Raw genomic sequence first — 71,887 nt, forward strand, 5'->3', positions numbered from 1 at the left:
TTTGAGCTTTTCTGTGTTTTCCAGGGTTTAAATCAAGGGTTGTCCATGTTGCTGCCCTGCTTGATCAGCCTGTTGCGGGGGGGCCTGCAGCCTGTCAGGGCCATCCTGCATCCTTTCTCAGAACCATCTACAGCGCTACAGATAGTGTGTCTCTAGGCCTCCTGATTGGAGACCAGTGTACACCAGTTATGTTGATCAGTGTGGCCAGGGCTGCGATGTCGTTTCAGGGAGTCCTTGTGTCCTCTTTTCGAGGCTTCTTTCATGCGGCAGCTGGTGGCAATATTCATCGTGAAACAGCTAGTCCTTCATCCTTGGGATGTGCCCTGCCTATGGCAGCTATGTTTTCAGAAAAATGTCCTCAATGCTTGTGACTGCTGCTTGTTCTTTACTAGACGTATTGATCACATAATCTGACTGGTGGATGTTTAGCATTGTACGAAGGCAGCGTGGGTTAAGTGCCTTGTTCATCAGTCATTCTAGTAGCATAATTGTGAGATTTTGGGATTTTTTGTTCATATTGCAGTCATTGATGCTAACTGTACGAGGCAGATTTGTGCTATGGTCTCCACACCTTATCCTCCAGTGACAATTCCTAAAGGGACACGAATAGCTCAATTTGTATCTTTTCTGAGTTGAGTTCCCCAAGCAGAGCCTCGTGAGCGTCGGGATGGAGGATTTGGTTCTACTGATGCACCACAAGTCTTTTGGTCAGTGCCGATCTCTGCACAATGTCCACAGCTGACCTGCACTCTCTACGATGCTTGAACCTTGCTGTCCGTTGTCCAGGCAGACGAACTTCTGCATTCGGGACCTGACGTAACTATCATTGCACGGACATCCTGGCTGGCCTCCTGGCCTGTGGTCATGGCAGGGGTTTGGGTTGTGAGACTGGGAGGTACTGCTCAGAATTTTCTTTTAGAACATACAGATCCTGTGTGACTTCAGCAGTGGCTCATACCTACAGAACAGCTGGTGGCCCTGCAACAGCTTGTTAAAGACCAGTTGATGTTGATCACATTGAACCATCTCAGAATCCTTTAATCACCCCTGTCTTTGTGATGAAGAAAAAATCTGTGAGATGAAGACTGTTGTATGATCTCAGACGGGTGGGGCGGTCATGGTTACAATGTCAACACTGGTTTATTGACCCCTTCTATGCTTTCTACTGAATAACCCATTGTTATTATTAATTTGACAGGTTGCTTTTTCACAATCCAGTTAGACCCCAGTTATAGAGAATTAAAAATCACATTTTCAGTTCCATCTATTGATCGTGCAGAACCTTACAAGTGTTATGCATAGAAAACCCTCTCCCAGGAAATGCAGATATTCCTATAATTTGTCAGTGGTTTATGATTCCAACATTGTCTCCTGTAATTTTCTGACTGTCTTTTGTTGTCATTATATAGGTAATATTTCTGCTGGCTGTGGCTACTGAGGATCATTTGGGTGTGCTGGAAGCTGAAACCAGAAAGAGTCTACAATCCTTTGGCCTACTAGTTGCTCCTGAGAAGGTGCAGCGAGAGGAACCTTGGAAGTATTTAGGGTTCAAAAATTACACAGAAAGCAGTTATTCCTCAGACAGTTCAATTGGATATTAATGTCAAAACTACCTGACATACAAAAGTTGTTAGGGTCTTTCAATTGGATTAGGTCCTATTTGGAATTGGTAAACGCCCAGCTGGCACCTCTATTTGACCTACTCAAACATTCTGACAATCGTCAGGAACCAAGGGAACTGACTAAAAGAGCGGTTCAAACCATCCAGCAAGTAGAGCAGGTTTTATATTCTAAATTTGTTTCATGAATTGATCATTGCTAAATTGTCTAATTTTTTATTTTTGCAGATCACAGTGTTCCTTTTGGGGCATTGATACAGTGGTTTGACCATTGGTCTGATCCACTGCACATCATAGAGTGGCTATTTTTTGCCTTATCGGGCTCGAAAAACTGCTCCTGGATTGTTTGAGCTCATAGCTCAAATCATCATTGAGGTTAGAAAAAGGTGTGTAGAGTGTTCTGGCAGAAATCCAGCATGCATTGTTGTACCTGTACAATCTCGTTACTTTCAGTGGTGCCTTGAAGACAAATGTGACTTGCAAGCTGCTTTAGCTGGGTTCCACAGCCAAATTTCTTATCATTTACCTTCACATTCCCTTCTTAAGATTTTTTTTAGGGAAATTCCAATTGGACAAAAACACTACGCAGTGCAGAGCCCCTTGATGGCCTTACAGTCTTTGCAGACGGCTCGAGGAAGACAAGTGAAGCTGCAGTAGCATGGAAAGCAGAATGCGGATGGCAACATCAACTTGTTCATCAAGAGGGTTCTCTTCAAATTATGGAATGTCGAACTGTAACTCTTGCTTTTCAGTTATTTCCTAATTGGTCTTTAAATGTTATTACTGATTCTGCATATGTTGTTAATTTATTACAGCAACTCTATCAGGCGGTGTTGTATTGTCCATCTCCAGGTCTTATTTTTCAAGTTTTGTTTGAGCTCTAGAGAACTCTTTTGCAGAGGCCTGTTCCTTATTTTGTGCTACATGTTTGTAGTCATACCTCTTTGCGAGGTTTCTTCACAGAGGGTAATGTCTGAGCAGATGCTTTTGTTTTGCTGTCGCTTTGAGACTTGTTCCTAACATTCACCGGCAAGCTGTCTTGTCTCATTAGTTTTTTGTTATTATCAAGGTGCAGAAGCTTTCAGACGTCGATTTGACTTGACTCATTCTATTGCTCGCTTAATTGTTGCCTCCTGTCCAGACTGTCATGATGCCTATACTCTTGTCCAGATTGTCGTAATGCCTATACTCCTGTCTAGACTGTCATGATGCCTATGCTCTTGTCCAGAGTGCCATAATGCCTATACTCCTGTCTATTTTGGTACTAACCCTTGAGGCCTTAAGGCCTTACAGATGTGGCAATTGGATGACACTCATGCCAATGAATTTGGTAATTTAAAGCATGTCCATATGTACACTGACATGTTTTCCCATGTGGTGGTTGCTAATGCACATACTAGACAAAAAAGCCATGATGTCATTCAACACTTCCGTTGTGCTTTTCCTACATCTGGACCACCCGCTCAAGTGTGGATGAACAATAAGCTGTCCTATGTCTGTAAATCTGTCCAAAATTTCTTTGCTTTGTGGAGGATCACTCATGTTACGGCTATTTCACATTCTTCTACAGGACACATTATTGTGGAGAGAGTGTATGGTGCCCTGAAGCATTTGCTTCAAAACAGAAAGGGGGAATGAGGGGATAACCCCCTCAGTCTCTAGGCTAGACAAAGCTCTGTATATCTCAAACCTTTTGACCTTCTCTGGCGATTGTCTTTATTTACCTTCTTTTAGAGTTTCAGGAAAAATATGCTGTACTTGGCAAAAAACCTCCTCCAAACTGATTATCTGTGAGAGCTGAGGACAGAACACAGCATGCAGATGCAGAACTTGTCTCTGGTCAGTGGTCTGATCCACATGACTTGATAACTTGGGGAAAGGGATATGTTTGTCTCTACAGATAATGGCCCTCGCTGAATACCTGCGCGGTATGTACGTCCTGCTGTTGGTCCTGGAAGTCGTCAGTGCAGTTCCTGACCTGTCAAAGTTCACTCCATGGCATAGTCGAAACATCTGGGTGACTCTAATGAAAGAACTGAACCACACGACCTTTTGTGCATCACTGGCGTATCCAGAGCAGCCATTTCACACCTGTCTTGTTGGTGTTCCTCTGGGTGACACGGAAGCATGTCTCCTGGTGCAGGATGTCGTCCGACAGCGTGACTTATTGAAACGGGACTGTCATACTGTGCCTGGGTGTCGTGATCATGTTGATAGCTAGGATGATGTATTGTCTGTTAACACTCCACTTCAAAAGTTAGGTATTTTAGAGTCACTGTTTGTAAAAGACTGTGTGTATTTTAATCATCATGTAGGTTATGACATAGAATGAGCACGTGGTGAGTCTATGGTGCGGGATGTGTTCCCTGAACTGTCTTTCTGTAGAAATAGTTGCTTCTGGTGTTGGTAAGAATCCGACTTGGAGTACTCCAGCAGTGAGTGCACCTTGTCGACTCCCTATGGGAGTGTTTCTTCTGTGTGAAGATAGAATCTAGCCAGGAATCCCTGCACAGCCATTAGGGGGGCCTTGTACATCTAAAAAGTTGGTGGTTGTAGTTGTGTTGCTGATGCTGCCTTGTTTAGTATCGCTCCTGCAAAGGGCCCTGCAGGATGTGATGCGGGCAGTCTTTGTGGCACAATTACAGACAGGGGGAATTGTGGGGTAAAGTCACAGCCCCACAAATGAAGTTTGAAGGATTTGGAGTGTTGCAGAGTGTTAGGCCATTTCCCGTGAGAGCAGTGGAGCTATTAGATAGTTCCCATGGACACAGCCTTGAGCTGTGTGGCTAAGTGCAGGTGCTGCATTCCTGGATGTTGTTGTAAGAATATGTTTGTGTTTTGTATGGGAAAGTAGAGGTGGGAGAACTGAATAAAAAAGCTGCCTGCTGCGCTGAGCGGGCAGACATCCCTTTGTCTCACCATCCTCATGTGTGTTGTGTGTCTTCTTCCCCCCTTGGACCGGGACCCCTTCGACAGATACCCAGCGACAGGGAGCTGTGAAAAAACCAAAAGGGGGGGGACTGTTTTATTCTGAACGTGAACTGACAATGTGTCAGAAGTTGACTGTTTGCAGATAGTCTGTTCCAGCAAGCAGACCTGAAAGCTGTGCCACCAGAACTCAAGCTGAGAGCCATGGAAACAACTTTTGTACAAAAGTAGACAAATGTCTTAACAACTACAAGTGAAATACACCAGGACAAAGAGTGTTAAACTGCAATAAAAACAATAGTGAGTAAACAAGAAGTTAACATAAAAACCTTCTGACACGACTGAGAACTGTTATAAAATCAACTTATAACTTCTAAAGGTGATACATATACATATGCTGTAATTATTGTATTTGTTTTGTTATTTTCTATTCTATATTATTTTTAAGCTTCTCTTATTGTTAGCTTATTTGCCAAAGAACTGAAAGCTTATATTGTTTTTGCTTTGCTACATGAATTGTTTTAAAGCTTGTAATGTTTGTACCTGCACGTATCTTGTTCCAGCAGCAATTTGTAAACATCTGTGTCTCTTTAGTTACTGCAGCTTGTGGAAGAATTCCTCCTAAAAGAATAGTTTAATGAAAAGTCCATATAGATTTTCATGTGATTGTGAAATCATGTTTATATATTTATACTTTTAAGATGCTTTCTTATCTAGTGTCATCTAGAAATGTGTGAACCTGAATTGCATAAAAGAAGTCCTGCACTGAGACCAAAGGACAAATAAGAAAGTGACTTCAGTGCTGAGGCAGCACTGCAACAGCACTGATTCTGTGGACTCTCCTATGAAACCCTGAGACCTGACTTGCACCATTGCCTGCAATCTTTAAGACAATCTGGTAACATCGTTGTTGGGATGATTTATTTAGATTGCTTAAATGCTTTATTTAGAATCGCTTTTTAGCTTTATTGTTTTGTTAGTACTCACAATATATAAATGCACCTAATTAAATAGGTGGAAATGCTTTGATCCATGGAGGCAAGGGGTCCCTGTACGATCACTCCATGAAGTAAAGATGATCGACTGCAGTCTGGGACAGGTTGGAACAGGACAACCTGCCCCCGGTAAGGCCTAGAATCTATCCAGAGAGTATAAGCTCTCTGTGGTGAGCTATTGGCACTGCCAGGGTGCTGTTTGCATCCAGACGCAGCCTGCTTCAAGTAAGCTCCTGACTGGCCTATTAAATCTGTGACTGACAGTTAATCGCTTTATGTGATAAAAGCACAAGCTCCTCTCTCAGATGATCAAAATGCAGGAATTCCAAGATTCAAAATTCCTGTGAAATTGTCATCAGACAGAGAGTCACACTTCATCGACTTCCTAGTTGCATAAAGAAGTTTATTTGTGAAATTGTTTAATGCTTTAAGATCTGCTTTGCAGGAACTAGAGATTCATCGTGTCATCTAAGCCTATGAGACTGGACACTCCTACTCATCTGTTCCAGCCCAAGTACTGTGTCTATATTAAACAATGAGACTGAAACTCCTGCAAGCCAAATGGAAAGAACTGTTTTCAAATGCAGCAAACCATCTCCAACGTGGTCAGAGTTATCATCAAGGACCCTGAATTTTACCCAAGAAGGAAGAAAACCTCTGTTCCTGAGATGAGTAGAGCAACAAAGACTATTACAAGGACTGTTAAATAATGTTTAAGTTTTTTCTCTTGTTTGTATTGCTTAGTATTGCCAGGAACTATGAAGTAAGTTTAAAACCTAAATTTACATTTGGCTTTAGCAAAATGCACCATTCTTCATGAAAGTAAGTGCTGAATTTGCACTATAGATTTAGCTAAAATCTGGCAACAAGTTTAAATTATATATTGAATAATTCTTGGAAATGTTTCATTAAGTTTATGTCATGGTTTGAGAGCCCCAAAATCCAATTTTCTAGTCCAAGCCCCCCTCCCACATCTCAGCCCAGTGTGAGATGGGTTTTCCAGACACCACATGACTCAAAATGGGGGGAAGGGCTTATATATTACAATGACTGTACAAAATAAATATTACAATACATTACACACACAATTTCAACTATCTCGACCATGACAAAGCAGTATTTACAATGGATCAAATCTCTTCTCTCTCCAAATAAAAGTCCAGGAGGGAAGAAGGAAGAGATCCTTTCTACTTTCAGAGCAGCACTGTTTCTAGGGCAGCAGGCTCTCTCTCTTCCATGCAGCAGCTGTAGCTGGATCTCTGCCAGTACACACAAGGGAGGCCTCCAAGCCCCTCTCAGCCCTTCGACTCCAGGCGAGGGTCTTTTTCTTCCGTGGACTGCGTAGCAGGGACAAAACTCGCTTCATCATGTCATATCATGGGATGTAAGACCCCCATGAAGGTCCCTTCCTCAGGGGATTCACCCCTGAGTCAGAACATCTTGGGCAGCTTTCAGTTGAAGGCCTTTGCCTCAAGAGTTCTATCAGAGCTTCTGTGCTCTGATCTCAGACCGCCAGCTTAGCTTGGCAGCAGCGGCAAGGGGGGCCAAGGTCATCCCCTCCACATTCCGTCTGGCCGTCCTGGTCCAGCTTTTCAGGACACCTTGAGCTTCTCAGCTCCTCTCTGCAGTGCTGCTGCACTCCACCCCTCCTCTCTAGGAAGGGTTTCCAAGGAGTTTGGGGGGTTTTGGTTTTCAGTTCTTACCCAAACTCTCTCTCTTTGTAGAGCTTAGTTCTCTCTCTGCTGCTGGCTCTCTCTCTCAGACAACTCTGTGTCTTCCTTGGCTACATGCTGTCTCTGCTGCTTCTCTCTTATCTCTTGGCTCTCTGCCACTTCTCCATATACTGCTGCTTCTGCTGCTCATGGTGGAGGAGAAAAACTCCCAGCTTCTCAGTCACAGATCTCAGTCCAGTTTAACACTGTTTCCGAGTTTCTGTGACCCCAGCTGGGGGCTGGGGGGCCGTGGCCCCCCAGAGGGGCTCCTACTCCTCCTAGTGGCTTTCACAACATGGCCACCTCTCCAACAACTACAACTACAACAACAACTACCCTTCTTTTCCGGTCTGGGTGATATGTTTATATTTTGCAGAAGCGCTCATTGGTTCAACCTCAAGGGTAACCACCCCCTGGGGGTTTACCATTTTATAACTTCAGGGGGAAAACTGTTTTCCCCCCCCCACAGTTTACTTCCACAGACTTACTTCATAGTTACCAAACTAAACCTGAATAGAACAGCCATTTCATGGCTGGGCTTCGCGAACGAAGATTTGGGAAGGCTCTATCCATATTTGCTACAGGCACGCTGGTGGCTTATGAGGCCAGTACGTGACAGACATATCCGATTGCAAAAGGCACAGCAGAAAGATTCCTTAGATGGTGTATTCTGCAAGACACGGTTCTTTCTGCGTTGCCTTTTTTCCTTGAGAGTGATCCTGCGTGCGTTCTCAAAGGAGACAGCTGCGTTATAGATGGCGTGTCTCCAGGCCTCCCAATTTGAGGCCAGAGTAGACCAGTTATGGTGATCAATAAAAAGTATGGCATAATAAACACTTGAAGAAAAGCACCAAGATCAGTGTTTACAAAGCCATAGTGTTGTCTACTCTCTTATATGGTTCCGAATCATGGGTCATCTACCGCCACCACCTGCGTCTCCTAGAACGCTTCCATCAACGCTGCCTCCGTACAATCCTAAACATCCACTGGTCAGATTATGTGACCAACACATCTGTTCTAGAGCAAGCAGCTGTCACAAGTATTGCGGCCACGTTACTGAGAACGCAGCTGCGATGAGCAGGGCACGTCTCAAGGATGAAGGACCACCACCTCCCTAAGATCCTGCTCTATGGTGAACTTGCCACTGGCTGCCACATGAGAGGAGCCCCGAAGAAAAGATACAAGGACTCCCTGAAACAACATCTGAGCCTTGGCCATATTGATCACCATAACTGGTAACTGGTAGAACAGCCATTTATGTTAGTGTTAAATCTACATAATAGCTTGTTATATGATTAGTGTTATAAATATTAGTCATCTTACTAATATAGTGTTAAGTATAAGTAGTAGAGATTGAACAAGATCTTTGAGTCTTGTTCAGTCTCTAAAGGGGGGACTGATGCCATAAAGTCCATCTGGTTTTTCTTATTTTCCCAATTTTATAAGTTTTCTAAGTAGTTAAGTAGAAAAGTAGATTTTAGAAGCAGCAACCCTTATTCCCTCACCCTTTAGCACAAGTAGTTTACACATTCCTCAACCGTCTCACCCCATTCCATGCTCCCCGTATCAATTCTACCCCTGAATTCAGTAGAAAATGTTTAGTCTTTTGTCCAGGCAGGCCTATGCTGTTTCGAGAACACTCATATCTTGGCCTAAACGACAGAACACAGTCAAGAACTGGGTGACCATGTACCCTCTGTACTCTGAAGATGATGAAAATGATGAAGAGGTGGTCCCAAAAAGCCCCCAGACCCAATTCCCAGGGGGTGGACCAGGGCAAAAGCTACAGGATGGACAAAACTGGGATTGGACAAGCAGTATTATAAAATGTAACATCTCAGGCATGGCCTAGGCACAAATTAAACCCTTTCCTTATCTCACTCTCAATTAACTGCTCCTGAGGTTTTTTTCCTCAGCACCATTTTAGGCATCAATGGTGTTGCCTCAACCGCCTCAGCAATGGTTTGAATCGCCTGGAAAGCCAGATTCTTTGATGTGTCCAATTTGTTCATGGGAATGCTGGCTTGAGCCTTGGTTGGAGATGTATGGTCCAACCCTGAATAGCCTATTGAAGGAATCTAGTAACGGGACACCCCTGGTGGACAGGGTGCACTGTGCATGTTGTCTAATGAGAACTTGCCACTTGTCCAGGAAAAGTGTTGCCTGCATGTTTGTGAAAAATGCGTTTGCTAGTTCCTTAATGTCGTTTGGTGTAAAAGTGTATGCTGCGAATAGTGACTTTAACACCCCTATCACGTAAGGTGAATTCAATCTGTATTTAGTAATGGCTTTCTTTGTGTCTTTGAGAACCAGGAGTGGAATTGGTTCCCAGACTGGACAATTGTTGGGCTGGTAATACACCAGGAACGCTTTTACCAAATCCAAATCATCCACTGCTGTTGCTTGTTCCTTAATGTAAGCCCATCTACTTTTTACAGTATCGGTTCTGGAGAGACCGAGCCTATGGGTGCAGCCATGTTGGCAGGTTCCCACTTCCGGGAAGTCAGAAGTGGGTGGGGGATGGGGGGGTGGTCCTCCTTCTGGAGGACCAGCGTCATCTAGCGATGTGGAGGAATAAACGCAGCTGCTCAGTGGTGCGTGGAGGGGACAGCGCCATTAGGGGCCTGGAGGAATAAGTTCCACTGCTCGGTGATGCAGTGGGGGGTGTAGCGCCATCTAGGGGCCTGGTGGAATAAGTGCTGCTGCTTCTTGGTATGGGAGGAGAGGTAGTGCTATCTGGCGACGTGGCGGGATAAGTGGTGCTGCCCTGTTGTGCAACACTGTGGGGGTCGCTACCCATTTGAGTTGGGGGGGGAAGGAGGGGAGCCGGCCATGAGGTCGGGGCCATCTTAGGTTCGGGGGGGCGAGGTGAGAGCTCCGTGCTGTGTGTGTGATGGGGGTACATTTTCTCGCCCTAACACTGTTCCCGCCACAGAATACGTGCATCAACTGGGTCCCTGTTCTGTTCCCTCATCCCAAACAACAGATGGTGCATTTTCATTTGTTTGTAGCATGCTTAAAATTAAGCGCCACACAATGAACGCTCAAGATGCTAAAGAGTCATTATTTTGAATTGCTTTCCATATCTTAAGTCTCAATTTGTCCCATTCTTCGTAAGAGCTATTATGAGGGAGGGCGTAATTATTCTTGAAAATCCATTTGATGAGTGCTTTTAAGTAAGCGTTGTCTATCTGGTGTCCTTTGAGGTAAATGAGGCTTTTTAAGCATTTGTAGCCATCCCTTTTAGAGGATACCACTCCCATATTTTTAAAAAGTGGGTGTAGAAAATAAGGGTTTGGAGACTATACAACTGCTGGCCTACCTAGTTGTGGTAGGTTGAGGTCCACCATTGAGTTGTAGAGTCTGTCTGGGCGGGAAGCCAAAAAGCACTTTGTCACCTGAGCCTGGAGAGTCTGGAGAAGTCTCTATACAGTAGAAAATTTCGCTGGGGTTCTCACAATATTGGGCACCAATTGACAGAGGTTGAGAGGCTCCCTCACTCCTCGTCTCTGGAGACGGGGTGGATAGTGCAAGGCCCAGTGCTGGTGGCAGAGACCATGCTGCACACTCCGAGGTTCAGTGGTGAAAAAGCAGTTTATTCAAAGCAGCAAAGGATTTTTATGGGTTTCAGGGGAGGGCTTAGGAAGGGGGTTGTGATTGGGTACAGGCTCGGGGGGAAAGGAGTGGTTTGGAGACTTGGCTAGCCAACGGGGGAAACAGAAGGATGTAGGAGCTCAAAAACAGCTCTCAGCAAAAGGAGGTTTGGTAAATTTGAATCACAAACCTTGGAAAACAAGGCTGACAAACATCTCATGATTCAAGAAATTTGGACCCTGATATGGTTTGAAGCTGACTCCCTGCCATGTCTCCAAACCTTACCACCAGAAGTCGTCCCCCCCCCAAAAAAAAACCTCAGGGAGAAGAGGGAGAAAAAAACCTAAGAAAACCCAAAACGAGAGAGAGACAACCAAAGTGAGATATATAAATATATTTACACTTATATACAATTAAAATATACAATTTCACAAGGGAAAGGGAACAAAACTAAAATAAAATATATATATATCCCAATTAGTGACCCAATATCTAACAACTAAAAGAGTTAGCAAAGAAAATAGCTCACTACTCTCCTGGGACAACCGAGAGTCGCTCCGGAACAATCACCGGCAACCTCTGTCTCCCAAGGTCAGCAAGGCCTAACCAGGCCTCGCTCCCCAACACGGCAGACTCAACAGCAGGGAACCTGCACCTCCAAGCCGCCGGAAGGAAAGAGAGAGAAGGCCTCTCCTCCTTTCTTCTTATAATCTGGCTTACATAAAAATCGTAGGGAATACTGGGTAAATCTGGACCCTTCCTTGGTTACAAACTGGTCACCAAGGAAGGCCTAGCCCAAACCACCACAACCCTTGTCCTGAGACCTGTTGATGTGCAACCTGGAGATATAAACCTGGCTCCAAGAAGAATTAAGAAAGGACTTTTTGAGATGATTGTTAAAACCATGTCTAAACCCCTGTAATCCCTCTATCCCCCATGTAATCCTACTAGAAGAAAAATTAACTATTTGGAAATTGCAGTAAAAACTTGTGTAACTCCCCAATTAACATAGGTTGTCCCCTTCATTAACATGTCCAGCCCCAGATGCCTTTAAAATTGTGTTCTCGTGTTCAATAAAGAATTACAGTTTTCCCCATGCTGGAATCGTGTCTAGCTTTTATTTTCAGACCGCCACTGAAGGATAAAATCCAATAGAAAACCAGGGACCAATGGGGTTAGGATAGAGGCGGGGGCTGGCTCAGTTAAGAAGACAGCATGGCGCTGCCCAGGGAGACCGCGTGGGTGAGGGAATAACAGAGCTTTAAGGGGAAACCGTACAATAAAACCACAAATAAACTGTGTTTTTAGTTCGTCTAATTCTGGAGATTCACTGCCGTTGTGGTCCCGTTCCTAAAGGCATTCTTTCCACGATTCATAATTCGCAAATTCTCCCACACAAAGCTACAGAGGATCTAAAGCCAGCTATACCCCAACAGAGAAGGAGATCCTAGCAGCTTATGAAGGAGTACAAGCTGCCTCAGAGGTGATTGGTACAGAAGAACAGCTCGTCCTAGCACCTCGATTGCCGGTGCTGAGCTGATGTTTAAGGGAAAGGCACCCAATACGCATCATGCCACTGATGCTACATGGAGTAAGTGGATCGGTCTGATCACATAGCACGCCTGTATTAAAAATCCGAATTTCCCTGGGATCCTAGAAATTATCATGAACTGGTTGGAAGGTGAGAATTTTGGTCTAGCAGATGAAGAAGAAGAGCAGGTGGTACGGGCTGAGGAAACCCCACCATACAATCAACTACCAGAAGAAGAAACATGCTATGCCCTTTTTACTGATGGTTCCTGTCGCATTGTAGGGATGAAACGTAAGTGGATAGCAGCTGCATGGAGCCCCACACAACAAGTTGCAGAAGCTACTGAAGGAGAGGGTGAATCGAGCCAATTCGCAGAGCTCAAAGCTGTCCAGTTGGCATTGGACATTGCTGAATGAGAGAAGTGGCCAAAGCTTTACCTCTACACTGACTCCTGGATGGTAGCCAATGCTCTGTGGGGGTGGTTGGACAGATGGAAGAAGGTCAATTAGAAATGTAGAGGAAAATCCATCTGGGCCGCTGATATGTGGCAAGACATTGCTTCCCGGGCAGAGAAGCTGATTGTGAGAGTCTGCCACGTAGACGCCCATGTGCCCAAAACTCAAGCCAATGAGGAACATTGCAACAATGAACAGGCAGACCGAGCTGCATGAGTCAAGGTGTCACAGGTGGATCTGGACTGGCAGCACAAAGAGAGTTGTTCCTAGTGCAATGGGCCCATGATGCCTCAGGCCATCAGGGCAGAGATGCCGCCTATAGATGGGCACAAGACCGAGGGGTGGACTTAACCATGTGTCGTGGTTTGAACTCCCCAAAAATCCAATTTTCAAGCCCCCCACAATTTGCCTCAATGTAAGAGAAGTTTTCATATGGGCACAACTCAGCATGGGGGAATTTCATCAAAATTTATTCATCATGGCTGGGCTTCACGAACGAAGATTTGGGAAGGCTCTATCCACATTTGTTACAGGCACGCTGGTGGCTTATGAGGCCAATACGAGATAGACATATCCGATTGCAAAAGGTACAGTAGAAAGACTCTTTAGATGATATATTCTGCAGAACGCAGTTCTTTCTGCGTTGCCTTTTCTCCTCGAGAGTGATCCTGTGTGTGTTCTCAAAGGAGACAGCTGCGTTATAGATGGTGTTTCTCCAGGCCTCCCGATTTGAGGCCAGAGTAGACCAGTTATGGTGATCAATATGGCCAAGGCTCAGATGTTGTTACAGGGAGTCCTTGAATCTTTTCTTCGGGGCTCCTCTCTTGCGGCAGCCAGTGGCAAGTTCACCATAAAGCAAGATCTTAGGGAGGTGGTGGTCCTTCATCCTGGAGACGTGCCCTGCTCAGCGCAGCTGTGTTCTCATCAACATGGCTTCTATACTTGTGACTGCTGCTTACTCTAGAACAGATGTATTGGTCACATAATCTGACCAGTGGATGTTTAAGATTGTTCGGAGGCAGCGTTGATGGAAGTGTTCTAGGAGACGCAGGTGGTGGCGGTAGATGACCCATCATTTGGAACCATACAAGAGAGTAGACAGCACTATGGCTCTGTAAACACTGATCTTGGTACTTTTCTTCAAGTGTTTATTACGCCGTACTCTTTTGTGGAGTTTTCCAAAAGCACTATATGCCTTTGCTAACCTGTTGTCTATCTCTCTGTCAATCCTACCATCCGAGGAGATGAGGCTGCCTAGGTAGTTAAACTGTTGGACTGATTTGAGTTCTGATTGGCCAATGGTGATGTGGGGATGATGGGGGACTTCCTGAGGTGCAGGTTGATAGAGAACCTCTGTCTTCCTTAAGGTGACTTCCAGCCCAAAGAGCTCAGCAGCATCTGCAAAGCAGGATGTTAAACGCTGCAGAGCTGCTTCTGTGTGGGCGACAAGGGCAGCGTCATCAGCATAAAACAGCTCCCGGACAAGATGGTTTAAGGTCTTAGTGTGGGCCTTCAGACGCCTTAGATTGAATAGACTTCCATCAGTACGATATCGAATGTAGATAACGTCCTGATCATTGAGATCTGCCATGGCCCTTTGGAGCATCATGCTAAAGAAGACTGTGAATAGGGTAGGAGCAAGAACGCAGCCTTGTTTTACACCATTCTTAATTAAAAAGGGCTCAGAAAGTGCATTGCCATATCTGACTTGACCGTGTTGATCCTCGTGGAGTGAGACGATCATTTTAAGGAACTTGGGGGGACAACCTAATCGTTCCAAAATCTGCCACAGACCTTTTCTGCTCACAGTATCAAAAGCCTTGGTGAGGTCGACAAAGGTTACATAAAGACCTTTGTTCTGTTCCCTACACTTCTCTTGCAGTTGTCTGAGAACGAACATCATGTCTGTGGTACTCCTGTTGGCTCTGAAACCACACTGACTTTCAGGAAGGATTCCTTCTGCTATAGCGGGTATTCGTCTGTTCAGGAGTATTCTAGCCAGGATTTTGCCAGCAATGGAGAGTAGAGTAATACCACGGTAGTTTGAGCAGACAGATTTAATTCCTTTCTTCTTATACAAAGTGATGATGACTGCATCACGAAGGTCAGATGGTAGTTCGCCGAGCTCCCAACAGCGCACCATGAACTCATGAAATTTGGTGTGGAGTGCAAGGCCCCCATGTTTCCAGACTTCAGGTGGAATTCCATCAACTCCAGCTGCCTTGCCGATTGTCTCCTGCTGTATGGCCTTGAGGGTTTCTCCTAAAGTGTGAGCAGTATCCAATTCATACTTTACTGGTTGTTGTGTGATGGACTGAATTGCTGAGTCTTGGACTACACGGTTGGTACTGAAAAGAGTCTGAAAGTGTTCAGACCATCGATTCAGAATGGAGGTTTTATCTGTCAGAAGTGTTTGACCATCAGCGCTGAGTAGAGGGCTTTGTACCTGGTATGTAGGCCCGTATGCTGTTTTCAAGGCCTCATAGAAACTTTTGTGATCACTTGTATCTGCGCATAATTGAGTTTTTTCAGCTAGATCGGTCCACCACCTGTTCTGGATGTCACGGAGTTTCTGTTGGAGCTTGCTGCATGCGAGACGAAAGGCTGTTTTTCTTGCGTGACAGGATGGCAGTGCAAGGTGTGCTTGGTGGGTGGTTCTCTTCTTCCTCAACAAGTCCTGGATTTCTTGATTGTTTTCGTCAAACCAGACCTTGTTCTTCTTGAGGGAGAACTCTAAGGATTCTTCGGAGGATTGCAGGATGCGGTTCTTAATATTGCGCCAAATTGTTTCAGGAGAGGAGTCTGCACAATCTGTGGAATGGTTTTCAAGCCTAGTTTGAAGGTTTCCCTGGAAACTGTCTCTAACTGTGGCTGATTGGAGATTGTTAACTTGGAGTCTCCTCCTTGGGATACTGCCCCTTTTAGGTTTGAGATTAAAGTTGAGTTTACAGTGCACAAGCCAATGGTCTGTTTGGCATTCTGCACTGGGCATCACGCGGGTATGGAGGACATCGCGAACATCTGTCCGTCGCACCAGGACATAATCGATGAGGTGCCAATGCTTAGATCTGGGGTGCATCCAGGTTGTCTTCAGACTATCTTTCTGCTGAAAGATAGTAATAGTGATGGTGAGCTGTTGCTCTGCACAGAATTCTAGCAGGAGTCGACCATTATCGTTGCAGTTTCCAACACCATGCTTGCCTAATATTCCTTTCCAGGCATCAAAATTCTTTCCTACTCTGGCGTTGAAATCACCAAGGATAATGACCTTATCATCTGCAGGCACCTTTTGGGTAAGGCAGCACAGGTCAGTGTAAAATTTGTCTTTTTCAGCAGGGTCAGCTTGGAGAGTTGGGGCATATATACTAAAGAGGACGACGTGTTGGTTGTTGTGGAGTGGAAGGCGTAGGGAGATAATGTGGTCAGAGTGACCTGTCGGCAGATTTTCGAGTTTGGGAAGAATAGAGTTTTTGATCATGAAGCCGACACCTGAGAGATGTTTTTCGGTTCTGGGCTTGCCTGACCAAAAGAGTGTGTAACTGGCACCATGTTCTCTGAGGCTGCCTTCTTCATGAAGGCGGACTTCACTGAGAGCAGCAATGTCAATGTTGAGACGAGCCAGTTCATGGGCAATTAGGGCGGAACGTCGCTCAGGACGTCCGCTATCCGCAGAATTGAGCATGGTTCTAATGTTCCAACATGCTAGAGTTAATTTAGGTACACCTTCGGAGGCAGGTGCGTGCCTTTGTCTTTTGATCTTTGTGCGACCGCACTGGAAGAAGATGCCCGTTGGTCTGCGGTTAACCAACTGGGTGAAGGTGGAGATGAGCTTTGTTTAGGCCACCTTTTCTAGGCCCCTCTCCGAGTGGAGCAAGCAGTGCTGTCCTTGATAAGGCTGCTTGGTCATTCAGGGTGCTGCCCCAAGAGACTGTCATCTCCGGTCAGTCTCAAATGACCAATATCCTGAACCGCCTGCATGCAGGGTTGAGTCTGCGGCTGCCAGTGCATCTTTCACCTGCCGTTTCGACCCTCGCCCGACGCTACAGGGCTTTTTGCATGTGGGTAAAGCCTTCAAGCAATGGATTTTTTAGGTGAGATGCAGTATGCGCGGAACTGAACCCACCCTTTAATCCTAAGGTTCATCTGCCAGGGCCGAGCGAGCTTGGACGGTGGCAGCGAGATCCTCAGGACGTAGGTTTGATTAGAGTGACCTTCTCTTAGATGGATGGCCTTACAGGGCTAAGCAAGCTCCATCTGCCCGGGTTTGAGATTAGAGTTGTCCTTCTCCTAGGATGACTGCCAGAAGGCTAGTGAGCTCATCCTGCCCACAGATTTATTGTATCCGACCATACAGTTTTGACCTGTCTGGCATGGGAGACCCTACCGAAGGCATGTACCATCGCCAGCATAGCTCGCAACCACATAGGGGTACACAGGCTGCGCTCCTACTATTAAAACAATTAGGGCAAGTCTTACACTACCTAGTTTTCTGCCATCTGTCTATATTCAATCCCAGGGAAACACCCAGGATCAGCCCTTTGTCCTGACCACCCTTTCAGGATGTAACAAATATATCCAGGACATACCAAACCTGGGCAGTAGCCGCAGGTGAGCCATAAGCAAACAAACGAGCAAAACTTTTCTGGCCACCATACCCACCTAGGGCTCGAGGACCTCTCCAGGCCCCAGCCCGGCCAAGATCTCCAAGCCCCAGAGGAAACTATTATCCACCCTGATCTTGTCCTCCCCCCACCGTGTTACCTCATATCTTCCCACGCACTACTTACCTGACCACCCTCCAGTCCGAGGACCCCCACAGCCTGCCTGGTACCCTTCACCTCCCCCCCTCCCCTCCCCAAACCAGACCGGCAAACCTCTGTGTGCTCCGAGGCTTCCACTCTCCTCTCTCTCCTTTCTCACGAGGGCACAAAGCCACGCCGGCAAAGCTCCCTCTCTCCTTTCCCCACTGGGGGGGAGGGGACCGGGGGCGGCCCTGCGTGGGACTGGGGGCGGCCCCAGGCCGAGCGGGACCGGGGAGGTGGCCCCGCGCGGGCGACCGGGGGGAGGGGGCCGGCCCCGCGGCCCCGTGCGGGCCATCAAAATTTATTACTAACACAGTAAATACTATAGGATTTTTGTATATATATATATATGTATTAACTATAATACATATATATATATATATATACAAAAATCCTAACTATCTCTCTTACGGTAAAGCAATATATTTACATAGATCAAATCCCTCCTTTCCCTACAAATAAAAGTCCAGAAGGAAAGATCACTTTCAGGGCAGCACAGTCTCTTCTCTTCCAAGTAGCAGATTCAGTTCATCATAGCTGGAAAACCTCTCTCTCTCTCTTCATTACAATGCAGGGGGCTCTCCTGTGGGCTGCAAAGCAGGGACAAAACTCGCCTTACCACAGTCGTATCACGGGGTGCAAGGCATTCTGTGAAAGTCCCTTCCCTCGGGGGTCAAGTTCCCCCGAGTCAGAACGTTTAGGGGCTCTAAGTTCAGTTTTTGCCCCAAGCGTTCTAACAGAGCTCCTTTGCTCCATCTCTGGTGCAAACGTGGTGGGGGGAGAGGCCACTTCCCCCGCATTCCTTAGTCGGACTGTCCTGGTCTAGTTCACAGGACATCTCCGAGTTCTCAGTTCCTCTCTCTCTCCCTAGCTGCTGCTGCATTTCGGGACTCCCTAAAAGTTTGGAAGCACACCCCTCCTCTTCAGGAGGTCTCAGGGTTTTGGGAAAGTAATTCAGTCTTACCCCAAAACAATCTCTACTGAGTTTTCTCTGCTCTGTTGCCAGCTCTCCTTCTTTGCAGGACATCTCTGCGTCTCTCTCCCTGGCTCCATGCCATCTTGCTGCTTGCCAGCTATCTTCTTGGCTTTCAGCCACAACTCTCTATTTAGCGCTGCCTCTGCTGCCGCTTTCCCCCCCCTCACTGCGAGGGGGGGGAAGAAAATGCAATCCAGGGGTTTCCCCTAGCTTTTGGCCACGGCACCCGGTCCAGTTTTAACACTACACTGGGTCTCACATAGTCCTGGCCGGGGGCTGGGGACCTTGGCCCCCAGCAGGGCTCGCTGGCCCCTCAGCTCTAACATGTGGTGTCTCAAGTCATGGCTGCTTCTCTTTCTAGCTACGTATCAGGTATCCTTTTCCAGTTTTTTGTAATATGTTAATTTCACAGGGGCGAACCTGGTTGGCTCAACATCAAGAACACTACCACACCATCGACACTATTTCCCAGATTATCCATGACTGTGAGACATGCGCTGCCATTAAACAGTCCAAGAGACTGAAGCCCCTGTGGTATGGTGGACGCTGGAGTAAGAATAGATATGGGGAGGCCTGGCAGGTTGACTATATCACACTGCCACAGACCCACCAAGGTAAGCCCTATGTGCTCACCATGGTGGAAGCAACCACCGGATGGCTGGAGACGCATCCGGTGCCCCACGCCACTGCCCGAAATACCATCCTGGGTCTTGAAAAGCAAGTTCTGTGGTGACACGGCCGCCCAGAGTGAATTGAGTCAGATAATGGGACCCATTTCAAGAACAGCTTAGTTACCACCTGGGCGAAGGAGCATGGCATTGAGTGGGTGTATCACATCCCATACCATGCACCAGCCGCAGGGAAGGTTGAATGGTGTAATGGACTGTTGAAAATCACCCTGAAGGCATTGAGTGGGGGGACTTCCAAGCACTGGGATCATCACCTAGCAAAGGTGTCTCAGTTTGAAGAGACTGGAATGTTTGCTAAAGAGGATGAGTTATGAGACAGACCAAACTCCTCTCTCTCAGCAATTGTAAATTCAAAAATTAAGGGGCTTTAATTGAGGAAGTGTGGAAAAAAAAGAAGAAATAACAACCCTTTATTAAAAGATATATGTATATTGGCCAGAACAGTAACAGAATATAAAAACAACTAAACAGTAGTCCTGTACCCAGAAGTTCCCTTCAAACAAAAGAAAAAAAAGTCCGAATACTTCCCTGTCTTCCAGGGCAGTTCTAATCACGGTTGGCAGGGGACGCTGTTGAATCGCTGGAGGTGCAGAGCCTGCAGTTCCCTGTGTTGACCTGCAGGGGGCACTGTTGGGCTCTGGCGGTCACCACACGGGAAGGGGGTCTGGGGGGGTGGTCTCGGATCGCGGGAGAAGCCGAAAAAGAAAAATGGGGGACCCTTCCCCCAGTGGAAGAAAGGGGAAAAGGAAAGTAGTCCACCCCCAACGAAACTCACTGTTGTTCCCAGATGACGGTGTCTCAAGGCTCCTCTTCTCTCTCCCTCAGTGGGCACAGAGCTCTCCGATGAAAACACAGTAGGCTCCGGCTGGAGTCACGAGGCAGTGTGCAAAGCCAGCTGAGACCAGTGATCCGGCTTCACCAGGATGAGAAGTCAGAAAGCCTGGCTTCCAGCGAAACTGACCTGTCCTGTGTGAGGGCAGCCAGTAACTCCCCCCCATGAGCCGGGCCAGCTACCGAAATCCCAAACTCCTTCCCCCCCTCAAGCCAGTCTACGATGGGCCATTAGCTAGGAATGAGGCCTTGCTGGCTAGACCCTTTGTAAAGCTAATTGACTCCCTTTCCATTCAAACTCGTCTTTCCTACAGTGGGGGCAGGGGGAAGAAAAATTCTCCTGGATTTCTAACCTATAACAAAAGGCAACATGGTTAGTCAACACTAGAGTCTCTTTCAATCAAGCCGGCCCTGCCCAATCAGAGTCTCTTCACACAGTAGATGGGGACAAAGTCCCAGTAATCCACTTGAGAGGTATGTTGGGTAAAACAGTTTGGATTAATCCTGCCTCGAGCAAAGGCAAACCCATTCGTGGCATTGTTTTTGCTCAAGGATCAGGCAGCACATGGTGGGTAATGCTGGAAGATGGAGAAACACGGTGTATGCCTCAAGGGGACCTCATTTTTGGGTGAATTTCCCATAAAATTGTGCCTGTATTTGTATGTAAATATCTGTAATATGTATACAGTTGGGGTAATGTATGTATGTATATGGTTGGAAAGTTTGAATTCAATATAGCATGTTAGTACGGGAAAAAATTCAGGGGTGGATGATGTCATAGGTTTCAAAAGAGAGATTGGAATTTTTTCCCTAGTGTCCCGTTTTTCCTGTTCCCTCCCTTCATCTGTTTCTTCCAGGATGAGGGGAGTCAGGGAGGGGGACAGAGCGAAGCCGCATGCACTGGGCAGCACGGGGGGGGGGGGAAGGGGGGGAGGTTCCTTGGGAGAGCGGTTGCCGGGCGGCATGGCTGGGGAGTCTTTTGTTCGGAGGGTTTTTTTGGTTTTTGTTGGCTGACTGGACAGAGCAGGGAGCCTGGTTTTGGCTGACTCCTTTTCTTTTCCTGAGAGGAAGGTTTTTTTCTCCCCATGGGACATCTCGCAGAGAACGACTGAGAGACTGACCCATCTCAGAGAGAGGTATTCTGCCTTCGGGACTGCCTGTGGGAAAAAGGACTCTTCCATTGCTGGCTGTGAAGCCATCGGCTGCTAGCTGCTGCCGGCACACATGGCTGCGGGCAGTTGTTGAACTGCTGGGACAGTCCTGCCTGTGTTGCTGAGGTTTCTCCCCCCCCCACCTGGGTAATTGTGACTTTGTTTTGTTTCTTCTGAAAGTTTTTGATTGCACCATTTGTTGTTTATTCAGATTTTGTTAATAAAAATCTGTTCTTTTCCTTTTCCACACTTCCACCTGAAGGTTTTCAATTTCTAAGTTGTAATCTTGTTAAACTAAGACAATACTTGTGTGTGGTAACTTTTTTCCTATTTTCTTCTCCATGTAGCAAATATAGAGCACCTGGGGTATGCCTTTCACCTGAGGTTTAAATTCGACATCAAAGGCAATTGTTGTCCTGAATGTAGAAGTAACTGCACTGCACCTGGGAACTTTACCAGATTAGTTGCTGACAAGCTACCTCCTGTCTCAACACAATGCATGCTGTTCCGAGTTTGAAAAAGGTGGTGGTTTGAAAAAGGCTTTTTTTTCTCAGGAGGTATTGTTTTTGATATGGGACCAATCAAATAGTTTTGTACTCTCATGCGGAAATTACATACAGAAATGGAAGAGGTTAATTTTTGGACTGCGTGGCTAGAGGCAGAAACAGCCATGCTCTGAGGGTGCCAGGTGTGGTGCAGGGCCAGGGCCTCTGCACCCCCCCCACCCCTCCTGGCTGGGCCAGGAGCAGCCAACCATGCAGCGGAGCCCCCTGAAGCCGGTGACTGAGGAGGACTCTGAAGGATCGGGAAAGGCCTCCGGGTCGAATTTTCTCCACTTTGCAGAGATGGGGGAGGAAAACGGCAGCAAGATGCCCAGTCAGCCAGGCAGAAGCCTGCGACTGGCAGACACACAGCGCTGGAACAGAGCCAGCGTAAATCAAGGGGTGATGAGAGAGAGAGAGGGCTAAACTGAGAGAAAGCCCTGACCTTTGAGAAAGCAGCTGTAATGCCCAGATATGTAAGTGCCAAAGAGAATCTTTCCCCAAGCTTGAGGGGGAAGTCCTTGGCCCCCACAGGTCCTAGCCTAGCTAAGTCTACAGGAGTAAAAACTCCTCAGGAGTTTTTTTTTCAGCCGGCCTTGCCGCTTTTCTTCACCGTGGGAAGGAGGGGTGAATTCCCAAATAGTCTTCTGAGAAGCTCGAGGCTGTTTAGAGAACAGCATATCAGGGCCTGAATAACAAAATGGAGTCAAGAATTAGGTGAATGTGTGCACTCTGTGCCCTGAAGAAGATGAAGATTGATGAAGAGGTGGTCCCGAAATACACCCCAGACCCATTTCTCAGGGGGTGGACCCAGGGCGGTCCAGAGTAAAGGCCACAGGGTGGACACATTTGGGATTGGACAGATATTGTTATAAAATGTAACATCTCAGACACAGCGAGCGCACGTCGTGTAACATCAATTGCCTTGGCACATTAAACCCTTTCCTTATCTCACCCTCAATTAACTGCTCCCGAGTTTTTTCTTAGCACCAGCTGAGCAGGCATCAAAGACATGGAACCTCTACACTGAAGAAACAAATTCTTGTCTAAGACTGTCTAAGAAACCTGATAAAAAAGGACCCAGCCTTATAACTTTAAAAGTTATAAGCACATCTATGGTGTCCCATAGTTTGGTAGGTAACACTGGCTCCATTTTCTCCAGTGATTTTAACTCTTTGCCGCCTGGGTCATACACCCAGCTTCTCAGCATCCTGCTGGGTTAATATTGAATGTTGTGCTCCTGTATCTGCGGGAATTAAAAGCCTGGAAAAAGCAGACCTTTGCAGAGAACAGAGCAACTCATTACAGGAGCTGTAGCACCGAAAACTGCCGTCTCCCTAGGTGACAGCTAGCAGCCAATCGGATGCTACGGTTACACTTTTTGCCTTATAAGGAATGTTTTTCTGATTGTGTTTGGTTATAAAAGGAGGCTGCGACCCCTAAATAAACTTGTCTCAGTTCTTCATCCCCCTGAGTCCATGTCTTAATGCCCTGCATGTATCTATTAGAAATTTTATTAATTGTTGATGAGAACCAACTGGAATCTGAATGTCTGGGCCATTATTATGTATGCATTGACAGGATTCCACTTGATGGATTTCAATCTCACCTGGCTTGCCGCCATAATGCTCTTCCAAATCAGAATGGGATCAAATGAGGTCATTTTTCATGTGCAATTTACTGCTCCACCCCGAGGTCCAGTAGATTGAGGGGGAGTTGAAGGAGATAAAGAATCATCTTTCCCCAGTTCTCTGTCATCGGTATCACCCCATATGTTTCCATCCTGTGTAAGTCTGCTATATTTTTCCTGGAACTTGGATATCTAGGTAGCCATGTATGGCACCATTTTGGTAGCAGTTTGCTGACCCATACCATCATCTGTGGTTTCAGTTTTAACTAGGGGTCGTAATGTTACTTCCTCATCATCAGATGACAATGCAAACATTACATCTCACTCTTTATCAGAATAATAGATCTGTTTACTGTCTTCCAACTCCTTCACTGGATACAAAGAGTGAGTTACAAGACTGTATTTCTTCAAATGGTCCAGATTCTACATCCTGCAATTCCTCACATAAGAATATCTCTCTCTCATATGCATCCTGAATCTCCACCTGAAGCCTCCTAGCATGATCACGCTCAGCAGCAAGCAACACCTTCTCCTAAAGCCTGCTTTCCCTTTCCTCATTTAACTGATTCTGCAATCCTTTCACCAAATCCTGCAGAGATCCAATAATTTCTCCCTCTGCCCATTTGTTGTCATACCTCTCCTTCTGGGCAGCAGTTAAAGCTGCTCCCAAAGTTGCACATAAAACTGCTTTACCTTTCCCCTTTCATACCTTTTGTTCACTTAACACTGCATTTATCTGTTTAACCACAACCTCAGGGCTATACCAATTTCCATTTGCCCATTCCATGCCCAGTGGAGTCAGGCAGGCATTATATTATCTCAATTTCTCCAAAATGAGGGAGAGTCAAGGACTGACATTTCCCGGATGGTCGTGGCTTGCAGCCATTCAGATCCCTCCCAGCTGTTAACAGCCAAAGGATCACTTCCCAGCACTCCCTGCCCAAAACTCATGGGTATAGTGATGGTATCCTGCATGGACACCTTCAACCATGTCATCCTGTCCATGACGCCAATTAAAATACTGTGAGAAATATCTCTGATTAAAATTTCGGAGACGGTCAAATAAAGTGAAACAAAGAACTTTATTAACAGCGCGCTGGGTGCATTGAATTCGTGACCAGAATTGAGCACACCTGAATGGGAGGGACAAGCCTTTTTAAGGCCTCTTGATTTACATAGTCACTCCCTCGCTCCTCCCATGCCAGGCCTTGCTCTTTTCTTCCTTAAAAGGTGATCTTTGCCTTTTGGTGCAGTTCATCAGTTGTTCCCATCCACCTATCAGGTTGTTTCCCTGCCCCTGCATGGTCCCTTGGCAGCGAGCCCAAATTGGTCTTACTGCCTTACACGCTTTCCCATCTGCCTCCATACTATAACAGTAAGCAGAACAGTAAGCAAAACAGTAAGAACAACAAGAACAGTAAGCAAAACAGTGAACAGAATAACAAGCAACCCACCAGCTCCTGACCACAAAATGGCTCTTCAATCTTTCCAAACAAAATGACCTCCAGGTATCTCAACACAAGGTAACCATGGAAATCCCTGCTTGTAATAAAACCGCCTTATTTATTTCCCACAATATGGCATCCCATCCTTAAGAGGAAGGGAGCACCCAAGATTCATAGATGCTCATGCTCGAAAGGAATGACAGAAGTCAGAGGGTCCACAAAAGCTTACAAAGTTTTATTAGTAAATTACACACGACATGGAAATTGGTATAAGTTAGTCCCTGATCTCCTAGTATAACCACATGGCAGTGGGTTTTGGTGAAAGGGAAGAGAGAGAGAGAGATGGATTAAAGAGGGGAAGAGATCACCAGCCCTGGCTCCAGTGTCAATCCAGCTGACGGGATGTTCAGGGGTGCATGTGCACTCGGTCTTTGTGGGGGTACCTTTTTATAGATAAATTTTCCCTGCCCTGGAGATAAGTTTCTTGTTATCTGTGCAAATTATTTATCATGCACAGTCCGTTCTTCTAGATCTTTCTGGAAATGGATCAGAATGTATATTGGGTCTGGCTGAGCTGGAGTTCATTTTCCCATAGCAACCCTCACAGTGCTGTGCTTTGCATTGGCAGCTAGAAAGGTGTTGATAACACACCAGTGCTTTGGCTACTGCTGAGCAGTGCTGGCATAGCATCAGTTCTGTCTCTCAACATTCCTCCACCCCATCAAGGGGCTGGGGATGGGCAAGATCCTGGAAGGGGACACTGTGGAGGAACAAGGATCAGAATGGGAACGGTTTCAGGAATGGAAAAAGATATACAGCGATTGAAAGGACTTTATTATACGGACTTTGCAGTTCTTATGTGTTTACAAATATATGCATTGTATGATTCCCTGAGATTTGTAACTGCCCAGGCATGTCCAGACATGCCTCATGGTGCTTGTTCCCTGCTTCCCCCTCTGATTGGCTGAAGAAGCTGCAGAGAGGAAAGAGCTACCATTCACCCTTCCCCGATTCCTCCCCTGTTCCTCCCTCTTCGCCTGAGTCCCTATCCCTATTCGTTTCCCTGGTTGTCTGTCTCATGCTCCACCCCATTTTCTGGTGCATTCCATACCAGAGCTCATAAAAACCTTGTGCACCCCCATTAAAGTAGTATTGCATTGCAACCTCAGACCTTGTCAGACCCCTTCGTGCAGTGCTGCGATCATTCTCCCCTCCCCCACGGACCATAGCAGGACACAACTAGGCCAGCTGACCCAAACTGATCAAAGGGACATTCCATACCATATGACATCAGCTCAGATATAAAAGCTAAGGAAAGGTGGAGGAAGGGGGGGCATTTGTTATTTACCATGTTCGCCTTCTGGAGCAACCACTCCGTGTGCTGAAGCCCTGCTTCCTGGGAAGTGGCTGAACATTGCTTGCTGATGGGAAGTAGAGAATAAACCTCCCCCCTCCCCTTTGCTTGTGCATGCACAAACTTTTGCTTTTGCTTTGGTAAACTGCCTTATCTCAACCTATGAGTTATTTTCCATCTTATTCTCTCTCCCCTGTCTAGCTGAGAAGGGGAGTGATAGAGCAGCTTGATGGGCACCTGGTATCCAGCCAAGGTCAACACACCACAGAGGGCTTCAGGGGTCTTTGGTGGTCTTGATCCCCCCCATTGGGTTGGCCTTTGGTCGAGTCCGTGCCCACTTCTCAACCTCATTCCTGCACCTGCGCTGTACTGTGTTGTGCTTATCTCCAGGAGCCAGAACAAGGACATTTGTCCCAGAGAAGTGCTTCCCTACCTCCATATGGTCCCCTTCTCCAGCCACATCTGGTTCTTTCTCACAGTGTGTTATTACCAACAATCCTAGGTTGGCTCCACAGCCATCTGACTATCAGTGCTTGAGACATACACATTAGCCCTTGTCTTCTGGGATTCTACAATATCCTTTCTGCTTCTGCCATACCAGCATCTCAGCTGCATACACTGCACACAGCAAACATCTCCCTGAGTTATTGTGGGGAGAAAACCATTACACCCTTAGAAGCAAACTGCACTAATTACATGTAGAATGAAGAGTAATACTGCAAGAAAGCCAACTTTGCAAACAAAGGATGAATTACATCTTTCTGCCACTCTCTCCAGTGAGAAAGACTTGAAACACAAAATCTTCAAGCATGCAAGATCTTCATAACTGATGCCTTAAGGTCCTTTTAGTTTTTTGATTTTTGATGGGTAACCATGTGCCCTTTGTGCTCTGAAGAAGACAAGGGTGACGAAGTAGGTGGTCTCGAAAAGACCCCAGCCCCAATTCCCCAGGGGGCAGACGGAGGTGGACCAGGGCAAAAGCCAGAGGGTGGATAAAACCTGAGATTGGACGGAGAACATTATAAATTGTAACACCTGTAACAGAGGCCTTGTGCGTGCGTTTTGTAACTTCTGTGCCTTGGAGGCACAATTAAATCCTTTTCTTATCTCACCTCTAATTAAATTGCTCTGGAGTTTTTTTCCTCAGCTCCTTTAGGCATCATAACCTTCACTATTAAACCATCTGTGAGCTTATACTTAATGGTCAATCAGCTCAGGCTGTTACCTAGTAGGTAACACATATATAATAATAAAAAAAAACCCAGTTCAACTCACTAGATGCATTGAACAGTTTTACCAAAGTGGCTTTAAATGGTCTAATTGTTTTGGAATAATTTGTTTTTCCCTGCTACCCAATAGTTTTAAAGAAATAGTCTTGAATCAATAAAATTATCTGCCAGGATTTCAGTTTTTGATGGAATTGTATGTTTCATGTATATCATACATCAAATTAGAAATAAAGGTGTATAAAATCCTTCATCAAAATGGCTTAAATCTTATTTTTAAGTTAAAGAATTTTTTAATTTTAATAGCTTGTATATCACTGCTTACATGAATTCCAATAAAAGCTGTGCTCCTTATTAGAAAATATGCCATAAAAATGCATCTTCTGAGTCAAATCCTCTAAACAATTATCAAGGAACCACCTTTCTTTAGCAATAAAGTACAAATGCTGAAACAAGAAGCTAGGCCCAAAAGAGTTAACTAAGATCTGGGCCTGCTAAGAGGCTCCCTAACATCTAGTCGGTCTGTGTTGCTAAGGTTTGTTCTGTTCTGCTTATTGGACCAAAACTTAGAAGAACGTTAGAAGCAATATTCAATAGGCCTATGGGTAATAAATTAGGATACAGTAAGATAAGGTAGACATTTGAATAGAAGAAATAGGCCTGGAGCCAGAGCTTTCTCCAAGCTTCACTGAGCTGGTCAAGAACAAAGGAAAGGTAGAAAGTTCATGGTGATGAAGAGGAGCAGAGACTCCAGACTCATGGGAGGAAGACCTAAAACCCCTACCAGAATTGAGTGCCAAGACAAGCTTTGCCTGCGCTCTGCCTAAACTCCACCTGTTATCAATATGCATAGATAGATGTTGTAATCATATGAATATGCATTTAATCATATATGAAAAATGTATAAAACCCCTGATTTTGTGTGAAGCCTTGGAGCAAGTTCTCTGTGGTGCGAACCATGCTTGCTCCCGACGTCAGCAAATAAATACCTTTGTTGCTCAAAAGATCCAAAAGTCTCTGAGCAGTTCTTTAAACCAGATTTTTCGGATTCAATGCAAAAGACTTAAATGGGTTATTTAAATCACTGGTTTTTTCAGGCAGTTTCACAGAGTTTGAAGTGATTACTGAAATAATCAGCATGAGAAACATTGCTGAAGTATCATGTTTGATACAACACATGCCAAAATGGTTGAGGATTTTTCACTTAACCTTTCAATTTCCAGAAATGTCTGCTGGGATCTGTCTTTACAAACCTCTCTGGATTACCAAGGAGACACCATCACACTGTGACTGCCTGAGTTTTGGCACTTTCTCCCTGGCAGACTGTGTGTAGAAGACCCTTCTGGAAGATTTTACTACAAGGAGATTAGGGTTTTTTGCTTAAGGAAGCTTTCCTGCCTGGAAAAAGGCATCTTTCCCAGAGACGCTTTTAGATGTTTTCTCCTCCTGCATTCCAGAGGAGCTGGCTCCCAGGTAGGAGAGAAGATAAGTACTTTCAGACATGTCTGAAGGCCCCACAGCAGGGGGTGGGGGGCTCAGAGACAATAAAAGCCCTGAGACAAACATGGGGCATGTCTTTTTTAGGCCAGGTGAAGCTTTGTACTGAGAGAAGTGTTTTCAACTCTTGAAAATAAATCCTTCTAAATCCTTCCACTGCCTGGTATTCTGGGGGTACCTGTGTGCATTTGACCCTTACACAGACTAAATCCTAAGTCTCCCATATGAGACTCATTGCTGAGCACACTGTTCCCACCAGGTTAGGCCTTGGCAGACAGCTCATGAGAACAGAGAGATCCCTGTGGACTGTAAGCAGGTCAGCCTCTTGCAATTACTTTCTCCTCAGCTTGTGATGCTGCTGTCCTGTCACCATCACCTCTGATGGCACTGGTAAGGTCAACTTTCAAGTTTCACTTATTATCAGCAGACTGGTTAAGAAGTTTAAGCTCCTCTGCAGCAACAATAGGAAAGCCAACAAGGTGCTGCACAGCATGTCCTTTTAAAACAGGAGCCAGGCCTAAAAGAGTTAACTATTTTGGCCTGCTAAGAAAGCCCAATACCTGTTTTGCTAGAAGCACATTTTAGGAGCACTGGTTAATATCATGTTCTGTTTTGCTCACTGGACCAAAGGCCTTATTATAGAAAGAATAGGAGTAGTACACACACTAATAAATTAGGTAAACTAGACGTTTGAATAAGATCTAGAAAGCCCAGAGCCAGGATTTTGCAAGCTTGAAGAATTCAGGTCACCTAATTGAAGAGGTCAAATTGAGGAAGACGTCCATGGCGACCACCAGAGGAATGAAGGCTTGAGGAGAAGACCCCCACAGTAGAAGACTACGCATGTCTGGAAAGACTCCGCCCAGAGACTAGCCTACTTATTAATATATATGTTAGATGATGTAACCAAGTATCTAAAGTGTATAAAATGGGTTAGTTTTGCACTTTGAGGTCGAGCAAGTTTGTCCAGCGCGAGCTGGCTTGCTCCCAACGTTGAATAAACAAATACTTTGCTGCTTAAAGATAAAAAAGACTCTGAGCAGTTCTTCATACCGGATTTTTCAGATTCACTTTTTACCCATTTCCAGAGCACAGGCGAGATGCCAGCACTTCTCTGCCACTCTTTTCTTCTGCCATTTAGCTGCTACATCGAGACAGGGTGGCCAGAAGTGCAAGCACTCACAGCTCCCAGAAAGCAGGGGGTCGCTCCTCAACTACCCTCTGCCCCACACCACCACCCTCTGCCTCACAGCCCCTCACATTCCTGCCCTGTACACATGCTCCTGTCCCATAACCCACACCTCTGCCACCTCACACCGGCCCCTGCCCTTCTCATGTCTTCCTATCCCCAGTCCCACCCCACCGCCACTCTCCCCCTTTTCCGCCCACCGAGGGCCATTTCAAGGGTACATACCACAACAGGGTATTTTTCTAAAAACACCGTTTAGCTTCTTTTTATCTTTACATATATATATATATAAATATGCATCTATTCCCCCATCGCTCAGAGGTGCAGAAGGGGGAAGATACCACGACGCCTGAGGGAATCGGCGGGGGAAGCACTTCCAGACCGCGCATCACCCCACCCCGCCTCCTAGGCGCGACCTCGTCGTAAAAATAGGCGGAGCGAGCTTCCGCCATTTCGTGGAGAAAGCGTAGGGTCGGTAGCTGCTTCCTGTCTGCTTCAGCCTTCCCCGAAGGAGCCGCCGTCGCCATGCTCTCCGCCCGCGTGGCTGCCGCCCTCGCCCGCTCTCTGCCGCGGCAGGCCGGCCTGGTGAGCGCGCTCTTTCCTCCCTGGAGTGAGCGGAGGTGGTAGTGGGAGGCGGCCGCCCCCGCCATCTTTGGGGCCGCGGTGACATTGATGGGCTGCGGCATCCCGCTCTCAGGAGTTTGCGGGGGGGCGCTCACCTCAGCGCTGCGTGTCAGCGGGGTCAGACCTACTGCTGAGGGAGCGGGGGTGCCCTCACTTGGGAAATGGGTGGGAGGAGGTCTAGAGAACGGCCTGTCCTTCCCCGGTAATGCTGCTTGACGCTGGGGGTTCAGGTTAATGTCTGAAAGCTGCCAGATCCCAGTCAAGGTGAGGGATTTGAGCTGTGAAGCTTTTCTAGGTAGTGGGGTTTTTTTCCCCGTGTTTGTAGGGAGAGCGAGGGTGTGAAGATCTGTCCCGACCCGTTCCCACTGGTGTCCCTTGTGAAGGTGAACGGAGGAGAGGCCTGCCCAGGCGTTCAGAGAAAGAGCATTAACGGCGCATAGAATTGCACTGGTAGCTTTACTTAGGACGTAGGGTTACAACCTTTTATTACATTCATTATCACAGATTTTTTTTTTGTCATTGTTGTTTCTGCTATTGTATATGTTCTAGCCCTACCAGATTTTTTTTTTTAGGAAGGCCAACCCTTAGAAGACACAATCTTATTTCTCCCTTGTGGAGAACCATGAGGGGTGCGGTGATTTCTTTCTGCCCCAAGCATTTAATGTTCAACCCAAAGGTGGCAAACGAGAGATGTTGCTTTGACATCAGTGCAATGCAGAAAAATGCAGCGAGTAATTCAGAGCAATCTTTTACCATCTGTCCTTGCTTAGTAGTGCTGGACTTGGTTCTATAACTACAACTTGTGAATGGAGTGCTGTGGAGCTAAACTCAAAACTGAGACACGTTAAATGTATAAACTGATGATAAAAAAATGTCAGTGTGTTGTCTCTTACTGTTTTTTTTTTAATGATTGAATGAGGAAATTTCACTGTTTCTGAAATAATTACTTCTTATTTTAGATTTCCATAAACACCCTAGGTGCAGCACTTGTTTCTACAAGAAACCTCCATGCCTCCAAAATGTGCTTTCAGAAAACGGGTGAGTCTGAGAAAGGTCTTCATATAACAGTGTGGTTTAAGAACTTGCTCTATCAGACAAAAGGGAATTTGAATATGGTGTGTGTGTTAGTCGACAGAACACTTGAGGACATTTATGTACTTACAGTATTTAACAGTGAACTGTTACATGGTCACATCCAGCAGACTTCACTTTAATAACTATTCAAATAATGCCCAAACCAAGGAGTGGTCATGTGTCAGCTTGCACAGTTTACTTGCTTCATGAGGATTCAATTCAGAATTATCTTATTCTGTTATTTAGAACTCTTGCAGAATTATTTGAAAAAAAATGCCTCTAATTCTAGTTTCCTGTCTTGTTTGTAACAGTATGAAGGAACAGATGGCTTTCCCAGGCCTGCCAGGTTTTGACCTTGTATCCTTGAGCATAACTTCTTTGCTGCCAGCATTTTCGTGTTTAGAGAAAACAGCAGCACTGCATAGCTGTGTTTTTGATAGTGGTTCACGTACAATTTTTGAAGTGGTTTAGGGTTATTAAAGGTATTATTAGGAAATAGAAGTTTCACACTTTTATTTACTATTTCCTAGCTGAGAAAATAAAGGATTGTTGGAGGTACCCTGACAAATAAATTTGAGGAATATGGAGAATATATTTTTACAGCTTATATTGAACAACTTGCTTCCTAAATGTATCGAGTTCCTTTAAATGTATTTGGATCTTGGATTACAAATCAGTTGACAGGGTGTTTTGATGCCTCCAGTCTAAGTAACTGCTCTGCAAGTGGAGAGAGTATGTCTGTTCTGAGCTTAAGACTAATTATTTAATCTAATTGCTTTCTAGGGGGAGAGATTGCTAATAGTGTAGGACATAACGAAGGAAACTAGTAACTAAACAGCCATCAATGTTTTAATTGAAGCTCTCTTGTAATTGTGTGTTGAAGCTGCTTTTATTAGCTGAGAATACAGAAGTTGTTATTTATCTTATACATCTAGCACGTTTCTTGCTAGACCTTGTGGCATACCAGAGAAAGGGCACCTTGGCCTGTGAATTCAAGACAAGCTTACTGAATTTATATCTTGCCTTAATGTGCTAAATCTGGTGTGAAACATCTCTTTCCAGGTTCTGCTGAGGTATCCTCTATTCTTGAGGAACATATTTTGGGAGCTGACACCTCTGCTGAACTTGAGGAGACTGGCCGCGTGCTCTCAATTGGTGATGGTATTGCCCGTGTGTATGGCCTAAGAAATGTCCAAGCAGAAGAAATGGTTGAATTCTCTTCGGGACTGAAGGTAAGCTTTCACTAAAGCACTTTTTTTAGCTTAGAAATATATTTTAAAAAAGACTTTTAAAGGAGAATGAGACTATGCTTGGAGGTACCCATATGGACCTCTTGCAAACTTCATTGCAACTTTAATAAGTAGTAACTAGTTGAAATAATACTGCAAAAAGCAAATATTCTTTGAATTCATAACACTTTGCTTTCAGTATCTGGTTCTTGGCTAACATTTGAGTTCTATGTGTCTTTGTCTGGGAAATAAAAGAACTAATCTGGCACTGGATTTTTTCCTTTGTTTTCAGACTGGCTTTTTTGTTTACTGTTGAGTAATAGCCTCTCTGCTTCAATAATGTGCAGCTTGCTGACTTCTTGTAGGTCTAAGAGTAGACTAGAATTAAAAAGCTGTCTGACTGTTCTGAGAGTACTGCAATAGCTTTTCCAATATTTTAATGACCTAACTCACCTTGGGCAGAGAACAAGCTAGTGCTTTTCCCTCATCCAATTCCTAGGCAAGAGATAAATGTTGTATTTGAACCCTGCTTATCCTTTCTGATCTGTTTAGAGAGGTAAATGACAATGCTAGATTGCTTCAGTACAATTATGTGGTAAGTTGAAGGCTTAGGCAGGTTTTCTAACCAATATGGAAGAAAATAGATGTACTGTTCATAAATGCAGAACATTGACTATTGTTACAAATAAGATTGAGGTAATTATGTTGCATATTCTACACTGTAGAACGATCACATTGGTATTAAACTGACAGTTTTTGTAGACATCTGTATGTGTTTTCTCAGGATAATGTGATCTTTGTCCTAGGGTATGTCATTGAATTTGGAGCCCGACAATGTTGGTGTTGTCGTGTTTGGTAATGACAGACTGATCAAGGAGGGGGATGTTGTGAAGAGGACTGGTGCCATTGTGGATGTTCCAGTTGGGGAAGAGTTGTTGGGCCGTGTCGTAGATGCCTTGGGCAATCCAATTGATGGGAAGGTAAGTGTAACTAGGTGTTTACTACCTCTGCTATGTATCTATGTGATACAGACTGCAACAGTTTCTTTCCTCTTTTTTAAGGGTTCTATTGCACCTAAGACACGTAGGAGAGTTGGCTTAAAGGCCCCTGGGATCATTCCCAGAATCTCTGTGCGTGAACCTATGCAGACTGGTATTAAGGCTGTAGACAGCTTGGTGCCAATTGGTCGTGGCCAGCGTGAGCTGATAATTGGTGACAGGCAGACCGGGTAAGTTAAATGTCCAAGCCAAAAAATATTTCCTTAAACAAAGACTTGAGTGCAGTGTGCACCAATGTACAGAGCTGAACACAAAACTGTATAGAGGTTGGGAGAACTGTAGGCAGCTTAACTTATCAACCTCTGTGTTACCCAGGAAAACTTCAATTGCAATTGATACAATAATCAACCAAAAACGATTTAATGATGGAACAGATGAGAAGAAGAAGCTGTACTGTATCTATGTTGCAATTGGCCAGAAGAGATCTACTGTTGCTCAGCTGGTGAAGAGGCTCACTGATGCAGGTACAGATTTTTGAAAATGGTTGAGCCTGACAACTAGTGACATTCTGTTCTCATTATAATGCTGAATAGCGCTGTGACCTCTCCTAGTTGCAACTATAGACAGAATTATTTTTTTATTAAACGAGTGAACTACTTGCTTTTGTGGATGAGAACCTTTCTAGTTATCGGGGAGAAGAGGAAACCCCTCATTTTTGCTACATCGCATTAGAAGATTATTTTGAGGTCCCAAAACTGCTGAATTGCTTCTGGAAAAGTCAGGGCCTTTTTTTTCTTAGCAGAGTTGAGAGCTTCTTCTTGGTAGTCACACAGGCCTGGTGACAAGCTATGGCCTACAAGTATTTATGGACTTGATGTGTTTCATATGCATGTAAGTCAGTGTGAATGGCAGTTACAAATTTAAGTAGAGAGACTTTACTGCCCAAACATAAGGGATTAAATGATAGTGCCTTTTCAGAAACAATGATCTCATTGACCAAGGCTGCATATGTAACAGAGCTTGCAAGAGATCAGGCACCTTACCTCTTTGCCTGCTGGTCAAGCAGAGTCATACGTAGCAGGAAAAAAACCCCCATGTTTTGGGACAATAATTTGTTTGGGACTGTGAAACAAAGGGTAGTATTGCCTTGCAGCAGCCAGAAAACCATGGACTTTCAGGCTGAGTTAGTTCTAGAACAAAATTGTGTCTTAGTTAAAGTTTAAACTTCATTTTAAATGGGAAAGAAGTCTACGAGTGTTAGACACTGGCTGCTGTGGACTTGCTCTTGAAACTTCTTGAGTTAGTTGAGCTAACAGGCATGTTACAGTGGGCTTTCCTGTAACAATATAATGATGCTCTCTGGGCTTGCTTCAGCAACATATTTCTCATGTGTGTTGTATTTGCTGATTACAGGCATGATGAGGTAATATACTCAGTGGTGTGTCTCCAATTCTTTCCAGATGCCATGAAATATACTATTGTAGTGTCTGCCACAGCATCCGATGCAGCACCCCTTCAGTATCTGGCTCCCTATTCGGGCTGCTCCATGGGGGAATACTTCAGAGACAATGGAAAACATGCATTAATCATCTATGATGACTTGTCCAAGCAGGTCAGGAAACATTGTTTATAGGCCTCATAGTCTTAACGTTGGTGTTTGTAGCTGTAAGATCACCTCAAGTTTAGAAATTCAAAATGTTAAATGGGCTACTGAGGTCTGAAAGCTTTCTTGATACCATGCAGGCTGTTGCCTATCGTCAGATGTCTCTGCTGCTGCGTCGTCCACCTGGTCGTGAAGCCTACCCAGGTGATGTGTTCTACCTGCACTCTCGCCTGCTGGAGAGAGCAGCCAAAATGAATGATTCCTTTGGAGGTGGCTCTCTGACCGCCTTGCCTGTCATTGAAACTCAGGCTGGTGATGTGTCCGCTTACATTCCAACCAATGTCATCTCCATCACTGATGGACAGGTAGGACTTCTTCACATCCCAGGGTACTTCTGTGTAATTTATTGGCATGTCTTTGAGGAGGCTTCCAGGCTTCTGACCAAGATAATAAAACAATTCTCTCCTACAGATTTTCTTGGAAACTGAGTTGTTTTACAAAGGTATCCGTCCAGCCATCAATGTTGGTCTGTCTGTGTCCCGTGTAGGTTCTGCTGCTCAGACCAAGGCTATGAAGCAGGTAAGCATAAAACTGCTGCTCCTCCTCTTGCTAGAGATGAGCAGTGCATAGGTCTTCCAACCCATTTCACTCTAAAGAGCTGTGAATAGAGAGGGAATAATAAAGCTTTGGGTTCGTTAGTGTTATGAAACTATAAAAGAACAAACTGGGGATCTCTTTGATATTTCCATTGTATGTTGAGAGAGGCAGGGGAGAAAGGAAAATGGTATCTGCATAAAGATGTAGGATAAAGTTTCAGTATGCTGAGCTGGGTACTGATCTAACTGGAAATAGAGAATGCTCTCTTAACACCATACTTTTACTCCATATATGGAATTAAAGAGGTTTAATATCAGTGGTCACTGTTTTGGGGGGGGCATGCTTATATTAAAAGGTGGGATTTTTAGAAATGCATATAATCACAGAATATGCTGAGTTGGAAGGCACCCAAAAGAATCATCGAGTCCAACTCCCAGCCTTGCACAGGGCCACCCCCAAGAGTCACAACATGTCCCTGAGAGTATCATCCAAATGCTTCTTCAACTCAGGCAGGCTTGGTGCTGTGACCGCTTCCCTGGGGAGCCTGTTCCAGTGCCCAACCACCCTCTGGGAGAAGAACCTCTTTCTAATATCCAACCTAAACTTCCACTGACACAATTTCAGGCCATTCCCTTGGGTTCTGTCACTGGTAACCATGGAGAAGAGATCAGCGCCTGCCCCTGCTCTTCTCTTCATGAGGAAGTCGTAGACTGCAATGAGGTGTCCTCTGTCTCCTCCAGGCTGAACAGACCAAGGGACCTCAGCTGCTTCTCATACAGCTTTCCCTTAAGGCCTTTGACCATCTCTATTACGCTCCTTTGGATGCTCTCTAATAGCTTAATATCTTTCTTATATTGCGGTGACCAAAACTGCACACAATATTCAAGGTGAGGCTGCACCAGTGCAGAGTAGAGCAGGTCACCTCCCTCGACCGGCTGGTGATGCTTTGCCTGATGCACCCCAGGACACAGTTGGCCCTCTTTGCTGCCAGGGCACTGCTGACTCATATTCAACTTGCCATCAACCAGGACCCCCAGGTCCCTTACCACAGTGCTGCTTTCCAGCCTCTCATTCCCCAGTCTGTACGTACATCCAGGGTTGCCCCATTCCAGGTGCAGAATCCAGCACTTCCCCTTGTTGAACTTCATATGGTTGGTGATTGCCCAGTCCTCTCATTTGTCAAGATCTCTCTGCAGGGCCTCCCTGCCTTTGAGGGAGTCAACAGCTCCTCCCAGTTTTGTGTCATCTGTAAACTTGCTTAGTATCCCCTTCAGTCCTGTGTCCAAGTCATTTAATCATCTCTTAGAATACTGAGATTCACTTGTCTGGTATGGAAGGCAAAGCTGACTTGTGACAACTGTCACCTGAAGATAACCTGCAAACTCCTAGACACATTTAAAAGGTGATCAAACTCAGTCTGAATCTGTATCTTGTGTTGTAGGTGGCAGGTACCATGAAGCTGGAATTGGCTCAGTATCGTGAAGTAGCTGCCTTTGCCCAGTTTGGCTCTGATCTGGATGCTGCCACACAACAGCTGCTGAACCGCGGTGTACGTCTGACAGAGCTTCTCAAACAAGGACAGTATGGTGAGTGTCTTGAATTTAACAAGTCTGCATTTCATATGTCTCTTCTGCTAACGAGATTTGTCTTTGTGGCAGCACTTACTATGTCCATTCTGTGCACATGGTAAATGCAGACTTACTTGAATCATGTTGTATATGTGCAGTTGATTTTCAAAGAAAGGACTGTGTAGTACTGATGTGTCCTGATGTGAGAGTTACTTGATGGCATGAGTACTCTCTTTTCTGCAGTTCCCATGGCTATTGAGGAACAGGTTGCAGTCATCTATGCTGGTGTAAGAGGTCACTTGGACAAGCTGGAGCCCAGCAAAATCACTAAATTTGAGAGCACTTTCCTAGCTCATGTACTGAGCCAGCACCAGGCCCTCCTCTCCACAATCAGGTATGATGATTTATCTTGCTTCATTCCAAGGGTATTGACTTGATGGCTGGAGTGCAGATAATGGTCACTGAACGGTTAATTTAGTGTATCCCAGAACATCAGGCCTGTACCAGAACTGGAAGTTAAATGAGCCTTCCTGCTGTCTGGAGCTCAACTTCATGACTTTAGTTCTTAGGAAGTCCAGCTGATGCTTAAAATGGAGAAGGGGTGTTATGTTAGTGGTACAATTTCATGCATAAAACAGAAATGCTTTAATTCATCTGCTAATTTTGTTAGAAATGGGAAGGTTTGTTTGGGAAGCTTTTTTCTTTGTCTTAGGGATTGACCATATATCTACTTCTGCATCAGAAGTTTAACTAAATTCTTTCAACAGGACTGAAGGGAAGATCTCTGACCAGACAGAAGCTAAGTTGAAGGAAATAGTCACAAGTTTCCTGGCTACTTTTGAGGCATAAACTTACTGTTCATACCAGGCTCTTGTGCTCCAGTGTTCCAGCTCCATCAAAGATTTAAAAGTATGTGTGACTTGAATGTACAGATGTCAATGAGAATAAAAGTTCCCATGTAAAAAGGCTTGTATAATTCTGATTGCCTTCTGGTTGGCTGCTTGCACCTTTAAAACCACAGAGGACTCCCAGTGGCACACACTTACTTAAAGGAACTCTGAAAAATCAGGGACATCTTAACTCCTCAGGTGGATCAAACTCCCCTTACGTGAACAAGGAGGGGTAGTAGTTGGGTTCTGTGGCTATGACTGCAGTTCCCATCATGACAAAGCTGAGGGTTGCTCTTCCAGTGTTCATACTTTTTGCCAGGCAGCTGATCTCTGAGAAAGGCATGCAGCTGGGGAAGTGGTTTAGGCTTTCTTGTCATGGGTGGTAACTAGTTGGACCTCACAGGAATCTCTAACAGCCTGATACTGTGACAGAATATTTCTTAGAATTGCTGTCTAACCCATCCTGGTGCCTGGCTTTTGGAAGATGGGTTCTCTTGGAACTGAGGTCCTTGTGTCTCAGGGCAACTGCACATTTAGCTGCTAAAGTAGTAACTGCTAGAGGATTTAAAGGCTACCATCATCTGTAGTTTACTCTAGTTCTGTCAGTAAGTGTTTAGTGAGTTGGAGGGAGGGAGGTTATATACCAGAGTATTGCTTTTATTTCCCAACTTCTGCATGCCATGCGTTTGAACTTTCCCACATCCTAGATAGATCTAAGTTGCTCTGCTTTGTGTGGTGTATTCAACTTCACCTGGTACACTGGAGCTCAGTCCTTAATCCTTGGTGAGTTTTTATACCGCAGTTAGCTGTGATCAGGACTGTTCTTGAGGTTGTTCACTCTGTCCCCAGTTAACTTCCTTCACAGGAGCATCCTGCCACCCCGTTCAAACCTGCTGTGTTACAAGCAGTTGGAAGCATTCTCACACAGTTCCAGGCTAACAAACTTCTCTGTTAATGGCCTGAGTGCTTTGAGAGTGTGAGCTCTGCAGTACAGAAAAAAAAAACACTTTTAGTCCAGGAGTCTCAGACATCTTTCGGGGAAGAGTTAGCATGTTAGAGTAGGGAGGCCTGGGAAGGTCATCTGTTCCTTCATACTGTTAAAAACAAGACAGGAAACTGGAATTTGAGGCAATTTTTTTCAAATAATTCTGTAATAGTTGAAGTCTTCCAGGGTGTAGATCCTTTGGTCTTTCACCCTCTCGTTTCTTCTAAGCACAGCTCCAGAAGAGGTGATTGGGGGGATGCTTCACAGGTATGAAGGAATACGGTCATGGAGCATTTTTGCTCTGGCTGCCCAACATCACTTGTCCCTTCCAGGAGAGCTTTTACAGCTTGTGACTTTGTTCTTGCACAGTAACTAAACTTCAGTTACTACTTGGTGTTGCTGTGCCATGTTTACTTACATGCTGTTGTAGTTAAAAAGTGTGAAGTTCAGCTGTGTCTATGCGGTTTTGGACTAAGAGATGTATTTCTAGTAACATAAGAGATTAAATATTCTTAAGTTCTGATTTCTGCCTTGCTGCTGTGATGTAGGAAGGTGATAAATTCCTCATTAAAGCACCATGTGGTAAATGCATCCAGTCTGGTCAGAGTGAAGGTCAGTGGGACTGGTTTTGGAGGATGGGTCACGGGTCCTGAACAGTGCCATGGGCTCCCTTGGCTGTGGGGGGTGGGGTTAGAAAGCTAAGAAATACTGAGTGGAATCACAGAATAGTTTGGGTTGAAAGGGCCCTAAAAGACCCATTTAAGTTCCAAGACACCTTCCACTAGACCAGGTTCCTCTATCCAACCTGGCCTTGAAGACTTTGAGGGATATAGGGCATCTACAGCTTCTCTGAGTAACCTGTGCCAGTGCCTCACCACCCTCACAGTCAAGAATTTCTTCCTAATACCAAATCTAAACCTGTCCTCTGTCATTATGAAGCCACTCACCCTTGTCCTGTCACTCCATGCCCCTGTAAAAAATCTTTCTCTGACTGTTGTAGCCCCTTTAGGCCATTGATGCCTCAGAGATTTTTGGATTTTTTAACTTTTGTAGATTTTAGAAGTAGTCGTGTAGTAAATGTAGATTTTAATGTAGCTGTATTATATCCCTTACCCTTAACGTAGCAGTTTAGACTTACCCAACCCTATTACCCCATTTCATATCAATCCCTCTAAATTCCGTTAGTGTGTTTAGTTTTCCTTTCAAGGTAGAATTGTAGAAAAACACCTCTGTTTAAGAACATCGCACCCTAGGCCTGGACCAGAAGATATCATGCAGACACAGCAACCTTCAAGCCCAGAACTTTGGAGGAGCTCCAAGGACTGTACGTGCTGTGAAGAAGATGAAGATGAGGAAGAAGGGGTCCCAAAGACCCCAAATCCAATTCCTGAGGAGGCATACTGGAGCAGAACTGGGCAGAACTGGGGGTGGATAGATCTGGGATTGGATGGACCTTATTATAAAATCATAGAACCACTGTCTGGGTACTTGCGCGTCGTGTGTATTCCCCTGGGCCTGAGGCCTGATTAAAGGACCCACTCTTTATCTTATACACTAAATTGGCCTGGAGTCGTCTTCTCTGCAATCTTTTTAGGCAACACCATGAGGGTTTGTGCCCTCTTGGAAATGGGCACAGGGTTAGTCTGGCTAAATCAGCCTCAGGTAAAAATTAAGCAGATTTGTTTCTGTAAGTGGAAAATGCTTGGTTTTATGTTACTGTTTTAGCTGTCTATTAGGGAGGGATTTGAGCATACTGAAATCTTGAAACCATGACACCATTGCAAGCTCAACAAAACTGATATTTATTACCAAGAGGTGGCCAACAAAACGAACAAACCCAAAAGGGAGGAAGGAGGAGAGAAATAAGCCCCCAGCACGACCTCCCCAGTTACCCAGCTGTTGCCCATAAAGTTATCTTACCAACCTAACATGCCTATAATTACCAATAGCAGAAGCTGCATCCTTGGAGAGTCAGTAAGTTCACAAACTGGCAGGTGTCCCCGCCAAAGGCAGCGTTGTCTTTGAGGTGAAGCTAGCTCCCTTCCAAGAAAGCGCCATTTGCTTTTATATAATTAACTGAGTGACCTCAACCTAGGCAGGAGTGGTCATCACCACCCAGCCAGAGGCCCTCCATCCCACCCCCTCGGTTATATAAGTGCCTCTCTTCTGCGCATGCGTGGCTTTCCCTGAGCCTGCATACTGCACTTGGGGGGTCTTTTCCAAATGAGTTGGGGTACTACTTAATCCTCTCTTCTTCAGTCTCTCCTTCAAGCGACCTTGGAGGTGATTAGCCAATCACAGAACTGTCGCCGGAACAGAGAGATTTCTCTGAACAATTTTTCCTGCACTCTGTAGGCCTTGCTTGCCATGGAAGTGACAAATGTATATTGTTTATACTTATAGGCTGTGTAGGGTTGCCCATGCCAGACAGGTCAAAACTGTAGGACCAGATTTAATACATTCTTGGGCAGGATGAGCTCACTAGCCTTCTGGGAGTCATCCTAGGAGAAGGACAACTCTAATCCCAAACCCGGGCAGATGGAGCTCGCTTAGCCCTGTAAGACCATCCATCTAAGAGAAGGTCACTCTAATCAAACCTACGTCCTGAGGACCTCACTGCCACCGTCCAAGCTTGCTCGGCCCTGGCAGATGAACCTTAGGATTAAAGGGTAAAAGGAGAAGATGCAAAAAACGAGCTCGAGAGTCAGAGACACATCCTCATCGAGGTACAGGCAATGCTCTAACTTTATTCCAAAAATACACACATTATCAAGGGTCCTACAGGGTTCACACGCTCTATTCTAACTTTCTATTGGTTACATTCACTTTCACACACTATATCTATAACTTCATTGGCTCTACTAGTCAAGGCACATTTTCAGGCCCCCCCATCTTCTGGTTTCTCACGCTCTGGATGGCATCCTCCTTCCTTGTTTTTCTCTATGCAGCTTTCTGATATCTGCTGCTCAAGGACACACATCTGCTGCTGGAGAACACAGGTCCCTGCCGTCCGGCACGCAGGCCGGATTGTGCAAGCAGGCCTGATGCAGAATATGTCCTGCATCATCTAAGATTTTCTCAACAATTCCCCCTTTTTCTTTTGCACAATCCAGGCCTGACTGATGGTCTTTTGCTTGGTTCATCTCTTTGTTCCATGTGGTTCTTGAGAACTTTTATTTTGCAAATGAAACTTCATTTAACTCAGGGTTATGTGCCTCCCACTCTTTATCCAAAGGTGCTTATGCATATGTAAGGTAATATGGTTTACGCATTTGTGAGCAAAACCAGAATATATTAATAATCATATATTCATACATTCATATGCATACATTCACACAACTTTCATGCGTGATGGCCATCACTTCATGCTCTCACACAAACATACTTTTGAGTTGTATTTTGCTGTGTTTTCTGGTTGTGAACTGAGAAATTATCATTCTTGTGTTTTGCCCTCATCTGAGTAAGATCTAATTATGCATTTCTTGTTTTTATGAAAGTATAACTTGGAAAACATAAACATATTTCTGCTTCACGTTCAATTCAAAACCCAAATACATACAAACATTCTTATAGTTTAAAGATAAATATATACTCATATTTTTAAAGCAAAACACACACTTCTCTATGCAAATGGGCTTTTGGACTTCAAAGAGAACTTGTCAATAGTCACTACAAAAACTTCAAAAGCTCCTCTTCTCCACCATGTTTAAAACAATTCTGGCTATTTAGGCAAGCAACCTCAAGTAACAGTCAGCAAGACCATTTCATGAACTTATCTTTCCTCACTCTCCCCCCCCCTTTTTTTTTTTTTTTTTTTTTTGTACTGAAATTAAACTGTTAGGTTAGTTGTTGCATAAATAAAAAGCTTAGCTTTGTTGACTTTGAACTTAGTGTCCTGTGCAAGGACAGGTCTTTATATGATTTGCTTGTGGCATGCTGTATCTCAGGGATCTGTCTTATCATCATCTTCTTTTTCACTGTTTCTGTCAAATGTTTTTGGAGAGTTGTCAACTAATAGCAAAATACCAATTAATCTCAAGTTATACAAGATGGTTGTGTCAGGGATGAAGTTCCCGTCTATCAGCGTTTGCATCATCCAATTAAGCACAAATACATTCCCACCGCATGGTCTGTGGTTGGACCATGCCATTGTTGAACAAGTTAAGCAGCATATTGATGAAAAACAAGGAAAACAACATAGAATATCTACAATAAAGGACTAATAGTAAAAGGGTAGACAATAATATCTTTGCAACCATATCCATCTTTAGTGAAGAGATCAGAATAGGCTCTAGCTGTTCCTGCTTCATTGGGTCAGCCAGGGTCACTTGCATGCTATGCCGTGGTTGCAGGTAATCATAATCTCTTTGCAGTCAGCATACAGGGGGTCAGCATCCTACTGTTGAATGTAGATGTAATCTCCAAATTGGAATAGATGAACAGGAGTGTTTAATCTCACGGGTTCGGATTACAGAATGAATCTGTGGAATTTCTGCAAAATAGAGCCTAGACTATTAAACAATTTTCACAAAAGAATTTCAAATTTTCCCCAATCAGAAGATTGCAAAGTTGCAGCCTCTGTAAAGCAGGAGGGTTCTACACCCCCCCTTTTTTTTTTTTTTTTTTTTTTTTTTTTTTTTTTTTTTTTTTTTTTTTTTTTTTGAGTTCGGCCAGAGGAGGTCTCCTACTCAGTTGCTCGGCAACAAACTATCTCTATTGTGTGAGCCACTAACACCTTATCTCTTTCTCTGCTAAGGCAAAGGCAAAGTTTTGCAAGAGGGCTTTTTATCCTTTTTGTCAAAACCCTGCTTTTTTTTGTTTGTTTGTTTTCTGTTTGTTTGTTTTCTGAATACGATGTTTTTTCAGAAAGGTTTTATAGGGGTAAAATACAGCTAAGAATAAGGCATTTCACTAAGATTTTCGTACAAATACTCATTTCCCGGAAAAATTCCCTAAAACTGTCTGCAGACTAGCTTGCAGGTAAACGCAAGTCTTTGGGTTTAAGTTACCTACGAGTGAGTAGAAGGACTAAAGAGAGAGATTTCGCTTTTAACGACACCGTGAGCGCACAACGACACACCGGACAGACAACAGAGTCAACACGAGAGTTAACAGAAACACGGGAAAGCAGCCTTCTAGCCTGCTCCCCTTCTCAACAAGAAGTGATACTTTTCCGGGGTTGCTCCATCCCTGTTTCCCTCTGGGGCCGCTCCTGGTTTGTTGTTGGGGTTTTTTTGTGTGTTTTTTTTTTTTTTTTTTTTTTTTTTTTTTTTTTTTTTTTTTTTTTTTTTTTCTTGCACCGCTGCGGCCGGGCTGCTCTCCTGCCGGCTCTCGGGTACTCCTGCTTTACCCCCGCGGTGCTGCCTCGCCCTACTCTGCTACGCCGTGAGAGTCTTCCGGTCATAGCGTCTCTCTGGTGTTCGTCTGCACCACGATTCTGCACGGGGTGGCGGCGGCCACGGTTCGAATTCACACGGTTCGGTCGGGGCAGTGAGTGCCAGGCCGCGACGCACTCCCCCCTTCAGCAGGATGACTACACGGCCGAGAAGTTTCGTAGTAGCAGCGAGGGTTTTCAAGTCCCAAAGTCTATCTCCCAAACCCCGCCATTCCTCAAAGGCGAAAAGGAGAGGGGGCACTTTAAAGAAACCGTTTTCACAGGTCCAAGCAATAAGCTTGTCAAACACCTTCTCAGCTACTGTTTCACCTTGCTTAGCAAGGATAGCTAACAGCAGCTTTTTAGCTGCAGCAAACTCCGATTCCATGCTTGCAGCAAATGACAGGGGGAAGGTAGCGACCCTTCCTACCTCGGTTCGCGCCGACTGGCCCACGACCGAAACGCCTCTGTCCAGCTTCTATCAGCCTCTCACGTCTCCCACCGCGTCTCACCGCAAGGAGATCAACCGGCTCAGCCTCTCGCGTCTCCGACCGCGTCTCACCGCAAGGAGATCAACCGGCTAACCGCATTCTTCTACCGTTTCGCGCTTTTTATCACCTTTTCGGGCGCCAGATAAAAGGAGAAGATGCAAAAAACGAGCTCGAGAGTCAGAGACACATCCTCATCGAGGTACAGGCAATGCTCTAACTTTATTCCAAAAATACACACATTATCAAGGGTCCTACAGGGTTCACACGCTCTATTCTAACTTTCTATTGGTTACATTCACTTTCACACACTATATCTATAACTTCATTGGCTCTACTAGTCAAGGCACATTTTCAGGCCCCCCCATCTTCTGGTTTCTCACGCTCTGGATGGCATCCTCCTTCCTTGTTTTTCTCTATGCAGCTTTCTGATATCTGCTGCTCAAGGACACACATCTGCTGCTGGAGAACACAGGTCCCTGCCGTCCGGCACGCAGGCCGGATTGTGCAAGCAGGCCTGATGCAGAATATGTCCTGCATCATCTAAGATTTTCTCAACAAAAGGGTGGGTTCAGTTCCGCACATACTGCATCTCACCTAAAAAATCCACTGCGCAGGCTTGAAGGCTTTACCCACATGCAAAAAGTCCTGTAGCAACGGGCGAGGGTCGAAACGGTAGGTGAAAGGTGCACTGGCAGCCGCAGACCCAACCCTGCATGCAGGCGGTTCAGGATATTGGTCATTTGAGACTGACCGGAGATGACAGTCTCTTGGGGCAGCACCCTGAATGACCAAGCAGACTTATCAAGGACAGCACTGCTTGCTCCACTCGGAGAGGGGCCTAGAAAAGGTGGCCTAAACAAAGCTCATCTCCACTTTCACCCGGATGGTTAACCGCAGGCCAACGGGCATCTTCTTCCAATGTAAACATCAAAAGACAAAGGCATGCACCTGCCTCCAAAGGTGTACCTAAATTAACTCTAGCATGTTGGAACATCAGAACCATGCTCGATTCTGCAGATAGCGGACGTCCTGAGCGTCGGTGTGCCCTAATTGCCCATGAGCTGGCTCGTCTCAACATCGACATTGCCGCTCTCAGTGAAGTTCGCCTTCATGAAGAAGGCAGTCTCAGAGAACATGGTGCTGGTTACACCCTCTTTTGGTCAGGTAAGCCCAGAACCGAAAAACATCTCTCAGGTGTCGGCTTCATGATCAAAAACTCTATTCTTCCCAAACTTGAAAATCTGCCGACAGGTCACTCTGATCGCATTATCTCCCTACGCCTTCCACTCCACAACAAACAACACGTTGTCATCTTTAGTATATATGCCCCAACTCTCCAAGCTGACCCTGCTGAAAAAGATAAATTTTACGCTGACCTGCGCCGCCTTACCCAAAAGGTGCCTGCTGATGATAAGATCATTATCCTTGGTGATTTCAACGCCAGAGTAGGTAAAAATTTTGAAGCCTGGAAAGGAATATTAGGCAAGCATGGTGTTGGAAACTGCAACGATAATGGTCGACTCCTGCTAGAATTCTGTGCAGAGCAACAGCTCACCATCACTATTACTATCTTTCAGCAGAAAGATAGTCTGAAGACAACCTGGATGCACCCCAGATCCATTGGCACCTCATCGATTATGTCCTGGTGCGACGGAGAGATGTTCGTGATGTCCACCATACCCGCGTGATGCCCAGTGCAGAATGCCAAACAGACCATCGGCTGGTGCGCTGTAAACTCAACTTCAATCTCAAATTCAAACCTAAAAGGGGCAATATCCCAAGGAGAAGACTCCAAGTTAACAATCTCCAATCAGCCACAGTAAGAGACAGATTCCAGGCAAACCTTCAAACTAGGCTTGAAAACCATTCCACAGATTGTGCAGACTCCTCTCCTGAAACAATTTGGCACCATATTAAAAACAGCATCCTGCAATCCTCCGAAGAATCCTTAGAGTTCTCCCTCAAGAAGAACAAGGACTGGTTTGACGAAAACAATCAAGAAATCCAGGACTTGTTGAGGAAGAAGAGAACCGCCCACCAAGCACACCTTGCACTGTCATCCTGTCACGCAAGAAAAACAGCCTTTCGTCTCGCACGCAGCAAGCTCCAACAGAAACTCCGTGACATCCAGAATAAGTGCTGGATCGATCTAGCTGAAAAAACTCAATTATGCGCAGATACAAGTGATCACAAAGGCTTCTATGAGGCCTTGAAAACAGCATACGGGCCTACATACCAGGTACAAAGCCCTCTACTCAGTGCTGATGGGCAAACGCTTCTAACAGATAAAACCTCCATTCTGAATCAGTGGTCTGAACACTTTCAGACTCTATTCAGTACCAACCGTGTAGTTCTAGACTCAGCAATTCAGTCCATCACACAACAACTAGTAATGTATGAATTGGATACTGCCCCCACTTTGGGAGAAACCCTCAAGGCCATTCAGCAGGTGAAAATCGGCAAGGCAGCTGGGATTGATGGAATTCCACCCGAAGTCTGGAAATATGGGGGCCTTGCACTCCATACCAAATTTCACGAGTTCGTGGTGCGCTGTTGGGAGCTCGGCAAACTACCATCAGACCTTCGTGATGCAGTCATCATCACTTTGTACAAGAAGAAAGGAATTAAATCAGATTGCTCAAACTACTGTGATATTACTCTGCTCTCCATTGCTGGCAAAATCCTGGCAAGAATACTCTTGAACAGACTAATATCTACTATAGCAGAAGGAATCCTACCTGAAAGTCAGTGCGGTTTCAGAGCCAACAGGAGTACCACAGACATGGTATTTGTTCTCAGACAACTGCAAGAGAAGTGTAGGGAACAGAACAAAGGTATTTATGTAACCTTTGTCGACCTCACCAAGGCTTTTGATACTGTGAGCAGAAAAGGTCTGTGGCAGATTTTGGAAAGTTTAGGTTGTCCCCCCAAGTTCCTTTAAATGATCATCTCACTTCACGAGGATCAGCACGGCCAAGTCAGATATGGCAACACACTTTCTGAGCCCTTCTTAATTAAGAATGGTGTGAAACAAGGCTGCGTTCTCGCTCCTACCCTATTCACAGTCTTCTTTAGCATGATGCTCCAAAGGGCCACAGCAGACCTCGATGATCAGGACGGTATCTACATTCGATATCATACTGATGGAAGTCTATTCAATCTAAGGCGTCTGAAGGCCCACACTAAGACCTTAAACCATCTTGTCCGGGAGCTGTTTTATGCTGATGACGCCACCCTTGTCGCCCACACAGAAGCAGCTCTGCAGCGTTTAACATCCTGCTTTGCAGACGCTGCTGAGCTCTTTGGCCTGGAAGTCAGCTTAAAGAAGACAGAGGTTCTCCATCAACCTGCACCTCAGGAAGTCCCCCATCATCCCCACATCACCATTGGCCAATCAGAGCTCAAATCAGTCCAGCAGTTTAATTACCTAGGTAGCCTCATCTCCTCGGATGGTAAGATTGACGGAGAGATAGACAACAGGCTATCAAAGGCATATAGTGCTTTTGGAAAACTCCACAAAAGAGTGTGGCGTAATAAACACTTGAAGAAAAGTACCAAGATCAGTGTTTACAAAGCCATAGTGCTGTCTACTCTCTTGTATGGTTCCGAATCATGGGTCATCTACCGCCACCACCTGCGTCTCCTAGAACGCTTCCATCAACGCTGCCTCCGTACAATCCTAAACGTCCACTGGTCAGATTTTGTGACCAATACATCTGTTCTAGAGCAAGCAGCAGTCACAAGGATTGAGGCCATGTTACTGAGAACACAGTTGCGTTGGGCAGGGCATGTCTCCAGGATGAAGGACCACCGCCTCCCTAAGATCTTGCTTTATGGTGAACTTGCCACTGGCTGCCGCAACAGAGGAGCCCCGAAGAAAAGACACAAGGACTCTCTGAAGCAACACCTCAGCCTTGGCCATATTGATCAACATAACTGGTCTACTCTGGCCTCCAATCGGGAGGCCTAGAGACATGCCGTCTATAACGCAGCTGTCTCCTTTGAGAACGCACACAGGATCACCCTTGAGGAGAAAAGGCAACGCAGAAAGAACCGTGTCTTGCAGAATACACCATCTAAGGAGTCTTTCTGCTGTGCCTTTTGCAATCGGATATGTCTGTCACGTCTTGGCCTCATAAGCCACCAGCGTGCCTGCAACAAATGTGGATAGAGCCTTCCCAAATCTTCGTTCGCGAAGCCTAGCCATGAATGAATAGGCTGTATGAAAATTTGTGATGTTTATACTTGTTAGCTGTGTGTCTAATTATAAGGTTTGAGAACATAATATGTTTATAGTAAGAAAACCTTGAGAAACTAGAGGTAAAAGTACACCTGCAGATTTAGGAAAACCCCTAAAAGCAGATTAATTAGAAAGAGCTTTTTATGCCAAGAATGATTTCAGGTCACATGGACAGAGCCTCAGATCCAATAAACTGAGAGCATGAGACGCGTGCACAGACTGAGCTATCCAATCACCTTGTTGTGAGCATGTACCCTGAACAAACTAAACTGTATAAAAGTTAACTGATTTAAATAATAAATTGGATATTGCTTTGATTATATTGATCGTGTTGCTATGTCTCTATACCTCCTCATCGATATCTGGTGCCCGAAACGCAGGGACTTCCTCTTCGTTGAGTTCCGAGGGACGTAAGGTGAATAGAAGGAGGTGGGAGAAGCAGCCGTTAGAGGTGGCGTGTCCCCTGGCGCTAGGAGAAAAAAGCTGCATGCAATACAAGAGAAATCTTGCCCTGATCAGGTGAGTCGGCTGAAGAAAGGAGAACGGGGTCTACTCTTTCAAAAGAAGAGGCAGTGCAAACGCTCCTTTATTTAATTCTCTCTGAGAGAGATTCTAATTATGACAAAAAAGCCCTTAAAGGGTTACTAATCCCCACAGCTAAAGCTGCCTTTGAGGTATCCATTTGGGACGCTGTAAAGTGTCGCGACAAGGGAAGAGAGTGATGCTCAATATGAGAATCAGCAAATTTCGTTTATTGATCACTGCTAACAGCTTAATATATGCTTTATAATTAGCTCATACATATTGCAAAAGCTAAGGTCATTATTGGTTCTGGCTTAAATGTTGATTCCGCCTTTTACTCCTTTCTTTTGTTGACACAGGCGGCTCTCAGTTGCTTTTGTTTTGCTAATCACAACGTCCTGTTTACCAGCCAACTAGCATGTACAAAGACACTGTAGCCTTGCCATGGCTTTGCTATCTCAGATTTTCTCACCGGCCTAGACAAGCTGTGTTCTATATTCTAACAGCTCGTCCATAGCTTTAGCTATATCCATATGCCCTTGTCCTGCTAGCTAATTCTCCACAATAAAGGAACAGTTAGGGGAAAAATCACAAAAAGATATGACGAAGCAGCTCACTATTCTACATTGCGGCAGCTGCTGACTGAAACAGAGCAATTTCTAAGGACTGAGAGGCAAGTTACAGCTTTAGCCTATGCTGCGTTAGCAAGCAGCGAAACTGAAAGCAAAGAGAGCGAGTCATCTTATCAGCTTTTATTCCTTATGTCAACGATTGTGCTGCCGGCGAGTTTCAAAGTGCAGGCTTCTGCCCGACCGTAAGCCAGCGGCCCCAGCAGCAGTTCATCCTTAGCCCCGGAGAATTCCAAAGTGCAGGACGCCAGGGAGGCCACTGCTAGCTGCGCCTTCCATCGCGGCAAGCTCTCCACCACCCTCTCTGCCGCCGCTTTTCCCACGCCGCCGCCTAAAGCCGTGCCAGGCGCCGTCCTGCTGCTGCGAGGAGCCGCTCCCCCCGCTGCTCTCCCCGCTACTCCCCCGCCCGCGCCGAGCCCCGGCCGACAGTCCCGAACTGACGGAGCCGCCCCGGCGCCACCTTGGCCAGGAGCCTCTGCCGCCTCTGCCGCGAACCCCGCGCCGCGCTCTGCCAGCCGCTGCCGGCACTGCCACTGCGTCACCCGCACCCGCCGGTGCCGCAAACCCCACGCCCGCCGCCACTCGCCCGTCCATGAATGCGATCGCCGCTGCCACGACCCCGCCTCTGCCATAGCCCGTGCTGACCGACCACCGTCGCACCCTGATACGTCACCACCGCGCGACACAGACCCCGACCTGCCGAGAACCACCATCGCCCCCCGCCGAATCCAGCAAGAGACACTCTCGGTAAGAAGAAACGGGGGTAGGGAAGGAACCACGAACCAACCCACTCCCGTGCCGCCTTATCCACCGCTGCTGCCGTCTGCCCCCCCGTTCCCGAGTTTGACATCGAACTACGAGAACAGACAGAGAGACTCAAAGAACCGAGTGCAGCTGCAAGAAGAGTTTTGCAGACATCTGTGGCAGAACAGAAGTTAAAGCGACAAGAGCTCTCTGCACCTCCTCTGCCATTGCCAGCTCCCTATATCCCCATACAGGAGCAGGTTTCCCCAAGCCTTTTTTTTTCTTCTGTCGCTTCCACCACCCCCTCAAACTCTATTTCAGGGTGGCGGGAGGGGGTGAAACTGTGCTGGAAAGATCTGTACACCTACTGTTTAAAAGATCAGGGGCTGGCGAGAGTGGGAAGAGTCTGGAGCAGAGATAGAAATTCTGTGAGATGCTATGATAAAGAAAAAGTTTAGTTGTTAACTCCTAACGCATTTCCAGTTATAACAGAAGCGGGAGACAATAGAAGCTAAATCTATAATTACTCAGTATGGGTTAAGATCGAGTTATATTACATTTGTGTTACAGCATTTTAAGAATAAGTATTATCTCCAATAATAAGGACCTTTCTTTTTTTTTCTCTTAGCTCTTTAAACTTTATCTGAGATTCTAGTAGCAAGAATGCTTGTATAAACTGGAAACACTGAAGTCTGTAAGAGTCTGTACTGTTCCTTGCACTGCAGTATTCTAGATTTTTTAGTGTGGTACTTTACCATATACGCTTCCCAGATTTTGATATCCAGAAACGTTCCTATTTGTTGTGTATGTTTTTTTCAAATGACATGTGTTAATGAGAATGAGTAGGGAAAGATAAGTTTAGTTTATAGAAGCCACAAAGAGATATAATTTTGTTCTGATTGAGAAAACATAATTCTCTTGTGCTTTTTTAAAAAAAAAAATTTTTTTGTGAAAAGACCATTTCCCCTTTACCTTCATAGCATGATCTTTGTAGTAATCTTTAACTATTTGAGAAAGCTTTGAAGTTCTTGGACCCCTAGAAAAAATATTAGAGCTTAGTTTTTATGCTCCTTGTCAATTTGCTAGTTTAATATCAAAGACCTGACCTAATTTTTATTTCTTCTCTTTTTGCTGCACATATAATTTAGCTTTCTTAAGACCTTGTTATGGCTTAGATGAGAGTTAAGTTACAGCACTATTGATTGAGAGAGTTTAAACATAAAAAATGTTCCCTGAATGCTTACCTTGTTTGTATGCTCATTTGAGCTAAGAAAACTGAAAAAGGATTTTTTGAATTTAGGCAGATGAAACATTTTATAAGAAAAACAAATGCTGTTGCAGCCCAGAGCAAATGTTACCAAGTATGACTTATGCAAAATATGTCCTTTTTCAATGAGGAGTAGAAGTTGTAGACCCACTCTTTTATAACATTATCTTTGTGCTGACTTTTCACAGTAACATACTAAGCAGCACAAAACTCTCACTAAACACCTATAAACTCGGTCATATGTATCACATCTTACAGTTAGCAGAATTGATTATGCATTTCAAGCAAACTTTATCTAGAAATAGAAACTCTTACTGAGCTTTCTTTATCGGCTTCTATTTTCTTTATTTAACCTAATTGAAAGCCGCTTTAAAATGCATTGATGACATCACCATTTGGATAAGATTCTGAACTGATGGTTCTAGAATCCAAACTTTTGAAATCAATTAAAGTTCTTTTTGAAGCATGAAATTACCTTTTCTTGCAACTTCTTTCTTAATTTAAAATTGCTAATCCTATGAGACTGATAGTTCAGGCATCTACTTAAGACCGAAGCCTACTTTGCCCATAGAAATGACACTGTTGTGAAGCAAGAATAATAAATAAACAAATTTTAAATCAGTGCATCATTCTTATGTACAAAATTGCTTCAGTTTAATTATATCAGTGCAATACCACCTTCTTTTTTAGAACTGGGTATAGTACACATTGATCTTTCTATAAGCTGCTCTAGGCAATGGTTTTGTAACTGAAGCATTTAATACAGCTTGGATTGTCACACTTCCAGTATCATGAGTACTTCTGCAGTGCCCTAACATGAAACTGCCTTCTTTGCCAGGTGTTAGTATCTACTTGCAATCTGCATATGCAGAATAGATAAATAGTGAGAAAAATTCTCACTGTTGCAATCTTTGATCACTTCATCTGTAAAGAAAATATTTCTTTCTCTGTTATAGCTTTAACTTAGTTGGTATGATTTATTTGCATTCTAGAGATTTTAAGCAGAGAATGCTCAGTATTCCTTTTGATTTTACACTCACGAATGCTATGTATCACATTTTTGAATGAGACATTGAAATTTTTGAGTTGCTGAGAGTAATTAAGTCTGTAGAAAAGACTTTCTTTTTTTACAGTGTAATTAGATATGATTTTTATCAGTTCTTCAATCCTGTAATTTTATTCTTTCAATGGATGGTTCCTTAGCTTTAACAAAACTTATTGTTTTATAGTTAAGATCAATTGAAATTCTGGAGTTTTATTATACATCCCAAAGCAAATATTGATACATTACTTTTCTTTTGCAAATTGCATTTAACTGTAGACCTAAGTGATCTATAGGAATTCTTTTCTTTTTACCCATGTATCTTATTTTGTACTTATTAACTATCTGTACTTTTCAACTGAAACGGCTTTTGTAACACAGCTGTGAGTTGTAATCAGAAAAGTAATACAAGCAGTACATGATGATAAGACAACTCCGTCTTTTACTACAGTACCACAGGAGCTAACAGAACCATTTGGGAAATTTATTGATCAGTTGCATCATGTAATTAATACCCATCCTGACCTAGATGAGAACATGAAAGTAGAATTTTTGAACATGTTAACCTATAATTTTATTAGAATTGTTAGAAGATGTAGATAGTATGTAGCATACTCTGTTATGAAATAGAACTGTTATAGATTTTTTGTTATTATCACAAAGGTATTAAGTAAAGAGATTAATAATTCAGGAATTCTTATCACACTTTTGCAAAGTGAAACGGGGGAGGGAAGGCTGTCAGCCCTCCTCTATTGACCTGCAAAAGTGTTTCATGTGTTTAAGTTTTTTGCACACAGGTGTTCTCTGGTTATCTGCATGATGGATGAAGCCTTGGAAAGAAGCTGGTTCTTCAGAACAAGGTTGATGTTGTTCCTGCAGGTGAGTGTGACAACACCAGAAGTTGTTGTAGCTAACAGTCTCTTCAATATTATTAAAGCATAGTTTTTTCAGTATTATTAAAGCACAATTTTTCAGTATTATGAGCACAATTTTTTCAATACTTTTAAGGCACATAATTTTAGAAGTTAAGAGGTATATAAGTTATAGAGGGTAAGAATTTAAGTATAATGTATTGTATGACCGTTGGATTACTCACTAGGTATTGGTAAAAGAAAGTTTATCTATCTGGTTAATTTTATCTATTTAGTTAAGAAGCTTTAACATTATAAGATATTAGAGAATAATTATGGTTTCTTAGTTCATAAGCACAGTGACATGGAATTCAAAAGTATGTTTGTGTGAGAATGTGTTTGGATGATGGTGGCCACCGTGTGAAAGTGAATGAATGAAAGTGTATGCATGTATGTGTGTGAATATATGAACAAATACACAAACACCTTTGGACACAAACACCTTTAAATAAAAACAGAAGACACATAACCCTAAGTTGAATGGAGTTCTATTTGTAGAAGTGTTTTTAGATTGAATAAAAGCTTTCAAGAACAAGCCCTATATTTAGAAACATCTTTAAGCACAGAGTTAAGAGCACAAACTTTGAGATCAATAGGTTGTTAAGTTTGTTAATGGTAGTGGTATTATTATATTGTCATGGCTTGAGAGCTCCAAAAATCAAATTCCCTAGTCCAAGCCCCCTCCCACATCTCAACCCAGTGTGAGATGGTTTTTCCAGACACTACACGAGACTCAAAATGGGGAAAAGGGAATATGTTACAATGACTGTACAAAATAAATACTACAATACATTATATACAATCTTAATTATCTCTACCATGACATAAGTGTTTACAATGGATCAAATCTCTTCTCCCCTCCAAATAAAAGTCCAGGAGGGAAGAAGGAAAAGATCTTTTCTATTTTTAGAGCAGCAATGTCTCTAAGGCAGCAGGTTCTCTTCTTCTCATGCAGCAGCTGTAGCTGGATCTCTGCCAGTACACACGAGGGGGTATCCAAGCCCCTCGGCCACTTGTCTTCAAGCGAGGGTCTTATCGTCCGTGGGCTGCGTTCACCCAGACAACGGTCGCGTCACTACGGTCATACCACGAAGCACGGGAGTCTTCATGACGGTCTGTATCTTCAGGGGATTCAAGTCCCCTTTGCAGAGCTCTGTACTCTGTCTCAAGCAGCAGGGGGGGCCAAGGTCACCCCCTCCGCATTCCTTCTCAGAGCTTTTCAGCTCCTTTCTGCAAGTGCTGTAGCACTTTAAGACTCTTTCAAGTAATAGTCCATCATCCTCCTCTGTTCTCGGAGGTCTCAGAGGGGTATGGGGTTTTATTTCAGTTCTTACCCCAACTTCCTCTCTCTCTCTGTAGAACCTAATTCTCTCTCTGCTGCTGGCTCTCTCTCAGCTCTCTCAGACAACTCTGTGTCTTCCTTGCTCAGCTGCATGTTTGTTTCTGCTGCTTCTCCAGTTCAGTTCTTATCTATTGGCTTTCAGCCATAGCCTCTGTTCACTGCTGTCTCTGCCGCTGCTCACTCACAGTGGAGAAAACTTCTTTCAGCTTTCTAGTTACAGGCACCTAGCCCAGTCTAACACTGTTCCAAGTCCCTGTAGCCCCCAGCTGGGGGCTGGGGGGCCAGAGCCCCCCCAGGGGGGCTCCTGCTCTCACTCCTCGTGGCTCTACAACATGGCTACTTCTTCTACAACAACCACAACCACCTTCTCTTCCATTCTGCTTGTGATATGTTTATATTTTGCAGAAGTGCTCATTGGGTAAAACCTCAAAACTTCAAGGGTCACCACCCCCTGGTGTTTTACCATTTTATAACTGCAGGGGGAAAACTGTTTCCCCCCACCACATATATGTAATTGTATTTGTTAATATGTAACAGGTATGATGAAGAATGTTGCAGGAATGCAGTAAAAATTGTTCAAACAGAACTGGGGAATTGTCGCCGGAACAGAGAGATTTCTCTGAACAATTTTTCCTGCACTCTGTAGGCCTTGCTTGCCATGGAAGTGACAAGCGTATATTGTTTATACTTATAGGCTGTGTGAAAATATGTGATGTTTATACTTGTTAGCTGTGTGTCTAATTATAAGGTTTGAGAACATAATATGTTTATAGTAAGAAAACCTTGAGAAACTAGAGGTAAAAGTACACCTGCAGATTTAGGAAAACCCCTAAAAGCAGATTAATTAGAAAGAGCTTTTTATGCCAAGAATGATTTCAGGTCACATGGACAGAGCCTCAGATCCAATAAACTGAGAGCATGAGACGCGTGCACAAACTGAGCTATCCAATTGTAGCACTAAGTCTGATGAGAAACTTGTTTGAACATGTCTTAGGATGGCTCTTTGTGGTCTCTTTGTAAACACATGTTTCTTCTTCCCAACACCCCCCACAGCAACTGTTATCTCCCATGCAGGAATGTCCTGGGAAAGGTGTCCTGAGGTGTCCCATTGGTCCTTGTTAACCCCTTCCTGTGATTGGGTGTTCCTGTAAACCCCTTGAGACTTCTAATTGGTTAACCTGTGATTCTCCCTAACCCTATAAATGTGACATCCCCAACAATAAACGCTCTCCCTTGCTTCCTCTCCACGCCCGGTGTGCTGTCTCTGTGCCTGCCATGGGGCCACGTGGGTGGTGGGGGGAGGGGGGAGCACCTCTCCCCTCCAGGCTCGGGGCCTGAAAAACCCTGTCGCTGGAGTCCCCTTTCCCTGTCCCTCAAGACGCCGGAATGGTTCTTCAGATGGAAATGGAACTACAACTGGGCTCCCCCACGTCAAGGGTGGGGAAAGGGATCCAGAACTGGTGCCACCGTGTGAAGAAACGAATTTACTGAACTCTTCTATGAAGATAGGTGATTCCTAAGGCGCAGATGCGACATCTGTGTTCCCCGACGCCCCGAAGTCTTCCCCAATCCCCCTCAATCCGCCATAATTGGTGCCACGTGGTGAAGGCCAAGATTGGTTGAACTCTTCTGTGAAGATATAACCAATCCTAACGCACAAACGGTAGTTTGTGCTCAACGGTGGACCGGAGTCTAAGCGTCAAGGTATTAGCAGACGGCATCACCACAAGAGAGCAGCCTGTTTTGAATACCTCAACCTTCCTGAGGACATTCAGGTAAGGAGCAGACCCGACATATTCCCTTATAAGCAGACTTCGGCATACTCCCTAAACCTCTCCCCCTGTAAACCTGTAACTACAAGAAGCGTGCATGCCTCTTTAAGAGAGAAAAAGAAAGCTTAAAGAACATATCTAATTCCATCCGCAAGTCATCTAATAAGACTGTTTTGCTAACCTGAAAGATAGTCCCGTTTCTAACAAGGGACTTAGACCACGCCAGCACGGCGAAAAAAGGGTTAAAGCTGCTAGAAACAGCTCCGCAGCAATCCCCCTGCGCGGCTCCCGGCCCCGGGTCGGCCCCGCCGTGCCGCGGCTCTGGGGAAGCCCCTACATCAGCCGGCCCCGCTCCCGCCGCTCCAGCTCCCACCGGCCGAGCCGCCCGGGGCGCACCCCGCCCCGCGACAGACCGGACCGGACACCCGTGGTGCCGCCACCCCGCCGAGACCCCGGCGCTGCTGGTGGCCCCCGCCGATCCCGTCGATCCCGCCTGCGCCCTGCTCCTGCCGCACACAGCACCCCCCGTCCCGCCATGTGGCCGAGGCAGCAGCCGCCGCCGCAGCCCCTCTGGACACCAGGACTGCCTCCGAGGAACAGAAGAAAACAACCATTTGGACTCTAATGAAACTAAAATTAACAGCAATAAGTAGTTTGTTTGGTTCAGCAGTAAATTGGAAGTTTGTGTAAGTGAAAAACTTGTTTATGAATACATCAATAAAAACATTTTTAAATTCTGTTTTATAGGGACACCCTCAGACACTAAGAGAATGGGGTAAATTTAAAATCCATATATCAATAAAGACATATTCATCTTTAAGGAATTAAAAGGGGTGGGATGTAGCACTAAGTCTGATGAGAAACTTGTTTGAACATGTCTTAGGATGGCTCTTTGTGGTCTCTTTGTAAACACATGTTTCTTCTTCCCAACACCCCCCACAGCAACTGTTATCTCCCATGCAGGAATGTCCTGGGAAAGGTGTCCTGAGGTGTCCCATTGGTCCTTGTTAACCCCTTCCTGTGATTGGGTGTTCCTGTAAACCCCTTGAGACTTCTAATTGGTTAACCTGTGATTCTCCCTAACCCTATAAATGTGACATCCCCAACAATAAACGCTCTCCCTTGCTTCCTCTCCACGCCCGGTGTGCTGTCTCTGTGCCTGCCATGGGGCCACGTGGGTGGTGGGGGGAGGGGGGAGCACCTCTCCCCTCCAGGCTCGGGGCCTGAAAAACCCTGTCGCTGGAGTCCCCTTTCCCTGTCCCTCAAGACCCCGGAATGGTTCTTCAGATGGAAATGGAACTACAACTGGGCTTCCCCACGTCAAGGGTGGGGAAAGGGATCCAGATCCAATCACCTTGTTGTGAGCATGTACCCTGAACAAACTAAACTGTATAAAAGTTAACTGATTTAAATAATAAATTGGACATTGCTTTGATTATATTGATCGTGTTGCTATGTCTCTATACCTCCTCATTGATACAGAACACCAATTAAAACAGTTTATACAAGAAGCTCTCTCTCCAAGGACGAGGTACCCGTTTATCAGTACTTGTTTTCTCAAAACTTGACAGGGAAAGAACAAAACTTTTACGGTTGTCTGGGTCAAACACAGACCAGCATAAATTCACCCTGATACACTGTCCTTGTTTTAAAAGCAGAGACAGCAGGTCAGGGCAGCAGGTGTGATTCAGGCTTTCCAGCACAGTGTCTTATCTCAGCTGCTTTCATCTTTAAGCACTGCTCAGAGATTGCTTACCTGGCATCTCCTCTTGGGCAGTGGCCCATGATAAGCTATGAGTAAGAACAGGATGTGTATCATGAAGGGGGGTTGTGTCTTATGAGAAGTGGCAGAGGGAGCTGCGGGTGTTTAGCCTGGAGAAAAGGAGGCTTAGAGGGGCCTTTTTGCGCTCTACAACTACCTGAAAGGAGGTTGTAGCCAGATGGGAGTCGGTCTCTTCTCACAAGTAATAAGTGATAGGATGAGAGGAAATGGCCTCCAGTTGCACCAGGGAAGGTTTATATTGGATATTCTTCACTGAAAAAGTGGTCAGGCATTGGAACAGTCTGCCCAGGGAAGTGGTAGAATCACCATCCCTGGAGGGCTTTAAAGGATGTATAGATGTGGTGCTTAGGGATGTGGTTTAGTGGTGGACTTGGCAGTGCTGGGTTAATGGGTTCAGGGACCACTTCTGGGTGAGAGGGTGCACAGAGAGATGGGGGCAGCAGGGTCAGAGCCAGCCAGAGGCAGGGGTCACCCCTCTCTGGTCAGAGTTGTTTCCAAAGCTGCCTACATTTTTGGTCCTGGGGTGCCATTGCTGAAGGCTGAGCATCCTGGGGCAGTGAAATGCTGGCACAGGTTGCCCAGAGTGGTGGTGGATGTTCCATCCCTAGAAACATTCAAGACCAGGTTGGATGGGGCTCTGAGCAACCTGATCTAGTTGAAGATATCCCTGCTCGTGACAGGGGGTTTGGACTAGATGGTCTTTAAAGGTCCCTTCCAACCCAAACCATTTCATGATTCTACGATGCCCCGGCAGGCACTGCCCATCCACACATGTCCTGCAAGCTGTGGCTTTGCAACCTGCCCTGTGCAGCCAAAGTACATCCTGGCAAGTGGCTGTTGCTGTGCTGGAGAAAGTCAGTGCCAAGCTGAGAGTTTGATAATATTAATTGACTGATGGTGAACTCCTTGGAGATACCATGGCCAAAAAGGGTTCTTTGATATTAAGCTAATTCCAGACTAGGAGCAAGTCCCTTGGTGTGCTGCTGCCATCTGTTGAGCTGCAGAGAAAAAGCCACTGTTCGGGGCAGTTTATTCTTTTGAATCTGAATTGGGCTTTTGGAAATGGAGAAGTGCTGAAAAGCCACATATCTGCTGCAGAGCATCATTGCTGTGGCTGCTCAGTTCCTCTTGGTGTGCGGGCCTTCATTTCAGGTACTGAATAAATGGTAACCCTCTGCAGCGCTACAGGCTGGGGACAGAGTGGCTGGAGAGCAGCCAGGCAGAAAGGGAGCTGGGAGTGTGGATTGACAGGAAGCTGAACATGAGCCAACAGTGTGCTCAGGTGGCCAAGAAGGCCAATGGCATCCTGGCCTGTATCAGGAACAGTGTGGCCAGCAGGACCAGGGAAGTGATTTTTCCCCTGTACTCAGCACTGGTGAGGCTGCACCTCAAGTACTGTGTCCAGTTCTGGGCCCCTCAATTCAGGAAGGATATTGAGGTGCTGGAGCAGGTCCAGAGAAGAGCAACAAGGCTGGTGAAGGGACTTGAACACAAGTCCTATGAGGAGAGGCTGAGGGAGCTGGGGTTGTTCAGCCTGGAGAAGAGGAGGCTCAAGGGAGACCTCATCACTCTCTACAACTACCTGAAAGGAGGTTGTAGCCAGGTGAGGGTTGGTCTCTTCTCCCAGGCAACTAAGAGGTCATGGTCTTAAGCTCTGCCAGGGGATGTTTAGGTTGGATATTAGGAAGAAATTCTTTCCAGAGAGGGTAATCAGGCATTGGAATGGGCTGCCCAGGGAAGTGGTGGATTCTCCGTCCCTGGAGGTTTTTAAGATGAGACTGGATGTGGCACTTAGTGCCATGGTCTAGTAACCACGGTGGTAGTGGATCAAGGATTGGACTAGATGATCTCGGAGGTCCTTTCCAACCCAGCTGATTCTATGATTCTATGATTCTGTGACAACCAAGAAATAAATTACAAAATTTTGTCTTTTGGGGCTGAAAATCCCCATCTGTGAATGACACTTGGGTTTTCCCAGTTGATGCCTGGGAAGCAGCTCCCATCTTGCAGGATGGGGGAAAGGTGTGTAGGCCCTGGGAGGAGCAGGCTTCAGGTTTGGGGCTCCTGCATGTTATGGAGTGAGTGGGGTAAAGTGCAGAGCACCAGGCTCACTCAGCATCATTAGTGTGTTATCTGTCATAGTGCTGTCAAATATGTAAATCTCACATTGGTATCAAACCTGACTTGGAAAATCAAGCCAGCTTTGCATCTGGTAGCTGCTTCTCAGCTATTTGTTACCAAGAAATTTTCCACAGAACTCCCTTTGCTTTGCAAATGTACATGAGGGGAGGAATGTGAGGATGGTGGTAGCATCCCCTAGGCTGGGGGGAATAACTGTGATGCCAGGAGAGCTGAGTAGACATGGTTTGTTGTGCTTCAGTGGTGCATTGGATTGAAGAATAGGTCCTCATCACAGGGCTGGCTTCAGCTATCTGCTGGGCTTGTTCCTCTTCTGCTGCGATGGTGGTGCTTTTTGAAAGAGAGGGCTTGGTGGGAGAAAATACTGGGGCAAGAGCAGCCCCAAGGTGAGGAGGAGCTCTTTTAGTTAAAACCCATTACCTCTTGTCCTATTGCTACAAAGAGCATGGTGAGGCACAACTTTCATCTTGGGTAGTTTCTTCACCTGTCAAGCAAGACAGGGTCAAGATAGTCATCATGAACCTGGGCAGGTGGCAGATGCTTCCACGTGTACCCCGCTCTTTAGTGGTGATGCAGAAACATCTCTGCTGGCTCAGCTTCAGATCTGCTGGTCCAACAAAGTAGTCAGGTCTTTTTTCCTAAAATTAACTCTTCATATCACCCTGCCTGCAGAATCCCTAAATACTGATAAAAATCTACGTTACTATGGTGGGGGCAAATTTTGCAGTGGTCAGGACAGTCCAATGAGAAAGGGGAAACTTTGGGAGGACTCCAGAGGAGGGATGCTCCAACTGATGGGACAAAATCTAAAAAATAACCAAACCCTCCCAAAATCTGAAATAGTTTTGGTATTGCATCTTCCAGCTTTGAAATGAAACTGGTCGTGAATAATGACTGCTGAATTTCTTTGTGTAGATAAGCTGCAGTCCTCCCTTGCTCTGCTGGGGTGATGGGCCTGTGCCTCAAGCTTTATCTGGGGACTGATTGAAACAGGAGGCCAGGCCCAAAAGAGTTAACTAAGAAATTTGGGCCTACTAACAAGCTACCAACATCCAAAACGATCTGTGCTCGTTCTGTTCTACTTACTGGACCAAAGCTTAAGAGAATAGTACAAGAACATGCAATAGGCCGAGAGGTAATAAATTAGAGATGCAGTAGGATAAGGTAGACATTTGAATAGAAGAAATAGGCCAGGAGCCAGGGCTTTTTCCAAGCTTCAGTGAGCAGGTCAAGAACAATGGAAGAGAAGAAGGGTCAGGCTGAGGAAGATGAGTTTAAGCCCCCAGACCCATGGAGGAAGGATGGAAGTACCCCAAAGATTGAGGGCCAAGAGAAGCACTGCCCCAAACCCTGCCTGAGCTCCACCTATACTCCACCTATTATTAATATGCATAGATAGATGTTGTAATCACTTGAATATACATTTAATCACATTTGAAAATTGTATAAAACTGCTGATTTTGTGTGAAGCCTTTGAGCAAGTTTTTCCAGCAATAGCTGGCTTGCTCCCAGCGCTGCTAATAAATACCTTTGCTGCTCAAAAGATCAAAGTCTCTGGGCAGTTCATCATACCCGATTTTTCAGATTCATGATTTAGCTTTAAAACCCAGCAGTTCTGTTCTTTTCAGTGGGCATGTGTGTCTGCCCCTGCACTGGAACCTGGTCCCTGCCAAAGTTGATGGCATGATGCTTATGATGTGCTGCATTGGTAAAACATGGGGCAACTTTGCTCTCTGCATTCAGATTTGCTTATGCTCTTGGGTCTCAGCACAAGATGATAAATTTCCTTAAATAAAGAGGTTTGCTCTTTTGCACCCTGCTGCAGCTCCTGTTCACCCAGGGGCCAAAGACTGGAGATGCCCGAAGCTGCACATGCAGCTGAATGCCCCCTCTTGTGTGTCACTCCCTCCCACAGCCCATGCTACCTGCAGCTGCCTGCAAAAGAGCTGTTTAAAAACAAAAATACGCCAAAGATCATGTTTGTTTCCCCTTGCCCTTCCTGTAGTGATTACCACGAGTTGAACAAATGTGGGGTTTTGTTTTCATATGCTTTTGCAACCTGCTGTTCTTTCACTACATGTGGTCTCTTCTTTCACTTTATTCATTTTTCTTGGTACGTGCCTGGTTCTCCCCAGGCCTGCCCTTGCAGAGTATTTTGGATAACCCAACAGCAAAGCTTTAGGTCTCATCAGAGCACTTTGGTCCTGTAAAACTACATGGGAAAAATAGAAATTATGATAATGCTAAAAACACTTTAGATCTGATCTATGGGCTAACAGCATGCAACTGGGAGAGTGGATTTTTGGTCATTTTGCTTTTAATGAGACAAAACCAATGCTCTTATCTCTGCAGTGTATTTAGCAATGTCATCTGCAGTAAAAGCTACCCTGGCATATTAAATTTTCTAACAAAGCATGTAGCAAAGTGTCTGAAAACACTTTACCCCCCCCAATGCATAGGAAAGAGCTGTTGCATCTCTTTTTGCAATTGCACAAATGGAGTGTGAGGGAAAATAAATGCTTTGCCCCTCACTGCAGAGCAAGGGAATGCTGGTATATGCAAAGGAACTGGCGATTCCTCCCTGCTGGCCCCTCTACCATGGGTTACAGGTGATATTTTGTCAGTGCTGTGACTGGCTGTATTTCTTCATTGCCATGATGCTTTTTTAGGGTCGTGTGGAGGGATAAACTCCTTTTCTTCTGTGTTCCTGCTGTTGGGGGACAGAGGGGGCTGCCAGTCCCGGGCTCCTGGGTTTATTCACTGTCTGATGACTAATAATGTGATGTTGGCTGGGCAGTTTCACTTCCCCTTACCTCTGCTTTTCTTCTAAATGAGGACTGACTTGGCAGAGTGTGGAGTATTTACAAGATAATGGACACCTTGTGAACAATCCATACTGCCAGCTCTGAGGAGCAGTAGGTCTCACTTGACATAACTTTGGAGGTTATTAAAAGAATAGTTTATAGTTGCAAACTGTGTGAAAAACTGTGTGTTTATACTTGCAAGTTGTGTGAAAACTGTGTGTTTATAGTTGAAAGTTGTGGGAAACTGGAGATAAAGAGAAAACTGGAAAGCCCCTGGAAAGTCCCTAAGGCGGATGGATAGGAGGGACTTCGGGCGGCACAAATGACGTCAGGACACGTGGACAGAGCATCGGGACCAATGAGCTAAAGGCATGAAACGTGCACAGACTGAGCTATCCAATCGCTTTGTTGTAATCACGTACCTGGAAAGAGCTAACTGTATAAAAGCTAACTCAAATAATAAATTGAACATTGTTTAATCATATTGATCGTCTGTGTGGTGTTTCATGAACTCTTGCCGTCCATAGCAGAGTTTATTGGCAGCATTATTAAATCCTCAGGGTGTCGTTTGAAAGGAACAAGGTGGGGTTTGTGGGAAGAAGTAATTGAATTGAGGCAGGATGGTCCATTGCTTTTGGTGTCTCTGGGATGAGCAGGGTAGCTGCGTTGGTGTAGGGGACGAAAACTTCAAATGGAAAATTATTAATCAAAAAGCTGCTTTTTATAGGATGCCAGTCTCAGGTGGGTGAATTTGCAATGTATCCTTTTCCTCCCTGCCATGAGTTTTGTCTGTCCTGTTGTACCCACCTGATTATGGGATGGGGAGGAAATGCAGCCTCTTGCAACATCTCCTGCTCTCCTCACCCTGCTCCCTGCAGGCACCAGCACAAGCATTTTCTTGATCTCAACAATCTCTGCAGGTGTTGTGAGTGATTTTAAAGCTGTACTGACTGTGAGCAAGGATAGCACAGCCATTTATTGTTGCATAGTGTTTCTGACTACTAAAATAGTCATCCAGCTTTGCTGTGTTTCTCCAAGTGGATAAGGTTGAGGAGAGATACTAAGAGCTCTGAATAAATAAAGGTCTTTGAAGTGGTGGTCCATGAGTAGTGCAAGTGCCCCAAACCTTTAATTTTTGAGAAGGTTGGGACAGACTGCTGGAGAGTAGGAAGGCTCTGCAGAGGGATATGGACAGACTGGATTGATGGGCTGAGGACAACTGCATGAGGCTCAACAAAGCAAAGTGCCAAGTCCTGCACTTGGGTCACAACAACCCCATGCAGCACTATAGGCTTGGGGGAAGAGTGGCTTGAGAGCTGCTCAGCTGAAAGGGACCTGGGGATGCTGGTTGACAGTGGCTGAACAAGAGCCAGCAGTGCGCCCAGGTTGCCAAGAAGACCAATGGCATCCTGGCCTTTATCAAAAATAGTGTGGCCAGCAGGACCAGGGAAGTGGCTGTCCCACTGTACTTGGCACTGGTTAGGTCACACCTCAAGTTCTGTGTTCAGTTTTGGGCCCCTCACTCCAAGAAAGACATTGAGGTGCTGGAGCGTGTCCAGAGAAGAGCAACAAAGCTGGTGAAGGGTCTGGAGCACAAGTCTGATGCAGAGCAGCTGAGGGACCTGGGGTTCTTTAGCCTGGAGAAGAGGAGGCTCAGGGGAGACATTGCTCTCTGCAACTCCTTGAAAGGAGGCTGTAACCAGGTGGGGGTCAGTCTCTTCTCCCAAGTAACAAGTGACAGGACAAGAGGAAATGGCCCCAGGTTGCACCAGGGAGGTTTAGATTAGCTATTGGGAAAACATTTTTCACAGAAAGGTAACAGATCTGAGTGTGGACTCTCCGCTTGAGGTTTTCCGGAGAAGAATTCAGTCACGCAGTCCCCCTTTGGCAGGAGGAGAGAGTGACCAAGTTTCCTCTTGGTGTTCTGTGGCGAAAAGACCTTTATTTCGAAACTCCCACGGTTTATATGGGCTCGGGGGGGCGGGCAAGAAGAAGAGCTGTGATTGGGTTGAGGTCCGGGGGGAAGGGAGTGGCTTGAGGGCTCTACTGACCAATGGGAGATACAGGAGGATCGCGTTCCAGTAACAGAACCAGGGACTTGGGGAAAGGCGGGCGAGACAGCCTCTCCTGTTTGTGCAGGGGAGGAGTCCGCGATCAGGGAGGGGAGACTATGGCTCCAAGTGGGGGGGTCATGCGGGTCGGGGGAAAATACACAGTTTAGGGAGAGAACCCGTACAATAAAAATTGCAAGTAACCATTGTTTTTCTGCTTTGCTCGATCCCGGGAAGTTGCTGCTGCCACGGACCCGCCACTAAAGCTGCTCTTTCCAAGCTTCATAGTCCTGATGTTCACCTACAATTCCTCTGTTTTTATTTATTAATGAAATGCAAACTTGTGCAGCATTGTGCATTACAAGACCCTGGAAACATTTGGCTACACACGGAAGAACACAAAGAAGGATTGCTAGCACAAACAGGCCTAAGAGTAAAAGTAATAGAAATTTCTTCAGGGGCTGTGAGAGTCCCTTCAAGGAAAGCCAATCAAACATATCGTCCCAACTAACCTCATCAGACTTTAGGATTTGTTGGATGAGGGAACAGGGTTTTTTTATGTGGGAGTGGATAGATTGAGAGTGGTCAGAGAAATTTAGACAGCACAGTCTCTCAAATTCATCGCAGCCATGTCCATTAACTAGCAGTAGGAAATCAATGGCCGCTCTATTCTGTAAAGTGGATTTCTTAATCTGTTGGGAATCTAGTAACAGGTCTTCTAGTGCTGCACTAGTTGCATTAGCCTCCTTGGCTAACCAACATCCCATTTTCGTGAGCAGATCTAAGGCATGTGTTGTGCCAATGACCAGAATTATTATGCCTCCCCAGAGATTCTTGCTGTGGGACAAAAAGTGGAGGTCAGAATCGCAATTTTCAGTGAATTGTTGTAAATCTTGAGATTTGAAAAGGGGATGTTGCTGAGTCAGGGGGTGAGGGGCTCGTTGAGGGACTGTGTTTGTGAATGGTTTTCCGCTTTTTTTAAATCGCTGGACTGCAGGTGAGTCCAGTTTCTCAGAGTAGATGGTGATGTCATGTTTTGTGATTGTTTTAGGGGGGCTAATGGCTAAGGAATGGATTATCTTTGCAGGATTATAGAGTGATAACTGGCCTAATGTGCAAGGTCCCCCAACCGCTCCTTTAGGGATTGATTTCCACACAGATAAGGAACACTCCCTTGGGGAGGGCAGAGGGTAGTGGGGGGGTTTCAATTTTTTCTTTGCGCCAGAATTCAAAGTTAGAATATGCTCCATTGGATGTTACATTAAACTGATTTTCACCTTTCCCCTCTGTTTTTATATTGAAATAGAAACAGTGGGCTGAGGGGAGGGTACCTAAAATTTGTAATTCTTCAGGATAATCATCTAAATATTGCAGATCTGTCTCAGCCTTTGGGGGTTGTGGGAAGCAGGACACAATTTGATTTCTATTTTTTTCCAGATCATTGCACAGAGGGGAATATTGATTTCGAAATCCTGTCCATTTTTGAGAGGACCAGGGAACTGCGACCAAACATGTTTTTAATGGGTTAGAGGGGTCTGAGACGGAAAGGCACAAGGAATCAACATTTAAAGACTTAGCTAGAGAAGTCCACATGTTTCCAGGGTCTGTAACTACCCAATCTGTAAGGGAAGGATTTGTAGGAGAAAGCTGATTCGATGAGATGACAGGATGGCTTAGGATGGCGAGGATGATGGAGATCATGATGGTACTTAGTCGCTGTTGTGAAATTTCACCAGACGAGATGGAACCCACTTGGGACCGGAACCTGTGGAAATACAAGCATGCCCCCTTCCCCAAGTGATAAGAGGAACAGGGCCAACCCATTCACCTGTTATTACATCTTTATAAATAACCCTGGCATCAGTACGGACTTGATTCCAGTGCGAATTGAAGTGTCTTTCTATGGGTGAGGTGTCCTGTTCTAACCTATTTAGGAAGTTAATGACGTACAAGGCCTTGTTTAATTTCTCTTGGGGTGTGAGCCCGATGGTTGTGTTTTGTTATTTGGTTAACATGTTTTTTAGTGTTTGGTGGGCACGTTCTACTATAGCCTGACCAGTTGGAGAATGGGGGATGACTGTGACATGTGTAATTCCCCACATATTAAAAAATTCCTTTAATGATTGAGAGGTGTAGGCTGGGCCATTGTCGGTTTTCACAGTTTTGGGGATGCCAAGGATTGATATGGCAGACATGAAGTGTTTTTTGACATCTCAAGCCTTTTCTCCTGATTGTGCTGTTGCTGCAATAGCACCAGAACATGTGTCAATAGATACATGGATGCACTTTAATTTTCCAAATGGTGCATAATGTGTTATGTCTGACTGCCAAATATCTAGTGGATTAATTCCATGAGGATTTACTCCCTCCGATGGTAGGGGAGTAAATCTTTGGCAATCTGGGCATGCAGAGATAATGGCTCTAGCTTGAGAGAGTGTGAGTTGGAATGTTTTTGTGAGGGATTTTATGTTCTGATGAAAAAAGCTGTGGGACAGTTTTGCTTTTTCAAAATTATTTTGGACCACAGCAGTTTGTGCCAGGTGTCCTGTGTCAGCTATTTGATCTGCGACACGATTTCCTTCTGTGATGGGCCCTGGGAGAGAAGTGTGATAGCGGATGTGGATTATGTGGAATTTGTGTTTGCGCTGACTAATTTCATGCCATAGTGATTTGAACATGTGAGCTAATTGTAATTGGAAGAGGTCCTTTATGTAAGAGTTTTCAATTTGTCGGACCACTCCAACGACATAGGCCAAATCAGAAACAATATTCAAAGGCTCTGGAAACAGTTGAAATGCACGCATTACTGCAGAGAGCTCCGCTATCTGAGAGGAACCTCTTACCTTGTGCGTGTCAAATACCCACTTCCCTGCTTTTTACCAGGTGACTACTGTGTTAGACGTCCTACTCAAACCATCTGTAAAAACAGTTCTAGCATTCGTTAGTGGGAAAGGTGAATAATTATTTGTTAGCTCTGGTTGGGTGAGAGATAGTAGCTGTAGAAAAGGGATAGGTGGGAGGTGTACTAAAAATTGACCCTTAAAGTCAGCAATAGCTAACTGGAAATCGTCACTATGAATCAACAACTGGGTTAACTGAACAGTAGACAGAGGAACATATATGACTTCTGGATCCCTTCCCAAAAGTTCCCACAGCCGCAATCTGCTTTTGTGACACACCTTGGAGAGCATCTCAGGATATGTCGTAACCAATTTAGAAAACTGAAAGCTTAGAAAAACCCATTCCCATAACAGAAAGTTCTTGCCTTTTAGATCTAATTGTCCCAGAACAGCATAGGGCTGCTTGATACCTTTGAAAATTACTAACACAAGCGGTAATCCACACACTCTTCACTTAGTCTGACATGAACTCAGCCTTTGATTTATGTCCTGTAACACTGCTCGGGCTTCCGGTGTCAGGTGTTGAGGAGATGTCAGGTCCGCCTCCCCTTTCAGAAGTTGGAATAGTGGTTTTAAAGAGTCTGTTATTATACCTAGGAGAGGCCTAATCCAATTAATTAAACCTAGCAAGGATTGTAAGTCATTCAAGGTGTGGATGTTGGAGGGTAAGGCAACAGTCTGAGGTTGAATCATGGTGTTATTGATGTGAAATCCAAGGTACTTCGATGGCATTGTCATTTGTTCTTTTTCCAGTGTGATCTCAAGGCCATGTCTTAACAGAGCAACTTTCACAGACAAATGAACTTGTGCGAGCTGTTCCTTGGATTCAGCAGCCAGGATATCGTCTATATAGTGGTACAGGATGGTATGTGGAAATTGCTGACAGATTGGTGACAAGACGTCTGCAATGACTCTTTGGCACACAGAGGCACTGTTTCTCATCCCTTGAGGAAGGACGGTCCAGTGATAGCGTCGAGATGGTTCTGCTGCGTTGATGGAGGGTACTGTGAATGTGAACCTACGAGAGTCTTTAGGGTGTAAAACAATGTTAAAGAAACAGTCTTTGATGTCTATAATAATGATGGGCCATTCTGAGGGTATCACTGTTGGTGATGGGAGTCCGGGCTGGAGAGCTCCCATGGGTTCTATGATTTTATTAAGTTCCCTTAAGTCCTGTAGTAACCTCCATTTTCCATTTGATTTTTGTATTGTAAAGATGGGGAAGTTCCAGGGACTATCCGTTGGTACTAGATGTCCCTTTTCCAATTGTTCATTGACCAGTAAGTTTACTTGTCATAGTTTCTCTCCCTTCAGAGGCCACTGGGATACCCAGTGTGGCTCATCCGAGAGCCATGTGAGGGCGGGAGACTGCAGCTTACCAGTGGCCCTTAGACTAAATTTGATGTGGTTAGGTGGATTCCCCATTGCCCTATAATATCCCTTCCCCAAAGGGTCATGGGAATATTAAGGATGTAAGGCCTTGTAGAAGCTGTTTTACCTTCAGGACCTTCAATCAATAGCGTGCAGGCACTTTGGAGTGGTGACTGGGCTCCTCCTACCCCTTTGATGTTGATGCAGAGCTGTGTCATGTTCCATTCCTTAGGCCAGTTGCTTTCTGCAAAGATGGTGACGTCCGCTCCGGTGTCTAGAAGACCCTTAACTCAAACACACTGGTTAGAATTGGGATACAACACAGCACAGGTTAGCATAGGGCGGTCAAGTAAAATTGATTGTGACCAATGAACCAAAGGCATTGAGTCCAAAGTGTTTCCCCCCACCTCAGTGGGGGTTAGACTGGCAATCGGTGTATTTGTGTCAAGCTCCATGGGTGGAAACAGAGCTTTGACAGTTACTTCTACTACTTTTGGGTTGTCTAGAGTTATTGATTGAGGGACAACTGTTAACCCTGTATTGGCGGACGCAACATTTCCTGTTAGAATATATTGTCCAGCAGGTAACTGTAATTCCGTTGTTGGCCTCAGGACGGTCTGGTAGCTGTTGTTGTTTATGGTGAGTTGGTGGGGAGATGCCAGCTCCACCCTAAGGATACTTGCTCTGGTTGTCCATCCGGGATCGAGGGGAGCAACTGAGTGTGGTTGGCTTGTGGGGCATTTTGTGTCATAGCGCTGCCCCTGGTGCTCG

The 71,887-nt window shown here is 45.2% G+C and overlaps 1 protein-coding gene across 1 annotated transcript; it reads left to right on the top strand.

The window, feature by feature from the left end:
• The first annotated feature begins 30,573 nt into the window (after nt 1-30,573).
• LOC135405117 (ATP synthase subunit alpha, mitochondrial-like) lies at nt 30,574-59,503 on the top strand. The gene is made up of 14 exons (XM_064639825.1): nt 30,574-30,751; nt 31,750-31,828; nt 32,927-33,096; nt 33,900-34,073; nt 34,155-34,321; nt 34,467-34,615; nt 35,552-35,703; nt 35,835-36,059; nt 36,166-36,273; nt 37,733-37,877; nt 38,103-38,253; nt 38,627-42,089; nt 56,943-57,247; nt 59,413-59,503. Exons 1-12 carry the CDS (start codon nt 30,692-30,694, stop codon nt 38,706-38,708), a joined length of 1,662 nt encoding a protein of 553 aa, XP_064495895.1. The 5' UTR covers nt 30,574-30,691; the 3' UTR covers nt 38,709-42,089; nt 56,943-57,247; nt 59,413-59,503.
• Nucleotides 59,504-71,887: the final 12,384 nt, after the last annotated feature.

The sequence above is a fragment of the Pseudopipra pipra genome, chromosome W (assembly GCF_036250125.1).
Source record: "Pseudopipra pipra isolate bDixPip1 chromosome W, bDixPip1.hap1, whole genome shotgun sequence".
NCBI lineage: Eukaryota > Metazoa > Chordata > Aves > Passeriformes > Pipridae > Pseudopipra > Pseudopipra pipra.

Bases quoted from the DNA above. Each gene is read 5' to 3' on its own strand.
- LOC135405117 (XM_064639825.1), top strand. From the start codon at position 30,692: ATGCTCTCCGCCCGCGTGGCTGCCGCCCTCGCCCGCTCTCTGCCGCGG. The intron at 31,829-32,926 runs GTGAGTCTGAGA...ATCTCTTTCCAG, and splicing joins AATGTGCTTTCAGAAAACGG to GTTCTGCTGAGGTATCCTCT. The intron at 33,097-33,899 runs GTAAGCTTTCAC...TCTTTGTCCTAG, and splicing joins AATTCTCTTCGGGACTGAAG to GGTATGTCATTGAATTTGGA.